The following is a 69469-nucleotide window of genomic DNA, read 5'->3' on the forward strand; positions in this document are numbered from 1 at the left end:
GAAGGTGCGACTTCATCCCCTTGAAGCCTAACACCTGCAAATGTCACAAATATCAGTAAAACTGGTGCCAGGAGGCTGGAAGTAGTCCCAAGGCCTTGCAGGCCTTATTCTGATACTGTAAAGCAGCTAAATACTCTTTCCTGAGTATGTGAAGTGTTTTATGTTCACACTTCCATCCAGGGGTGAACCCTGAAATCTCACCCTGCGCGGAGCTCCATAACCCTGGGTAGAAGGTGCGACTTCATCCCCATGATGCCTCACACCTGCAAATGTCACAAGTATCAGTAAATTGGTGCCTGGAGGCTGGAAACACACCCAAGACCTTGCAGGCCTTGTTTTGATGCTGTGAAGGAGTTAAATACACTTTACTGAGTCTGTGAAGTGTTTTGTTTTCACACCTGCAGCCGGGGGTGAAACCTGAAATCTTACCCTGCGCGGAGCTCCATAAACCTGGGTAGAAGGTGCGACTTCATCCCCTTGAAGCCTAACACCTGCAAATGTCACAAGTATCAGTAAAACTGGTGCCAGGAGTCTGGAAGTAGGCCCAAGGCCTTGCAGGCCTCATTCTGATACTGTAAAGGAGCTAAATACACTTTCCTGAGTATGTGAAGTGTTTTATTTTCCCACCTGCAGCCAGGGGTAAACCCTGAAATCTCACCCTGCGCGGAGCTCCATAACCCTGGGTAGAAGGTGCGACTTCATCCCCTTGAAGCCTAACCCCTGCAAATGTCACAAGTATCAGTAAACTGGTGCCAGGAGGCTGGAAGTAGGCCCAAGGCCTTGCAGGCCTTATTCTGATACTGTAAAGCACCTAATACACTTTCCTGAGTATGTGAAGTGTTTTATTTTCACACTTCCATCCAGGGGTAAACCCTGAAATCTCACCCTGCGCGGAGCTCCATAACCCTGGGTAGAAGGTGCGACTTCATCCCCTTGAAGCCTAACCCCTGCAAATGTCACAAGTATCAGTAAAACTGGTGCCAGGAGTCTGGAAGTAGGCCCAAGGCCTTGCAGGCCTCATTCTGATACTGTAAAGGAGCTAAATACACTTTCCTGAGTATGTGAAGTGTTTTATTTTCCCACCTGCAGCCAGGGGTGAACCCTGAAATCTCACCCTGCGCGGAGCTCCATGACCCTGGGTAGAAGGTGCGACTTCATCCCCTTGATGCCTAACACCTGCAAATGTCACAAGTATCAGTAAAACTGGTGCCAGGAGGCTGGAAGTAGGCCCAAGGCCTTGCATGCCTTATTCTGATACTGTAAAGCAGCTACATACACTTTCCTGAGTATGTGAAGTGTTTTATGTTCACACTTCCATCCAGGGGTAAACCCTGAAATCTCACTCTGCGCGGAGCTCCATAACCCTGGGTAGAAGGTGCGGCTTCATTCCCTTGAAGCCTAACCACTGCAAATGTCACAAGTATCAGTAAATTGGTGCCAGGAGGCTGGAAGTAGGCCCAAGGCCTTGCAGGCCTTGTTCTGATACTGTAAAGGAGTGAAATGCACTTTACTGAGTATGCGAAGTGTTTTGTTTTCACCCCTGCAGCCAGGGGTGAAACCTGAAATCTTACCCTGCGCGGAGCTCCATAACCCTGGGTAGAAGGTGCGACTTCATCCCCTTGATGCCTAACACCTGCAAATGTCACAAGTATCAGTAAATTGGTGCCTGGAGGCTGGAAACACACCCAAGGCCTTGCAGGCCTTGTTCTGATGCTGTGAAGGAGTTAAATACACTTTACTGAGTCTGTGAAGTGTTTTGTTTTCACCCCTGCAGCCAGGGGTGAAACCTGAAATCTTACCCTGCGCGGAGCTCCATGACCCTGGGTAGAAGGCGCGACTTCATCCCCTTGAAGCCTAACAACTACAAATGTCACAAGTATCAGTAAAACTGGTGCCAGGAGGCTGGATGTAGGCCCAAGACCTTGCAGGCCTTATTCTGATACTGTAAAGGAGTTAAATACACTTTCCTGAGTATGTGATGTGTTTTATTTTCACTCCTCCAGCCTGGGGCGAAGCCTGAAATCTTACCCTGCGTGGAGCTCCATGACCCTGGGTAGAAGGTGCGACTTCATCCCCTTGAAGCCTAACACCTGCAAATGTCACAAGTATCAGTAAAACTGGTGCCAGGAGGCTGGAAGTAGTCCCAAGGCCTTGCGGGCCTTATTCTGATACTGTAAAGCAGCTAAATACTCTTTCCTGAGTATGTGAAGTGTTTTATGTTCACACTTCCATCCAGGGGTGAACCCTGAAATCTCACCCTGCGCGGAGCTCCATAACCCTGGGTAGAAGGTGCGACTTCATCCCCTTGAAGCCTAACCCCTGCAAATGTCACAAGTATCAGTAAACTGGTGCCAGGAGGCTGGAAGTAGGCCCAAGGCCTTGCAGGCCTTATTCTGATACTGTAAAGCACCTAATACACTTTCCTGAGTATGTGAAGTGTTTTATTTTCACACTTCCATCCAGGGGTAAACCCTGAAATCTTACCCTGCGCGGAGCTCCATAACCCTGGGTAGAAGGTGCGACTTCATCCCCTTGATGCCTAACACCTGCAAATGTCACAAGTATCAGTAAATTGGTGCCAGGAGGCTGGAAGTAGGCCCAAGGCCTTGCAGGCCTTGTTCAGATACTGTAAAGGAGTGAAATGCACTTTACTGAGTATGCGAAGTGTTTTGTTTTCACCCCTGCAGCCAGGGGTGAAACCGGAAATCTTACCCTGCGCGGAGCTCCATAACCCTGGGTAGAAGGTGCGACTTCATCCCCTTGATGCCTAACACCTGCAAATGTCACAAGTATCAGTAAATTGGTGCCTGGAGTCTGGAAACACACCCAAGACCTTGCAGGCCTTGTTCTGATGCTGTGAAGGAGTTAAATACACTTTACTGAGTCTGTGAAGTGTTTTGTTTTCACCCCTGCAGCCAGGGGTGAAACCTGTAATCTTACCCTGCGCGGAGCTCCATAACCCTGGGTAGAAGGTGCGACTTCATCCCCTTGAAGCTTAACACCTTAAAATGTCACAAGTATCAGTAAATTGGTGCCTGGAGGCTGGAAACACACCCAAGACCTTGCAGGCCTTGTTCTGATGCTGTGAAGGAGTTAAATACACTTTCCTGAGTCTGTGAAGTGTTTTGTTTTCACCCCTGCAGCCAGGGGTGAAACCTGTAATCTTACCCTGCGCGGAGCTCCATAACCCTGGGTAGAAGGTGCGACTTCATCCCCTTGATGCCTAACACCTGCAAATGTCACAAGTATCAGTAAATTGGTGCCTGGAGGCTGGAAACACACCCAAGACCTTGCAGGCCTTGTTCTGATGCTGTGAAGGAGTTAAATACACTTTACTGAGTCTGTGAAGTGTTTTGTTTTCACCCCTGCAGCCAGGGGTGAAACATGAAATCTTACCCTGCGCGGAGCTCCATAACCCTGGGTAGAAGGTGCGACTTCATCCCCTCACAGCTTAACACCTTAAAATGTCACAAGTATCAGTAAATTGGTGCCTGGAGGCTGGAAACACACCCAAGACCTTGCAGGCCTTGTTCTGATGCTGTGAAGGAGTTAAATACACTTTCCTGAGTCTGTGAAGTGTTTTGTTTTCACCCCTGCAGCCAAGGGTGAAACATGTAATCTTACCCTGCGCGGAGCTCCATAACCCTGGGTAGAAGGTGCGACTTCATCCCCTTGATGCCTAACACCTGCAAAATGTCACAAGTATCAGTACAACTGGTGCCAGGAGGCTGAAAGTAGGCCCACGGCCTTGCAGGCCTTATTCTGATACTGTAAAGCAGCTAAATACACTTTCCTGAGTATGTGAAGTGTTTTATGTTCACACTTCCATCCAGGGGTAAACCCTGAAATCTCACCCTGCGCGGAGCTCCATAACCCTGGGTAGAAGGTGCGACTTCATCCCCATGATGCCTCACACCTGCAAATGTCACAAGTATCAGTAAATTGGTGCCTGGAGGCTGGAAACACACCCAAGACCTTGCAGGCCTTGTTTTGATGCTGTGAAGGAGTTAAATACACTTTACTGAGTCTGTGAAGTGTTTTGTTTTCACACCTGCAGCCGGGGGTGAAACCTGAAATCTTACCCTGCGCGGAGCTCCATAAACCTGGGTAGAAGGTGCGACTTCATCCCCTTGAAGCCTAACACCTGCAAATGTCACAAGTATCAGTAAAACGGGTGCCAGGAGTCTGGAAGTAGGCCCAAGGCCTTGCAGGCCTCATTCTGATACTGTAAAGGAGCTAAATACACTTTCCTGAGTATGTGAAGTGTTTTATGTTCACACTTCCATCCAGGGGTAAACCCTGAAATCTCACCCTGCGCGGAGCTCCATAACCCTGGGTAGAAGGTGCGACTTCATCCCCTTGAAGCCTAACCCCTGCAAATGTCACAAGTATCAGTAAAACTGGTGCCAGGAGGCTGGAAGTAGTCCCAAGGCCTTGCAGGCCTTATTCTGATACTGTAAAGCAGCTAAATACTTTTTCCTGAGTATGTGAAGTGTTTTATGTTCACACTTCCATCCAGGGGTGAACCCTGAAATCTCACCCTGCGCGGAGTTCCATAACCCTGGATAGAAGGTGCGACTTCATCCCCTTGAAGCCTAACCCTGCAAATGTCACAAGTATCAGTAAATTGGTGCCAGGAGGCTGGAAGTAGGCCCAAGGCCTTGCAGGCCTTGTTCTGATACTGTAAAGGAGTGAAATGCACTTTACTGAGTATGTGAAGTGTTTTGTTTTCACCCCTGCAGCCAGGGGTGAAACCTGAAATCTTACCCTGCGCGGAGCTCCATAACCCTGGGTAGAAGGTGCGACTTCATCCCCTTGATGCCTAACACCTGCAAATGTCACAAGTATCAGTAAATTGGTGCCTGGAGGCTGGAAACACACCCAAGACCTTGCAGGCCTTGTTCTGATGCTGTGAAGGAGTTAAATACACTTTACTGAGTCTGTGAAGTGTTTTGTTTTCACGCCTGCAGCCAGGGGTGAAACCTGAAATCTTACCCTGCGCGGAGCTCCATGACCCTGGGTAGAAGGCGCGACTTCATCCCCTTGAAGCCTAACAACTACAAATGTCACAAGTATCAGTAAAACTGGTGCCAGGAGGCTGGATGTAGGCCCAAGGCCTTGCAGGCCTTATTCTGATACTGTAAAGGAGTTAAATACACTTTCCTGAGTATGTGATGTGTTTTATTTTCACTCCTCCAGCCTGGGGCGAAGCCTGAAATCTTACCCTGCGTGGAGCTCCATGACCCTGGGTAGAAGGTGCGACTTCATCCCCTTGAAGCCTAACACCTGCAAATGTCACAAGTATCAGTAAAACTGGTGCCAGGAGGCTGGAAGTAGGCCCAAGGCCTTGCAGGCCTTGTTCTGATACTGTTAAGGGTTAAATAGACTTTACTGAGTATGTGAAGTGTTTTATTTTCGCACCACAGCCAGGGGTGAATCCTGAAATCTTACCCTGCGCGGAGCTCCATAACCCTGGGTAGAAGGTGCGACTTCATCCCCTTGAAGCCTAACCCCTGCAAATGTCACAAGTATCAGTAAAACTGGTGCCAGGAGGCTGGAAGTAGTCCCAAGGCCTTGCAGGCCTTATTCTGATACTCAGGAAAGAGTATTTAGCTGCTTTACAGTATGTGAAGTGTTTTATGTTCACACTTCCATCCAGGGGTGAACCCTGAAATCTCACCCTGCGCGGAGTTCCATAACCCTGGGTAGAAGGTGCGACTTCATCCCCTTGAAGCCTAACCCTGCAAATGTCACAAGTATCAGTAAATTGGTGCCAGGAGGCTGGAAGTAGGCCCAAGGCCTTGCAGGCCTTGTTCTGATACTGTAAAGGAGTGAAATGCACTTTACTGAGTATGTGAAGTGTTTTGTTTTCACCCCTGCAGCCAGGGGTGAAACCTGAAATCTTACCCTGCGCGGAGCTCCATAACCCTGGGTAGAAGGTGCGACTTCATCCCCTTGATGCCTAACACCTGCAAATGTCACAAGTATCAGTAAATTGGTGCCTGGAGGCTGGAAGTAGGCCCAAGGCCTTGCAGGCCTTATTCTGATACTGTAAAGCACCTAATACACTTTCCTGAGTATGTGAAGTGTTTTATTTTCACACTTCCATCCAGGGGTAAACCCTGAAATCTCACCCTGCGCGGAGCTCCATAACCCTGGGTAGAAGGTGCGACTTCATCCCCTTGAAGCCTAACCCCTGCAAATGTCACAAGTATCAGTAAAACTGGTGCCAGGAGTCTGGAAGTAGGCCCAAGGCCTTGCAGGCCTCATTCTGATACTGTAAAGGAGCTAAATACACTTTCCTGAGTATGCGAAGTGTTTTATTTTCCCACCTGCAGCCAGGGGTGAACCCTGAAATCTCACCCTGCGCGGAGCTCCATGACCCTGGGTAGAAGGTGCGACTTCATCCCCTTGAAGCCTAACACCTGCAAATGTCACAAGTATCAGAAAAACTGGTGCCAGGAGGCTGGAAGTAGGCCCAAGGCCTTGCAGGCCCTATTCTGATACTGGAAAGGAGATAAAAACACTTTCCTGAGAATGTGAAGTGTTTTATTTTCTCAGCTCAAGCCTGGGGTGAACCCTGAAATCTTACCCTGCGCGGAGCTCCATAAACCTGGGTAGAAGGTGCGACTTCATCCCCTTGAAGCCTAAAACCTGCAAATGTCACAAGTATCAGTAAAACTGGTGCCAGGATGCTGGAAGTAGGCCCAAGGCCTTACAGGCCTTATTCTGATACTGTAAAGGAGCTAAATACACTTTCCTGAGTATGTGAAGTGTTTTATTTTCACACCTGCAGCCAGGGGTGAACCCTGAAATCTCACCCTGCGCGGAGCTCCATGACCCTGGGTAGAAGGTGCGACTTCATCCCCTTGAAGCCTAACACCTGCAAATGTCACACGTATCAGTAAAACTGGTGCCAGGAGGCTGGAAGTAGGCCCAAGGCCTTGCAGGCCTTATTCTGATACTGTAAAGGAGTTAAATACACTTTCCTGAGTATGTGAAGTGTTTTATGTTCACACCTGCAGCCAGGGTTGAACCCTGAAATCTCACCCTGCGCGGAGCTCCATGACCCTGGGTAGAAGGTGCGACTTCATCCCCTTGAAGCCTAACACCTACAAATGTCACAAGTATCAGTAAAACTGGTGCCAGGAGGCTGGCAGTAGGCCCAAGGCCTTGCAGGCCTTATTCTGATACTGTAAAGGAGTTAAATACACTTTCCGGAGTATGTGAAGTGTTTTATTGTCACACCTCAAGCCTGGGGTGAACCCAGAAATCTCACCCTGCTCGGAACTCCATGACCCTGGGTAGAAGGTGCGACTTCATCCCCTTGAAGCCTAACACCTGCAAATGTCACAAGTATCAGTAAAACTGGTGCCAGGAGGCTGGAAGTAGGCCCAAGGCCTTGCAGGCCTTATTCTGACACTGTAAAGCAGCTAAATACACTTTCCTGAGTATGTGAAGTGTTTTATTCTCACACTTCCATCCAGGGGTGAACCCTGAAATCTCACCCTGCGCGGAGCTCCATAACCCTGGGTAGAAGGTGCGACTTCATCCCCTTGAAGCCTAACACCTGCAAATGTCACAAGTATCAGTAAAACTGGTGCCAGGAGGCTGGAAGTAGGCCCAAGGCCTTGCAGGCCTTATTCTGATACTGTAAAGCAGCTAAATACACTTTCCTGAGTATGTGAAGTGTTTTATTCTCACACTTCCATCCAGGGGTGAACCCTGAAATCTCACCCTGCGCGGAGCTCCATAACCCTGGGTAGAAGGTGCGACTTCATCCCCTTGAAGCCTAACACCTGCAAATGTCACAAGTATCAGAAAAACTGGTGCCAGGAGGCTGGAAGTAGGCCCAAGGCCTTGCAGGCCCTATTCTGATACTGGAAAGGAGATAAAAACACTTTCCTGAGAATGTGAAGTGTTTTATTTTCTCAGCTCAAGCCTGGGGTGAACCCTGAAATCTTACCCTGCGCGGAGCTCCATAAACCTGGGTAGAAGGTGCGGCTTCATCCCCTTGAAGCCTAACCCCTGCAAATGTCACAAGTATCAGTAAATTGGTGCCAGGAGGCTGGAAGTAGGCCCAAGGCCTTGCAGGCCTTGTTCTGATACTGTAAAGGAGTGAAATGCACTTTACTGAGTATGCGAAGTGTTTTGTTTTCACCCCTGCAGCCAGGGGTGAAACCTGAAATCTTACCCTGCGCGGAGCTCCATAACCCTGGGTAGAAGGTGCGACTTCATCCCCTTGATGCCTAACACCTGCAAATGTCACAAGTATCAGTAAATTGGTGCCTGGAGGCTGGAAACACACCCAAGGCCTTGCAGGCCTTGTTCTGATGCTGTGAAGGAGTTAAATACACTTTACTGAGTCTGTGAAGTGTTTTGTTTTCACCCCTGCAGCCAGGGGTGAAACCTGAAATCTTACCCTGCGCGGAGCTCCATGACCCTGGGTAGAAGGCGCGACTTCATCCCCTTGAAGCCTAACAACTACAAATGTCACAAGTATCAGTAAAACTGGTGCCAGGAGGCTGGATGTAGGCCCAAGGCCTTGCAGGCCTTATTCTGATACTGTAAAGGAGTTAAATACACTTTCCTGAGTATGTGATGTGTTTTATTTTCACTCCTCCAGCCTGGGGCGAAGCCTGAAATCTTACCCTGCGTGGAGCTCCATGACCCTGGGTAGAAGGTGCGACTTCATCCCCTTGAAGCCTAACACCTGCAAATGTCACAAATATCAGTAAAACTGGTGCCAGGAGGCTGGAAGTAGTCCCAAGGCCTTGCAGGCCTTATTCTGATACTGTAAAGCAGCTAAATACTCTTTCCTGAGTATGTGAAGTGTTTTATGTTCACACTTCCATCCAGGGGTGAACCCTGAAATCTCACCCTGCGCGGAGCTCCATAACCCTGGGTAGAAGGTGCGACTTCATCCCCATGATGCCTCACACCTGCAAATGTCACAAGTATCAGTAAATTGGTGCCTGGAGGCTGGAAACACACCCAAGACCTTGCAGGCCTTGTTTTGATGCTGTGAAGGAGTTAAATACACTTTACTGAGTCTGTGAAGTGTTTTGTTTTCACACCTGCAGCCGGGGGTGAAACCTGAAATCTTACCCTGCGCGGAGCTCCATAAACCTGGGTAGAAGGTGCGACTTCATCCCCTTGAAGCCTAACACCTGCAAATGTCACAAGTATCAGTAAAACTGGTGCCAGGAGTCTGGAAGTAGGCCCAAGGCCTTGCAGGCCTCATTCTGATACTGTAAAGGAGCTAAATACACTTTCCTGAGTATGTGAAGTGTTTTATTTTCCCACCTGCAGCCAGGGGTGAACCCTGAAATCTCACCCTGCGCGGAGCTCCATGACCCTGGGTAGAAGGTGCGACTTCATCCCCTTGATGCCTAACACCTGCAAATGTCACAAGTATCAGTAAAACTGGTGCCAGGAGGCTGGAAGTAGGCCCAAGGCCTTGCATGCCTTATTCTGATACTGTAAAGCAGCTACATACACTTTCCTGAGTATGTGAAGTGTTTTATGTTCACACTTCCATCCAGGGGTAAACCCTGAAATCTCACCCTGCGCGGAGCTCCATAACCCTGGGTAGAAGGTGCGACTTCATCCCCTTGAAGCCTAACCCCTGCAAATGTCACAAGTATCAGTAAACTGGTGCCAGGAGGCTGGAAGTAGGCCCAAGGCCTTGCAGGCCTTATTCTGATACTGTAAAGCACCTAATACACTTTCCTGAGTATGTGAAGTGTTTTATTTTCACACTTCCATCCAGGGGTAAACCCTGAAATCTCACCCTGCGCGGAGCTCCATAACCCTGGGTAGAAGGTGCGACTTCATCCCCTTGAAGCCTAACCCCTGCAAATGTCACAAGTATCAGTAAAACTGGTGCCAGGAGTCTGGAAGTAGGCCCAAGGCCTTGCAGGCCTCATTCTGATACTGTAAAGGAGCTAAATACACTTTCCTGAGTATGTGAAGTGTTTTATTTTCCCACCTGCAGCCAGGGGTGAACCCTGAAATCTCACCCTGCGCGGAGCTCCATGACCCTGGGTAGAAGGTGCGACTTCATCCCCTTGATGCCTAACACCTGCAAATGTCACAAGTATCAGTAAAACTGGTGCCAGGAGGCTGGAAGTAGGCCCAAGGCCTTGCATGCCTTATTCTGATACTGTAAAGCAGCTACATACACTTTCCTGAGTATGTGAAGTGTTTTATGTTCACACTTCCATCCAGGGGTAAACCCTGAAATCTCACTCTGCGCGGAGCTCCATAACCCTGGGTAGAAGGTGCGGCTTCATTCCCTTGAAGCCTAACCACTGCAAATGTCACAAGTATCAGTAAATTGGTGCCAGGAGGCTGGAAGTAGGCCCAAGGCCTTGCAGGCCTTGTTCTGATACTGTAAAGGAGTGAAATGCACTTTACTGAGTATGCGAAGTGTTTTGTTTTCACCCCTGCAGCCAGGGGTGAAACCTGAAATCTTACCCTGCGCGGAGCTCCATAACCCTGGGTAGAAGGTGCGACTTCATCCCCTTGATGCCTAACACCTGCAAATGTCACAAGTATCAGTAAATTGGTGCCTGGAGGCTGGAAACACACCCAAGGCCTTGCAGGCCTTGTTCTGATGCTGTGAAGGAGTTAAATACACTTTACTGAGTCTGTGAAGTGTTTTGTTTTCACCCCTGCAGCCAGGGGTGAAACCTGAAATCTTACCCTGCGCGGAGCTCCATGACCCTGGGTAGAAGGCGCGACTTCATCCCCTTGAAGCCTAACAACTACAAATGTCACAAGTATCAGTAAAACTGGTGCCAGGAGGCTGGATGTAGGCCCAAGACCTTGCAGGCCTTATTCTGATACTGTAAAGGAGTTAAATACACTTTCCTGAGTATGTGATGTGTTTTATTTTCACTCCTCCAGCCTGGGGCGAAGCCTGAAATCTTACCCTGCGTGGAGCTCCATGACCCTGGGTAGAAGGTGCGACTTCATCCCCTTGAAGCCTAACACCTGCAAATGTCACAAGTATCAGTAAAACTGGTGCCAGGAGGCTGGAAGTAGTCCCAAGGCCTTGCAGGCCTTATTCTGATACTGTAAAGCAGCTAAATACTCTTTCCTGAGTATGTGAAGTGTTTTATGTTCACACTTCCATCCAGGGGTGAACCCTGAAATCTCACCCTGCGCGGAGCTCCATAACCCTGGGTAGAAGGTGCGACTTCATCCCCTTGAAGCCTAACCCCTGCAAATGTCACAAGTATCAGTAAACTGGTGCCAGGAGGCTGGAAGTAGGCCCAAGGCCTTGCAGGCCTTATTCTGATACTGTAAAGCACCTAATACACTTTCCTGAGTATGTGAAGTGTTTTATTTTCACACTTCCATCCAGGGGTAAACCCTGAAATCTTACCCTGCGCGGAGCTCCATAACCCTGGGTAGAAGGTGCGACTTCATCCCCTTGATGCCTAACACCTGCAAATGTCACAAGTATCAGTAAATTGGTGCCAGGAGGCTGGAAGTAGGCCCAAGGCCTTGCAGGCCTTGTTCAGATACTGTAAAGGAGTGAAATGCACTTTACTGAGTATGCGAAGTGTTTTGTTTTCACCCCTGCAGCCAGGGGTGAAACCGGAAATCTTACCCTGCGCGGAGCTCCATAACCCTGGGTAGAAGGTGCGACTTCATCCCCTTGATGCCTAACACCTGCAAATGTCACAAGTATCAGTAAATTGGTGCCTGGAGTCTGGAAACACACCCAAGACCTTGCAGGCCTTGTTCTGATGCTGTGAAGGAGTTAAATACACTTTACTGAGTCTGTGAAGTGTTTTGTTTTCACCCCTGCAGCCAGGGGTGAAACCTGTAATCTTACCCTGCGCGGAGCTCCATAACCCTGGGTAGAAGGTGCGACTTCATCCCCTTGAAGCTTAACACCTTAAAATGTCACAAGTATCAGTAAATTGGTGCCTGGAGGCTGGAAACACACCCAAGACCTTGCAGGCCTTGTTCTGATGCTGTGAAGGAGTTAAATACACTTTCCTGAGTCTGTGAAGTGTTTTGTTTTCACCCCTGCAGCCAGGGGTGAAACCTGTAATCTTACCCTGCGCGGAGCTCCATAACCCTGGGTAGAAGGTGCGACTTCATCCCCTTGATGCCTAACACCTGCAAATGTCACAAGTATCAGTAAATTGGTGCCTGGAGGCTGGAAACACACCCAAGACCTTGCAGGCCTTGTTCTGATGCTGTGAAGGAGTTAAATACACTTTACTGAGTCTGTGAAGTGTTTTGTTTTCACCCCTGCAGCCAGGGGTGAAACATGAAATCTTACCCTGCGCGGAGCTCCATAACCCTGGGTAGAAGGTGCGACTTCATCCCCTCACAGCTTAACACCTTAAAATGTCACAAGTATCAGTAAATTGGTGCCTGGAGGCTGGAAACACACCCAAGACCTTGCAGGCCTTGTTCTGATGCTGTGAAGGAGTTAAATACACTTTCCTGAGTCTGTGAAGTGTTTTGTTTTCACCCCTGCAGCCAAGGGTGAAACATGTAATCTTACCCTGCGCGGAGCTCCATAACCCTGGGTAGAAGGTGCGACTTCATCCCCTTGATGCCTAACACCTGCAAAATGTCACAAGTATCAGTACAACTGGTGCCAGGAGGCTGAAAGTAGGCCCACGGCCTTGCAGGCCTTATTCTGATACTGTAAAGCAGCTAAATACACTTTCCTGAGTATGTGAAGTGTTTTATGTTCACACTTCCATCCAGGGGTAAACCCTGAAATCTCACCCTGCGCGGAGCTCCATAACCCTGGGTAGAAGGTGCGACTTCATCCCCATGATGCCTCACACCTGCAAATGTCACAAGTATCAGTAAATTGGTGCCTGGAGGCTGGAAACACACCCAAGACCTTGCAGGCCTTGTTTTGATGCTGTGAAGGAGTTAAATACACTTTACTGAGTCTGTGAAGTGTTTTGTTTTCACACCTGCAGCCGGGGGTGAAACCTGAAATCTTACCCTGCGCGGAGCTCCATAAACCTGGGTAGAAGGTGCGACTTCATCCCCTTGAAGCCTAACACCTGCAAATGTCACAAGTATCAGTAAAACGGGTGCCAGGAGTCTGGAAGTAGGCCCAAGGCCTTGCAGGCCTCATTCTGATACTGTAAAGGAGCTAAATACACTTTCCTGAGTATGTGAAGTGTTTTATGTTCACACTTCCATCCAGGGGTAAACCCTGAAATCTCACCCTGCGCGGAGCTCCATAACCCTGGGTAGAAGGTGCGACTTCATCCCCTTGAAGCCTAACCCCTGCAAATGTCACAAGTATCAGTAAAACTGGTGCCAGGAGGCTGGAAGTAGTCCCAAGGCCTTGCAGGCCTTATTCTGATACTGTAAAGCAGCTAAATACTTTTTCCTGAGTATGTGAAGTGTTTTATGTTCACACTTCCATCCAGGGGTGAACCCTGAAATCTCACCCTGCGCGGAGTTCCATAACCCTGGATAGAAGGTGCGACTTCATCCCCTTGAAGCCTAACCCTGCAAATGTCACAAGTATCAGTAAATTGGTGCCAGGAGGCTGGAAGTAGGCCCAAGGCCTTGCAGGCCTTGTTCTGATACTGTAAAGGAGTGAAATGCACTTTACTGAGTATGTGAAGTGTTTTGTTTTCACCCCTGCAGCCAGGGGTGAAACCTGAAATCTTACCCTGCGCGGAGCTCCATAACCCTGGGTAGAAGGTGCGACTTCATCCCCTTGATGCCTAACACCTGCAAATGTCACAAGTATCAGTAAATTGGTGCCTGGAGGCTGGAAACACACCCAAGACCTTGCAGGCCTTGTTCTGATGCTGTGAAGGAGTTAAATACACTTTACTGAGTCTGTGAAGTGTTTTGTTTTCACGCCTGCAGCCAGGGGTGAAACCTGAAATCTTACCCTGCGCGGAGCTCCATGACCCTGGGTAGAAGGCGCGACTTCATCCCCTTGAAGCCTAACAACTACAAATGTCACAAGTATCAGTAAAACTGGTGCCAGGAGGCTGGATGTAGGCCCAAGGCCTTGCAGGCCTTATTCTGATACTGTAAAGGAGTTAAATACACTTTCCTGAGTATGTGATGTGTTTTATTTTCACTCCTCCAGCCTGGGGCGAAGCCTGAAATCTTACCCTGCGTGGAGCTCCATGACCCTGGGTAGAAGGTGCGACTTCATCCCCTTGAAGCCTAACACCTGCAAATGTCACAAGTATCAGTAAAACTGGTGCCAGGAGGCTGGAAGTAGGCCCAAGGCCTTGCAGGCCTTGTTCTGATACTGTTAAGGGTTAAATAGACTTTACTGAGTATGTGAAGTGTTTTATTTTCGCACCACAGCCAGGGGTGAATCCTGAAATCTTACCCTGCGCGGAGCTCCATAACCCTGGGTAGAAGGTGCGACTTCATCCCCTTGAAGCCTAACCCCTGCAAATGTCACAAGTATCAGTAAAACTGGTGCCAGGAGGCTGGAAGTAGTCCCAAGGCCTTGCAGGCCTTATTCTGATACTCAGGAAAGAGTATTTAGCTGCTTTACAGTATGTGAAGTGTTTTATGTTCACACTTCCATCCAGGGGTGAACCCTGAAATCTCACCCTGCGCGGAGTTCCATAACCCTGGGTAGAAGGTGCGACTTCATCCCCTTGAAGCCTAACCCTGCAAATGTCACAAGTATCAGTAAATTGGTGCCAGGAGGCTGGAAGTAGGCCCAAGGCCTTGCAGGCCTTGTTCTGATACTGTAAAGGAGTGAAATGCACTTTACTGAGTATGTGAAGTGTTTTGTTTTCACCCCTGCAGCCAGGGGTGAAACCTGAAATCTTACCCTGCGCGGAGCTCCATAACCCTGGGTAGAAGGTGCGACTTCATCCCCTTGATGCCTAACACCTGCAAATGTCACAAGTATCAGTAAATTGGTGCCTGGAGGCTGGAAGTAGGCCCAAGGCCTTGCAGGCCTTATTCTGATACTGTAAAGCACCTAATACACTTTCCTGAGTATGTGAAGTGTTTTATTTTCACACTTCCATCCAGGGGTAAACCCTGAAATCTCACCCTGCGCGGAGCTCCATAACCCTGGGTAGAAGGTGCGACTTCATCCCCTTGAAGCCTAACCCCTGCAAATGTCACAAGTATCAGTAAAACTGGTGCCAGGAGTCTGGAAGTAGGCCCAAGGCCTTGCAGGCCTCTTTCTGATACTGTAAAGGAGCTAAATACACTTTCCTGAGTATGCGAAGTGTTTTATTTTCCCACCTGCAGCCAGGGGTGAACCCTGAAATCTCACCCTGCGCGGAGCTCCATGACCCTGGGTAGAAGGTGCGACTTCATCCCCTTGAAGCCTAACACCTGCAAATGTCACAAGTATCAGAAAAACTGGTGCCAGGAGGCTGGAAGTAGGCCCAAGGCCTTGCAGGCCCTATTCTGATACTGGAAAGGAGATAAAAACACTTTCCTGAGAATGTGAAGTGTTTTATTTTCTCAGCTCAAGCCTGGGGTGAACCCTGAAATCTTACCCTGCGCGGAGCTCCATAAACCTGGGTAGAAGGTGCGACTTCATCCCCTTGAAGCCTAAAACCTGCAAATGTCACAAGTATCAGTAAAACTGGTGCCAGGATGCTGGAAGTAGGCCCAAGGCCTTACAGGCCTTATTCTGATACTGTAAAGGAGCTAAATACACTTTCCTGAGTATGTGAAGTGTTTTATTTTCACACCTGCAGCCAGGGGTGAACCCTGAAATCTCACCCTGCGCGGAGCTCCATGACCCTGGGTAGAAGGTGCGACTTCATCCCCTTGAAGCCTAACACCTGCAAATGTCACACGTATCAGTAAAACTGGTGCCAGGAGGCTGGAAGTAGGCCCAAGGCCTTGCAGGCCTTATTCTGATACTGTAAAGGAGTTAAATACACTTTCCTGAGTATGTGAAGTGTTTTATGTTCACACCTGCAGCCAGGGTTGAACCCTGAAATCTCACCCTGCGCGGAGCTCCATGACCCTGGGTAGAAGGTGCGACTTCATCCCCTTGAAGCCTAACACCTACAAATGTCACAAGTATCAGTAAAACTGGTGCCAGGAGGCTGGCAGTAGGCCCAAGGCCTTGCAGGCCTTATTCTGATACTGTAAAGGAGTTAAATACACTTTCCGGAGTATGTGAAGTGTTTTATTGTCACACCTCAAGCCTGGGGTGAACCCAGAAATCTCACCCTGCTCGGAACTCCATGACCCTGGGTAGAAGGTGCGACTTCATCCCCTTGAAGCCTAACACCTGCAAATGTCACAAGTATCAGTAAAACTGGTGCCAGGAGGCTGGAAGTAGGCCCAAGGCCTTGCAGGCCTTATTCTGACACTGTAAAGCAGCTAAATACACTTTCCTGAGTATGTGAAGTGTTTTATTCTCACACTTCCATCCAGGGGTGAACCCTGAAATCTCACCCTGCGCGGAGCTCCATAACCCTGGGTAGAAGGTGCGACTTCATCCCCTTGAAGCCTAACACCTGCAAATGTCACAAGTATCAGTAAAACTGGTGCCAGGAGGCTGGAAGTAGGCCCAAGGCCTTGCAGGCCTTATTCTGATACTGTAAAGCAGCTAAATACACTTTCCTGAGTATGTGAAGTGTTTTATTCTCACACTTCCATCCAGGGGTGAACCCTGAAATCTCACCCTGCGCGGAGCTCCATAACCCTGGGTAGAAGGTGCGACTTCATCCCCTTGAAGCCTAACACCTGCAAATGTCACAAGTATCAGAAAAACTGGTGCCAGGAGGCTGGAAGTAGGCCCAAGGCCTTGCAGGCCCTATTCTGATACTGGAAAGGAGATAAAAACACTTTCCTGAGAATGTGAAGTGTTTTATTTTCTCAGCTCAAGCCTGGGGTGAACCCTGAAATCTTACCCTGCGCGGAGCTCCATAAACCTGGGTAGAAGGTGCGGCTTCATCCCCTTGAAGCCTAACCCCTGCAAATGTCACAAGTATCAGTAAATTGGTGCCAGGAGGCTGGAAGTAGGCCCAAGGCCTTGCAGGCCTTGTTCTGATACTGTAAAGGAGTGAAATGCACTTTACTGAGTATGCGAAGTGTTTTGTTTTCACCCCTGCAGCCAGGGGTGAAACCTGAAATCTTACCCTGCGCGGAGCTCCATAACCCTGGGTAGAAGGTGCGACTTCATCCCCTTGATGCCTAACACCTGCAAATGTCACAAGTATCAGTAAATTGGTGCCTGGAGGCTGGAAACACACCCAAGGCCTTGCAGGCCTTGTTCTGATGCTGTGAAGGAGTTAAATACACTTTACTGAGTCTGTGAAGTGTTTTGTTTTCACCCCTGCAGCCAGGGGTGAAACCTGAAATCTTACCCTGCGCGGAGCTCCATGACCCTGGGTAGAAGGCGCGACTTCATCCCCTTGAAGCCTAACAACTACAAATGTCACAAGTATCAGTAAAACTGGTGCCAGGAGGCTGGATGTAGGCCCAAGGCCTTGCAGGCCTTATTCTGATACTGTAAAGGAGTTAAATACACTTTCCTGAGTATGTGATGTGTTTTATTTTCACTCCTCCAGCCTGGGGCGAAGCCTGAAATCTTACCCTGCGTGGAGCTCCATGACCCTGGGTAGAAGGTGCGACTTCATCCCCTTGAAGCCTAACACCTGCAAATGTCACAAATATCAGTAAAACTGGTGCCAGGAGGCTGGAAGTAGTCCCAAGGCCTTGCAGGCCTTATTCTGATACTGTAAAGCAGCTAAATACTCTTTCCTGAGTATGTGAAGTGTTTTATGTTCACACTTCCATCCAGGGGTGAACCCTGAAATCTCACCCTGCGCGGAGCTCCATAACCCTGGGTAGAAGGTGCGACTTCATCCCCATGATGCCTCACACCTGCAAATGTCACAAGTATCAGTAAATTGGTGCCTGGAGGCTGGAAACACACCCAAGACCTTGCAGGCCTTGTTTTGATGCTGTGAAGGAGTTAAATACACTTTACTGAGTCTGTGAAGTGTTTTGTTTTCACACCTGCAGCCGGGGGTGAAACCTGAAATCTTACCCTGCGCGGAGCTCCATAAACCTGGGTAGAAGGTGCGACTTCATCCCCTTGAAGCCTAACACCTGCAAATGTCACAAGTATCAGTAAAACTGGTGCCAGGAGTCTGGAAGTAGGCCCAAGGCCTTGCAGGCCTCATTCTGATACTGTAAAGGAGCTAAATACACTTTCCTGAGTATGTGAAGTGTTTTATTTTCCCACCTGCAGCCAGGGGTGAACCCTGAAATCTCACCCTGCGCGGAGCTCCATGACCCTGGGTAGAAGGTGCGACTTCATCCCCTTGATGCCTAACACCTGCAAATGTCACAAGTATCAGTAAAACTGGTGCCAGGAGGCTGGAAGTAGGCCCAAGGCCTTGCATGCCTTATTCTGATACTGTAAAGCAGCTACATACACTTTCCTGAGTATGTGAAGTGTTTTATGTTCACACTTCCATCCAGGGGTAAACCCTGAAATCTCACCCTGCGCGGAGCTCCATAACCCTGGGTAGAAGGTGCGACTTCATCCCCTTGAAGCCTAACCCCTGCAAATGTCACAAGTATCAGTAAACTGGTGCCAGGAGGCTGGAAGTAGGCCCAAGGCCTTGCAGGCCTTATTCTGATACTGTAAAGCACCTAATACACTTTCCTGAGTATGTGAAGTGTTTTATTTTCACACTTCCATCCAGGGGTAAACCCTGAAATCTCACCCTGCGCGGAGCTCCATAACCCTGGGTAGAAGGTGCGACTTCATCCCCTTGAAGCCTAACCCCTGCAAATGTCACAAGTATCAGTAAAACTGGTGCCAGGAGTCTGGAAGTAGGCCCAAGGCCTTGCAGGCCTCATTCTGATACTGTAAAGGAGCTAAATACACTTTCCTGAGTATGTGAAGTGTTTTATTTTCCCACCTGCAGCCAGGGGTGAACCCTGAAATCTCACCCTGCGCGGAGCTCCATGACCCTGGGTAGAAGGTGCGACTTCATCCCCTTGATGCCTAACACCTGCAAATGTCACAAGTATCAGTAAATTGGTGCCAGGAGGCTGGAAGTAGGCCCAAGGCCTTGCAGGCCTTGTTCTGATACTGTAAAGGAGTGAAATGCACTTTACTGAGTATGCGAAGTGTTTTGTTTTCACCCCTGCAGCCAGGGGTGAAACCTGAAATCTTACCCTGCGCGGAGCTCCATAACCCTGGGTAGAAGGTGCGACTTCATCCCCTTGATGCCTAACACCTGCAAATGTCACAAGTATCAGTAAATTGGTGCCTGGAGGCTGGAAACACACCCAAGGCCTTGCAGGCCTTGTTCTGATGCTGTGAAGGAGTTAAATACACTTTACTGAGTCTGTGAAGTGTTTTGTTTTCACCCCTGCAGCCAGGGGTGAAACCTGAAATCTTACCCTGCGCGGAGCTCCATGACCCTGGGTAGAAGGCGCGACTTCATCCCCTTGAAGCCTAACAACTACAAATGTCACAAGTATCAGTAAAACTGGTGCCAGGAGGCTGGATGTAGGCCCAAGGCCTTGCAGGCCTTATTCTGATACTGTAAAGGAGTTAAATACACTTTCCTGAGTATGTGATGTGTTTTATTTTCACTCCTCCAGCCTGGGGCGAAGCCTGAAATCTTACCCTGCGTGGAGCTCCATGACCCTGGGTAGAAGGTGCGACTTCATCCCCTTGAAGCCTAACACCTGCAAATGTCACAAATATCAGTAAAACTGGTGCCAGGAGGCTGGAAGTAGTCCCAAGGCCTTGCAGGCCTTATTCTGATACTGTAAAGCAGCTAAATACTCTTTCCTGAGTATGTGAAGTGTTTTATGTTCACACTTCCATCCAGGGGTGAACCCTGAAATCTCACCCTGCGCGGAGCTCCATAACCCTGGGTAGAAGGTGCGACTTCATCCCCATGATGCCTCACACCTGCAAATGTCACAAGTATCAGTAAATTGGTGCCTGGAGGCTGGAAACACACCCAAGACCTTGCAGGCCTTGTTTTGATGCTGTGAAGGAGTTAAATACACTTTACTGAGTCTGTGAAGTGTTTTGTTTTCACACCTGCAGCCGGGGGTGAAACCTGAAATCTTACCCTGCGCGGAGCTCCATAAACCTGGGTAGAAGGTGCGACTTCATCCCCTTGAAGCCTAACACCTGCAAATGTCACAAGTATCAGTAAAACTGGTGCCAGGAGTCTGGAAGTAGGCCCAAGGCCTTGCAGGCCTCATTCTGATACTGTAAAGGAGCTAAATACACTTTCCTGAGTATGTGAAGTGTTTTATTTTCCCACCTGCAGCCAGGGGTAAACCCTGAAATCTCACCCTGCGCGGAGCTCCATAACCCTGGGTAGAAGGTGCGACTTCATCCCCTTGAAGCCTAACCCCTGCAAATGTCACAAGTATCAGTAAACTGGTGCCAGGAGGCTGGAAGTAGGCCCAAGGCCTTGCAGGCCTTATTCTGATACTGTAAAGCACCTAATACACTTTCCTGAGTATGTGAAGTGTTTTATTTTCACACTTCCATCCAGGGGTAAACCCTGAAATCTCACCCTGCGCGGAGCTCCATAACCCTGGGTAGAAGGTGCGACTTCATCCCCTTGAAGCCTAACCCCTGCAAATGTCACAAGTATCAGTAAAACTGGTGCCAGGAGTCTGGAAGTAGGCCCAAGGCCTTGCAGGCCTCATTCTGATACTGTAAAGGAGCTAAATACACTTTCCTGAGTATGTGAAGTGTTTTATTTTCCCACCTGCAGCCAGGGGTGAACCCTGAAATCTCACCCTGCGCGGAGCTCCATGACCCTGGGTAGAAGGTGCGACTTCATCCCCTTGATGCCTAACACCTGCAAATGTCACAAGTATCAGTAAAACTGGTGCCAGGAGGCTGGAAGTAGGCCCAAGGCCTTGCATGCCTTATTCTGATACTGTAAAGCAGCTACATACACTTTCCTGAGTATGTGAAGTGTTTTATGTTCACACTTCCATCCAGGGGTAAACCCTGAAATCTCACTCTGCGCGGAGCTCCATAACCCTGGGTAGAAGGTGCGGCTTCATTCCCTTGAAGCCTAACCACTGCAAATGTCACAAGTATCAGTAAATTGGTGCCAGGAGGCTGGAAGTAGGCCCAAGGCCTTGCAGGCCTTGTTCTGATACTGTAAAGGAGTGAAATGCACTTTACTGAGTATGCGAAGTGTTTTGTTTTCACCCCTGCAGCCAGGGGTGAAACCTGAAATCTTACCCTGCGCGGAGCTCCATAACCCTGGGTAGAAGGTGCGACTTCATCCCCTTGATGCCTAACACCTGCAAATGTCACAAGTATCAGTAAATTGGTGCCTGGAGGCTGGAAACACACCCAAGGCCTTGCAGGCCTTGTTCTGATGCTGTGAAGGAGTTAAATACACTTTACTGAGTCTGTGAAGTGTTTTGTTTTCACCCCTGCAGCCAGGGGTGAAACCTGAAATCTTACCCTGCGCGGAGCTCCATGACCCTGGGTAGAAGGCGCGACTTCATCCCCTTGAAGCCTAACAACTACAAATGTCACAAGTATCAGTAAAACTGGTGCCAGGAGGCTGGATGTAGGCCCAAGACCTTGCAGGCCTTATTCTGATACTGTAAAGGAGTTAAATACACTTTCCTGAGTATGTGATGTGTTTTATTTTCACTCCTCCAGCCTGGGGCGAAGCCTGAAATCTTACCCTGCGTGGAGCTCCATGACCCTGGGTAGAAGGTGCGACTTCATCCCCTTGAAGCCTAACACCTGCAAATGTCACAAGTATCAGTAAAACTGGTGCCAGGAGGCTGGAAGTAGTCCCAAGGCCTTGCGGGCCTTATTCTGATACTGTAAAGCAGCTAAATACTCTTTCCTGAGTATGTGAAGTGTTTTATGTTCACACTTCCATCCAGGGGTGAACCCTGAAATCTCACCCTGCGCGGAGCTCCATAACCCTGGGTAGAAGGTGCGACTTCATCCCCTTGAAGCCTAACCCCTGCAAATGTCACAAGTATCAGTAAACTGGTGCCAGGAGGCTGGAAGTAGGCCCAAGGCCTTGCAGGCCTTATTCTGATACTGTAAAGCACCTAATACACTTTCCTGAGTATGTGAAGTGTTTTATTTTCACACTTCCATCCAGGGGTAAACCCTGAAATCTTACCCTGCGCGGAGCTCCATAACCCTGGGTAGAAGGTGCGACTTCATCCCCTTGATGCCTAACACCTGCAAATGTCACAAGTATCAGTAAATTGGTGCCAGGAGGCTGGAAGTAGGCCCAAGGCCTTGCAGGCCTTGTTCAGATACTGTAAAGGAGTGAAATGCACTTTACTGAGTATGCGAAGTGTTTTGTTTTCACCCCTGCAGCCAGGGGTGAAACCGGAAATCTTACCCTGCGCGGAGCTCCATAACCCTGGGTAGAAGGTGCGACTTCATCCCCTTGATGCCTAACACCTGCAAATGTCACAAGTATCAGTAAATTGGTGCCTGGAGTCTGGAAACACACCCAAGACCTTGCAGGCCTTGTTCTGATGCTGTGAAGGAGTTAAATACACTTTACTGAGTCTGTGAAGTGTTTTGTTTTCACCCCTGCAGCCAGGGGTGAAACCTGTAATCTTACCCTGCGCGGAGCTCCATAACCCTGGGTAGAAGGTGCGACTTCATCCCCTTGAAGCTTAACACCTTAAAATGTCACAAGTATCAGTAAATTGGTGCCTGGAGGCTGGAAACACACCCAAGACCTTGCAGGCCTTGTTCTGATGCTGTGAAGGAGTTAAATACACTTTCCTGAGTCTGTGAAGTGTTTTGTTTTCACCCCTGCAGCCAGGGGTGAAACCTGTAATCTTACCCTGCGCGGAGCTCCATAACCCTGGGTAGAAGGTGCGACTTCATCCCCTTGATGCCTAACACCTGCAAATGTCACAAGTATCAGTAAATTGGTGCCTGGAGGCTGGAAACACACCCAAGACCTTGCAGGCCTTGTTCTGATGCTGTGAAGGAGTTAAATACACTTTACTGAGTCTGTGAAGTGTTTTGTTTTCACCCCTGCAGCCAGGGGTGAAACATGAAATCTTACCCTGCGCGGAGCTCCATAACCCTGGGTAGAAGGTGCGACTTCATCCCCTCACAGCTTAACACCTTAAAATGTCACAAGTATCAGTAAATTGGTGCCTGGAGGCTGGAAACACACCCAAGACCTTGCAGGCCTTGTTCTGATGCTGTGAAGGAGTTAAATACACTTTCCTGAGTCTGTGAAGTGTTTTGTTTTCACCCCTGCAGCCAAGGGTGAAACATGTAATCTTACCCTGCGCGGAGCTCCATAACCCTGGGTAGAAGGTGCGACTTCATCCCCTTGATGCCTAACACCTGCAAAATGTCACAAGTATCAGTACAACTGGTGCCAGGAGGCTGAAAGTAGGCCCACGGCCTTGCAGGCCTTATTCTGATACTGTAAAGCAGCTAAATACACTTTCCTGAGTATGTGAAGTGTTTTATGTTCACACTTCCATCCAGGGGTAAACCCTGAAATCTCACCCTGCGCGGAGCTCCATAACCCTGGGTAGAAGGTGCGACTTCATCCCCATGATGCCTCACACCTGCAAATGTCACAAGTATCAGTAAATTGGTGCCTGGAGGCTGGAAACACACCCAAGACCTTGCAGGCCTTGTTTTGATGCTGTGAAGGAGTTAAATACACTTTACTGAGTCTGTGAAGTGTTTTGTTTTCACACCTGCAGCCGGGGGTGAAACCTGAAATCTTACCCTGCGCGGAGCTCCATAAACCTGGGTAGAAGGTGCGACTTCATCCCCTTGAAGCCTAACACCTGCAAATGTCACAAGTATCAGTAAAACGGGTGCCAGGAGTCTGGAAGTAGGCCCAAGGCCTTGCAGGCCTCATTCTGATACTGTAAAGGAGCTAAATACACTTTCCTGAGTATGTGAAGTGTTTTATGTTCACACTTCCATCCAGGGGTAAACCCTGAAATCTCACCCTGCGCGGAGCTCCATAACCCTGGGTAGAAGGTGCGACTTCATCCCCTTGAAGCCTAACCCCTGCAAATGTCACAAGTATCAGTAAAACTGGTGCCAGGAGGCTGGAAGTAGTCCCAAGGCCTTGCAGGCCTTATTCTGATACTGTAAAGCAGCTAAATACTTTTTCCTGAGTATGTGAAGTGTTTTATGTTCACACTTCCATCCAGGGGTGAACCCTGAAATCTCACCCTGCGCGGAGTTCCATAACCCTGGATAGAAGGTGCGACTTCATCCCCTTGAAGCCTAACCCTGCAAATGTCACAAGTATCAGTAAATTGGTGCCAGGAGGCTGGAAGTAGGCCCAAGGCCTTGCAGGCCTTGTTCTGATACTGTAAAGGAGTGAAATGCACTTTACTGAGTATGTGAAGTGTTTTGTTTTCACCCCTGCAGCCAGGGGTGAAACCTGAAATCTTACCCTGCGCGGAGCTCCATAACCCTGGGTAGAAGGTGCGACTTCATCCCCTTGATGCCTAACACCTGCAAATGTCACAAGTATCAGTAAATTGGTGCCTGGAGGCTGGAAACACACCCAAGACCTTGCAGGCCTTGTTCTGATGCTGTGAAGGAGTTAAATACACTTTACTGAGTCTGTGAAGTGTTTTGTTTTCACGCCTGCAGCCAGGGGTGAAACCTGAAATCTTACCCTGCGCGGAGCTCCATGACCCTGGGTAGAAGGCGCGACTTCATCCCCTTGAAGCCTAACAACTACAAATGTCACAAGTATCAGTAAAACTGGTGCCAGGAGGCTGGATGTAGGCCCAAGGCCTTGCAGGCCTTATTCTGATACTGTAAAGGAGTTAAATACACTTTCCTGAGTATGTGATGTGTTTTATTTTCACTCCTCCAGCCTGGGGCGAAGCCTGAAATCTTACCCTGCGTGGAGCTCCATGACCCTGGGTAGAAGGTGCGACTTCATCCCCTTGAAGCCTAACACCTGCAAATGTCACAAGTATCAGTAAAACTGGTGCCAGGAGGCTGGAAGTAGGCCCAAGGCCTTGCAGGCCTTGTTCTGATACTGTTAAGGGTTAAATAGACTTTACTGAGTATGTGAAGTGTTTTATTTTCGCACCACAGCCAGGGGTGAATCCTGAAATCTTACCCTGCGCGGAGCTCCATAACCCTGGGTAGAAGGTGCGACTTCATCCCCTTGAAGCCTAACCCCTGCAAATGTCACAAGTATCAGTAAAACTGGTGCCAGGAGGCTGGAAGTAGTCCCAAGGCCTTGCAGGCCTTATTCTGATACTCAGGAAAGAGTATTTAGCTGCTTTACAGTATGTGAAGTGTTTTATGTTCACACTTCCATCCAGGGGTGAACCCTGAAATCTCACCCTGCGCGGAGTTCCATAACCCTGGGTAGAAGGTGCGACTTCATCCCCTTGAAGCCTAACCCTGCAAATGTCACAAGTATCAGTAAATTGGTGCCAGGAGGCTGGAAGTAGGCCCAAGGCCTTGCAGGCCTTGTTCTGATACTGTAAAGGAGTGAAATGCACTTTACTGAGTATGTGAAGTGTTTTGTTTTCACCCCTGCAGCCAGGGGTGAAACCTGAAATCTTACCCTGCGCGGAGCTCCATAACCCTGGGTAGAAGGTGCGACTTCATCCCCTTGATGCCTAACACCTGCAAATGTCACAAGTATCAGTAAATTGGTGCCTGGAGGCTGGAAGTAGGCCCAAGGCCTTGCAGGCCTTATTCTGATACTGTAAAGCACCTAATACACTTTCCTGAGTATGTGAAGTGTTTTATTTTCACACTTCCATCCAGGGGTAAACCCTGAAATCTCACCCTGCGCGGAGCTCCATAACCCTGGGTAGAAGGTGCGACTTCATCCCCTTGAAGCCTAACCCCTGCAAATGTCACAAGTATCAGTAAAACTGGTGCCAGGAGTCTGGAAGTAGGCCCAAGGCCTTGCAGGCCTCTTTCTGATACTGTAAAGGAGCTAAATACACTTTCCTGAGTATGCGAAGTGTTTTATTTTCCCACCTGCAGCCAGGGGTGAACCCTGAAATCTCACCCTGCGCGGAGCTCCATGACCCTGGGTAGAAGGTGCGACTTCATCCCCTTGAAGCCTAACACCTGCAAATGTCACAAGTATCAGAAAAACTGGTGCCAGGAGGCTGGAAGTAGGCCCAAGGCCTTGCAGGCCCTATTCTGATACTGGAAAGGAGATAAAAACACTTTCCTGAGAATGTGAAGTGTTTTATTTTCTCAGCTCAAGCCTGGGGTGAACCCTGAAATCTTACCCTGCGCGGAGCTCCATAAACCTGGGTAGAAGGTGCGACTTCATCCCCTTGAAGCCTAAAACCTGCAAATGTCACAAGTATCAGTAAAACTGGTGCCAGGATGCTGGAAGTAGGCCCAAGGCCTTACAGGCCTTATTCTGATACTGTAAAGGAGCTAAATACACTTTCCTGAGTATGTGAAGTGTTTTATTTTCACACCTGCAGCCAGGGGTGAACCCTGAAATCTCACCCTGCGCGGAGCTCCATGACCCTGGGTAGAAGGTGCGACTTCATCCCCTTGAAGCCTAACACCTGCAAATGTCACACGTATCAGTAAAACTGGTGCCAGGAGGCTGGAAGTAGGCCCAAGGCCTTGCAGGCCTTATTCTGATACTGTAAAGGAGTTAAATACACTTTCCTGAGTATGTGAAGTGTTTTATGTTCACACCTGCAGCCAGGGTTGAACCCTGAAATCTCACCCTGCGCGGAGCTCCATGACCCTGGGTAGAAGGTGCGACTTCATCCCCTTGAAGCCTAACACCTACAAATGTCACAAGTATCAGTAAAACTGGTGCCAGGAGGCTGGCAGTAGGCCCAAGGCCTTGCAGGCCTTATTCTGATACTGTAAAGGAGTTAAATACACTTTCCGGAGTATGTGAAGTGTTTTATTGTCACACCTCAAGCCTGGGGTGAACCCAGAAATCTCACCCTGCTCGGAACTCCATGACCCTGGGTAGAAGGTGCGACTTCATCCCCTTGAAGCCTAACACCTGCAAATGTCACAAGTATCAGTAAAACTGGTGCCAGGAGGCTGGAAGTAGGCCCAAGGCCTTGCAGGCCTTATTCTGACACTGTAAAGCAGCTAAATACACTTTCCTGAGTATGTGAAGTGTTTTATTCTCACACTTCCATCCAGGGGTGAACCCTGAAATCTCACCCTGCGCGGAGCTCCATAACCCTGGGTAGAAGGTGCGACTTCATCCCCTTGAAGCCTAACACCTGCAAATGTCACAAGTATCAGTAAAACTGGTGCCAGGAGGCTGGAAGTAGGCCCAAGGCCTTGCAGGCCTTATTCTGATACTGTAAAGCAGCTAAATACACTTTCCTGAGTATGTGAAGTGTTTTATTCTCACACTTCCATCCAGGGGTGAACCCTGAAATCTCACCCTGCGCGGAGCTCCATAACCCTGGGTAGAAGGTGCGACTTCATCCCCTTGAAGCCTAACACCTGCAAATGTCACAAGTATCAGAAAAACTGGTGCCAGGAGGCTGGAAGTAGGCCCAAGGCCTTGCAGGCCCTATTCTGATACTGGAAAGGAGATAAAAACACTTTCCTGAGAATGTGAAGTGTTTTATTTTCTCAGCTCAAGCCTGGGGTGAACCCTGAAATCTTACCCTGCGCGGAGCTCCATAAACCTGGGTAGAAGGTGCGGCTTCATCCCCTTGAAGCCTAACCCCTGCAAATGTCACAAGTATCAGTAAATTGGTGCCAGGAGGCTGGAAGTAGGCCCAAGGCCTTGCAGGCCTTGTTCTGATACTGTAAAGGAGTGAAATGCACTTTACTGAGTATGCGAAGTGTTTTGTTTTCACCCCTGCAGCCAGGGGTGAAACCTGAAATCTTACCCTGCGCGGAGCTCCATAACCCTGGGTAGAAGGTGCGACTTCATCCCCTTGATGCCTAACACCTGCAAATGTCACAAGTATCAGTAAATTGGTGCCTGGAGGCTGGAAACACACCCAAGGCCTTGCAGGCCTTGTTCTGATGCTGTGAAGGAGTTAAATACACTTTACTGAGTCTGTGAAGTGTTTTGTTTTCACCCCTGCAGCCAGGGGTGAAACCTGAAATCTTACCCTGCGCGGAGCTCCATGACCCTGGGTAGAAGGCGCGACTTCATCCCCTTGAAGCCTAACAACTACAAATGTCACAAGTATCAGTAAAACTGGTGCCAGGAGGCTGGATGTAGGCCCAAGGCCTTGCAGGCCTTATTCTGATACTGTAAAGGAGTTAAATACACTTTCCTGAGTATGTGATGTGTTTTATTTTCACTCCTCCAGCCTGGGGCGAAGCCTGAAATCTTACCCTGCGTGGAGCTCCATGACCCTGGGTAGAAGGTGCGACTTCATCCCCTTGAAGCCTAACACCTGCAAATGTCACAAATATCAGTAAAACTGGTGCCAGGAGGCTGGAAGTAGTCCCAAGGCCTTGCAGGCCTTATTCTGATACTGTAAAGCAGCTAAATACTCTTTCCTGAGTATGTGAAGTGTTTTATGTTCACACTTCCATCCAGGGGTGAACCCTGAAATCTCACCCTGCGCGGAGCTCCATAACCCTGGGTAGAAGGTGCGACTTCATCCCCATGATGCCTCACACCTGCAAATGTCACAAGTATCAGTAAATTGGTGCCTGGAGGCTGGAAACACACCCAAGACCTTGCAGGCCTTGTTTTGATGCTGTGAAGGAGTTAAATACACTTTACTGAGTCTGTGAAGTGTTTTGTTTTCACACCTGCAGCCGGGGGTGAAACCTGAAATCTTACCCTGCGCGGAGCTCCATAAACCTGGGTAGAAGGTGCGACTTCATCCCCTTGAAGCCTAACACCTGCAAATGTCACAAGTATCAGTAAAACTGGTGCCAGGAGTCTGGAAGTAGGCCCAAGGCCTTGCAGGCCTCATTCTGATACTGTAAAGGAGCTAAATACACTTTCCTGAGTATGTGAAGTGTTTTATTTTCCCACCTGCAGCCAGGGGTGAACCCTGAAATCTCACCCTGCGCGGAGCTCCATGACCCTGGGTAGAAGGTGCGACTTCATCCCCTTGATGCCTAACACCTGCAAATGTCACAAGTATCAGTAAAACTGGTGCCAGGAGGCTGGAAGTAGGCCCAAGGCCTTGCATGCCTTATTCTGATACTGTAAAGCAGCTACATACACTTTCCTGAGTATGTGAAGTGTTTTATGTTCACACTTCCATCCAGGGGTAAACCCTGAAATCTCACCCTGCGCGGAGCTCCATAACCCTGGGTAGAAGGTGCGACTTCATCCCCTTGAAGCCTAACCCCTGCAAATGTCACAAGTATCAGTAAACTGGTGCCAGGAGGCTGGAAGTAGGCCCAAGGCCTTGCAGGCCTTATTCTGATACTGTAAAGCACCTAATACACTTTCCTGAGTATGTGAAGTGTTTTATTTTCACACTTCCATCCAGGGGTAAACCCTGAAATCTCACCCTGCGCGGAGCTCCATAACCCTGGGTAGAAGGTGCGACTTCATCCCCTTGAAGCCTAACCCCTGCAAATGTCACAAGTATCAGTAAAACTGGTGCCAGGAGTCTGGAAGTAGGCCCAAGGCCTTGCAGGCCTCATTCTGATACTGTAAAGGAGCTAAATACACTTTCCTGAGTATGTGAAGTGTTTTATTTTCCCACCTGCAGCCAGGGGTGAACCCTGAAATCTCACCCTGCGCGGAGCTCCATGACCCTGGGTAGAAGGTGCGACTTCATCCCCTTGATGCCTAACACCTGCAAATGTCACAAGTATCAGTAAATTGGTGCCAGGAGGCTGGAAGTAGGCCCAAGGCCTTGCAGGCCTTGTTCTGATACTGTAAAGGAGTGAAATGCACTTTACTGAGTATGCGAAGTGTTTTGTTTTCACCCCTGCAGCCAGGGGTGAAACCTGAAATCTTACCCTGCGCGGAGCTCCATAACCCTGGGTAGAAGGTGCGACTTCATCCCCTTGATGCCTAACACCTGCAAATGTCACAAGTATCAGTAAATTGGTGCCTGGAGGCTGGAAACACACCCAAGGCCTTGCAGGCCTTGTTCTGATGCTGTGAAGGAGTTAAATACACTTTACTGAGTCTGTGAAGTGTTTTGTTTTCACCCCTGCAGCCAGGGGTGAAACCTGAAATCTTACCCTGCGCGGAGCTCCATGACCCTGGGTAGAAGGCGCGACTTCATCCCCTTGAAGCCTAACAACTACAAATGTCACAAGTATCAGTAAAACTGGTGCCAGGAGGCTGGATGTAGGCCCAAGGCCTTGCAGGCCTTATTCTGATACTGTAAAGGAGTTAAATACACTTTCCTGAGTATGTGATGTGTTTTATTTTCACTCCTCCAGCCTGGGGCGAAGCCTGAAATCTTACCCTGCGTGGAGCTCCATGACCCTGGGTAGAAGGTGCGACTTCATCCCCTTGAAGCCTAACACCTGCAAATGTCACAAATATCAGTAAAACTGGTGCCAGGAGGCTGGAAGTAGTCCCAAGGCCTTGCAGGCCTTATTCTGATACTGTAAAGCAGCTAAATACTCTTTCCTGAGTATGTGAAGTGTTTTATGTTCACACTTCCATCCAGGGGTGAACCCTGAAATCTCACCCTGCGCGGAGCTCCATAACCCTGGGTAGAAGGTGCGACTTCATCCCCATGATGCCTCACACCTGCAAATGTCACAAGTATCAGTAAATTGGTGCCTGGAGGCTGGAAACACACCCAAGACCTTGCAGGCCTTGTTTTGATGCTGTGAAGGAGTTAAATACACTTTACTGAGTCTGTGAAGTGTTTTGTTTTCACACCTGCAGCCGGGGGTGAAACCTGAAATCTTACCCTGCGCGGAGCTCCATAAACCTGGGTAGAAGGTGCGACTTCATCCCCTTGAAGCCTAACACCTGCAAATGTCACAAGTATCAGTAAAACTGGTGCCAGGAGTCTGGAAGTAGGCCCAAGGCCTTGCAGGCCTCATTCTGATACTGTAAAGGAGCTAAATACACTTTCCTGAGTATGTGAAGTGTTTTATTTTCCCACCTGCAGCCAGGGGTAAACCCTGAAATCTCACCCTGCGCGGAGCTCCATAACCCTGGGTAGAAGGTGCGACTTCATCCCCTTGAAGCCTAACCCCTGCAAATGTCACAAGTATCAGTAAACTGGTGCCAGGAGGCTGGAAGTAGGCCCAAGGCCTTGCAGGCCTTATTCTGATACTGTAAAGCACCTAATACACTTTCCTGAGTATGTGAAGTGTTTTATTTTCACACTTCCATCCAGGGGTAAACCCTGAAATCTCACCCTGCGCGGAGCTCCATAACCCTGGGTAGAAGGTGCGACTTCATCCCCTTGAAGCCTAACCCCTGCAAATGTCACAAGTATCAGTAAAACTGGTGCCAGGAGTCTGGAAGTAGGCCCAAGGCCTTGCAGGCCTCATTCTGATACTGTAAAGGAGCTAAATACACTTTCCTGAGTATGTGAAGTGTTTTATTTTCCCACCTGCAGCCAGGGGTGAACCCTGAAATCTCACCCTGCGCGGAGCTCCATGACCCTGGGTAGAAGGTGCGACTTCATCCCCTTGATGCCTAACACCTGCAAATGTCACAAGTATCAGTAAAACTGGTGCCAGGAGGCTGGAAGTAGGCCCAAGGCCTTGCATGCCTTATTCTGATACTGTAAAGCAGCTACATACACTTTCCTGAGTATGTGAAGTGTTTTATGTTCACACTTCCATCCAGGGGTAAACCCTGAAATCTCACTCTGCGCGGAGCTCCATAACCCTGGGTAGAAGGTGCGGCTTCATTCCCTTGAAGCCTAACCACTGCAAATGTCACAAGTATCAGTAAATTGGTGCCAGGAGGCTGGAAGTAGGCCCAAGGCCTTGCAGGCCTTGTTCTGATACTGTAAAGGAGTGAAATGCACTTTACTGAGTATGCGAAGTGTTTTGTTTTCACCCCTGCAGCCAGGGGTGAAACCTGAAATCTTACCCTGCGCGGAGCTCCATAACCCTGGGTAGAAGGTGCGACTTCATCCCCTTGATGCCTAACACCTGCAAATGTCACAAGTATCAGTAAATTGGTGCCTGGAGGCTGGAAACACACCCAAGGCCTTGCAGGCCTTGTTCTGATGCTGTGAAGGAGTTAAATACACTTTACTGAGTCTGTGAAGTGTTTTGTTTTCACCCCTGCAGCCAGGGGTGAAACCTGAAATCTTACCCTGCGCGGAGCTCCATGACCCTGGGTAGAAGGCGCGACTTCATCCCCTTGAAGCCTAACAACTACAAATGTCACAAGTATCAGTAAAACTGGTGCCAGGAGGCTGGATGTAGGCCCAAGACCTTGCAGGCCTTATTCTGATACTGTAAAGGAGTTAAATACACTTTCCTGAGTATGTGATGTGTTTTATTTTCACTCCTCCAGCCTGGGGCGAAGCCTGAAATCTTACCCTGCGTGGAGCTCCATGACCCTGGGTAGAAGGTGCGACTTCATCCCCTTGAAGCCTAACACCTGCAAATGTCACAAGTATCAGTAAAACTGGTGCCAGGAGGCTGGAAGTAGTCCCAAGGCCTTGCAGGCCTTATTCTGATACTGTAAAGCAGCTAAATACTCTTTCCTGAGTATGTGAAGTGTTTTATGTTCACACTTCCATCCAGGGGTGAACCCTGAAATCTCACCCTGCGCGGAGCTCCATAACCCTGGGTAGAAGGTGCGACTTCATCCCCTTGAAGCCTAACACCTTTAAATGTCACAAGTATCAGTAAAACTGGTGCCAGGAGGCTGGAAGTAGGCCCAAGGCCTTGCAGGCCTTGTTCTGATACTGTTAAGGGTTAAATAGACTTTACTGAGTATGTGAAGTGTTTTATTTTCGCACCACAGCCAGGGGTGAATCCTGAAATCTTACCCTGCGCGGAGCTCCATAACCCTGGGTAGAAGGTGCGACTTCATCCCCTTGAAGCCTAACACCTGCAAATGTCACAAGTATCAGTAAAATTGGTGCCTGGAGGCTGGAGGTAGGCCCAAGGCCTTGTTCTGATACTGTAAAGGGGTTAAATACACTTTGCTGAGTATGTGAAGTGTTGCGTTTTCACATCTCCAGCCCGGGGCGAAACTTGAAATCTTACCCTGCGCGGAGCTCCATAGCCCTGGGTAGAACGAGCTACTGTGTCCCCATAAACCTGTAAATTTCAAAATGTCATAAAAAGAATAAAACAAGCGCCTGGAGGCTAGAAATGGGCCCGAGACACTGAAGTCTTGGATCTGATAATGTAAAGGGCTTTATGTACCCTTTGAGTGAAGTATTTTTCCCACCTCCAGTCGAGGGGTAAATCCTGAAATATTACCCCAATTGGAGCACCCTGTGTAGAAAAAGTGACTTCGTCCCATTTGACCTAAAATTTTAGTATTTTTATTTTTATTTTTTATTAAACATTGTTAAAGGGGTGACTGGAGGCTACAAAATGGACCAGATACTGTGAAGGACGTTATTTCATTTTTGGGTGAAAAAAAATAAAAATATATGTATTTTATTAGGATTACGATTTTTTTTTTTTTTGGGGGCCCATCTCCAGCTGAGGGGGAAAACCTGAAATGTTACCCGAAGTGGAGCTCCATTGCCCCGGGTAGAAGTAGTGCCATGGTCCCCTTGAACCAAAATGTCAACAAAACAATAATAAAAAAAAAAAAGCACTAAAACAGGTGCTTAGAGTCCCGAAATCGGTCACAAAAAAAAATGAGGATCGCACACCCCATGGGCCTGCATGGGAACGCTCTATTTTACCGACTATTAAGCCCCCACGAAGTGGGGGCTTACAGCGCCCGAGCGAGAGACAAAAGTTAGAGGTAGCGCGGCCGTTCCGCCGCCCGGCCATCTGGTCGCGCAGCTCCGTGGGCCATCTGGTCGCGCAAATCGGCGACCAGATGGCCGGCCGCGCGGCCGCCGCCGCTAGCTCGAACCTTTGTCCCTCATTCGTGTTCTGTAAGCCCCCACTACGTGGGGGCTTAATAGTCGAGGGAAATGACCGGCCCTGGGCCGGGCCAAACTCGCCGTGGGTCCACAGTCCAGGGCTCCAGGATGGCGGGCCCCCGGGCCGGGCTATACCCGCCTTAGGTCCCAAGTACAGAGCTCCAGAATGGCGGGCCCCTGGGCCGGGCTATACCCGCCTTAGGTGGCCAGTACAGGGCTTCAGGACAGCGGGCCCCGTGGGCGGGACTAGGATGGACGCGGGGCTCCAGGAAGGTGCCCTGGCCCCAGGACAGTGCCTTGCATGGCGGTTTCGGAGAAATGCCCCCCTCACCCGACCGGCTGTGGGCCTACAAAGCAGGCCTGCCCTGCGGGATCCCTAGTGCATAGATACAGCTCTCCCATGACATCGTGGTCGGCTCTTAAAAGAGCCTTTGGGTTGGTGTTTTTTTTTCTCTTTCTTTCCGTGGGCAAGTCGAGAGTTTAACCGCCGAATCCGTAGAGGGTGCGGCCCTGGCGCTTCAGGGCGTAAACGACATCCATGGCGGTGACGGTCTTCCTCTTGGCGTGCTCGGTGTAGGTGACGGCGTCCCGGATCACATTCTCCAGGAAAACCTTCAGCACCCCGCGGGTCTCCTCGTAGATGAGGCCGGAGATGCGCTTGACCCCGCCACGGCGCGCCAGGCGGCGAATGGCCGGCTTGGTGATGCCCTGGATGTTGTCCCGGAGCACCTTGCGGTGCCTCTTGGCGCCGCCTTTGCCGAGCCCCTTCCCTCCTTTGCCGCGTCCAGACATGTTGTCCTGTCGGTACTGTGACTGAGCAGAAATGAGGAAACAGCCAGCGACGGCTGCTTATATGGAGGAGCTGCGGCGGACCGGCTAGGGCGCTCCAAGCGGCCCACGTGACTCAACGGAAGGCGAGGGGGAGCCCGCCCCTGGACCGCCCTCTGCAGGGAGCGGGGGGCTGGAGCGGCCGTTGCCGTTTGAAAAAGAGCGCGCTCCCAGCCGCCTCTTTGTCGTGGGCTCAGCAGCTGCCGCCGGGGCACGGATCACAGTCAAGCACACACACACGCCTCCCTTCCCGGCCCCCACTCATCACCGCGGCCCGCCTAACCCTGGCGCTCGGTGCCCGCTCCCACTATGAACAGCAGGCTCTGAAATGTTTTAATGGAGCCAACACATTAACGGCCTCACCGGCACCACCCCGCTGTGTGCGGCCGCCCGCAACCCCGTAACACTGTCCACAGGTCAGGCCCGGTCGTGGCAAGTCTGTAAACTGCCCCTATAAACACGTATTTATTTATTTTTACAAAAAGATTATTCTCGTCGGCCTCAAGCTCGGTTTTGGGACGGGGGCAGCATTTATGTGTCCGTCCGAGGGCTTGGGCATCCCTCCTATGTAGCGACGGTGCGGGCGCTGCCGCGACTATGAAGCCTGCCAGAGTAACACCTTGGCACGGATACGCTCTTTGATGGAGTCTGTGGTTGGCCCTGAAAAGAGCCTTTGTGTTTAGGGTGTGTTTCCACGGTGGTCTGCGGGCCTTTACTTGCTTGCTTTGCCCCCTGCCTTGTGGCTCTCGGTTTTCTTGGGCAGCAGCACGGCCTGGATGTTGGGCAGGACTCCTCCCTGGGCGATGGTGACTCGGCCCAGCAGCTTATTCAGCTCCTCGTCGTTGCGGATGGCCAGCTGGAGGTGTCTGGGGATGATGCGGGTCTTCTTGTTGTCACGGGCAGCGTTGCCGGCCAGCTCCAGGATCTCAGCGGTCAGGTACTCCAGGACTGCAGCCAAATAGACGGGGGCACCGGCGCCCACCCTCTCGGCGTAGCTTCCCTTCCGGAGTAACCTGTGCACACGGCCCACGGGGAACTGGAGCCCGGCTCTGGAAGAGCGTGTCTTGGCCTTAGCGCGGGCCTTTCCTCCTTGCTTTCCGCGTCCAGACATGGCGATCGATGCAGGGGCTCACTCACACAACAGAGAGATTAGTACTGCTGTTCGGCTCGACTCCGGCGATATAAAGACTTCGGGTGCGTCTGATTGGTTGACAGCTAGGCGCTGATAGTACTTCTCATTGGAGGGAGGAGGGCTTCTGTTTCACCAATCAGAGACCCAGAACCGCAGTACACTAGGAGGTGGGGGGCTTGCCTTTGCCTGCCAATGAGAAGGGAGAGCAGAGAAGCAGCTACTTTACACGCCCAGCCTATAAATACAAGTGCCGGGCTCGCCTGGCCTTATTTCTCTCGGCTCCACAGGAAGCGGTGCAGATTGTCGACCATGCCTGAACCAGCCAAGTCCGCGCCGGCTCCCAAGAAGGGCTCCAAGAAAGCGCTCTCCAAGCCGCCCAAGAAGGACGGGAAGAAGCGCAAGAGGAGCAGGAAGGAAAGCTATGCAATCTACATTTACAAAGTGATGAAGCAGGTGCACCCGGACACCGGCATCTCCTCTAAGGCCATGGGCATCATGAACTCCTTCGTGAACGACATCTTCGAGCGCATCGCCGGGGAGGCTTCCCGCCTGGCCCACTACAACTCGCGGCGCACCATCACCTCCCGGGAGATCCAGACCGCAGTGCGTCTGCTGCTGCCCGGAGAGCTGGCCAAGCACGCCGTGTCGGAGGGCACCAAGGCCGTCACCAAGTACACCAGCGCCAAGTAAGGCTTCGAGGCGCATCCCCAACTAACACAACGGCTCTTTTAAGGGCCAACCACGTCCTCCCCTAAGAGCTAATGTGCTTCTATTATGACCGGAGAAATAAGTGTTTTAAAAGGTAATGTTGAGCGCACAAGACCCGCTCTCACGGGTCTTGCTGCAGACCGAGGGACGATGGAGCAGGCAACCCGTTTTTAATAAACATGTTTATATGAATGAGCCCTCTCTTTGGGACCAAGTCTCACGTAAGCACTGTAATGTAACGATGACGTTAAATGAGCGAGGGACGATGGAGCAGGCAACCCGTTTTGCCTGTTTAAATAAACCTGTTTATATGAATGAGCCCTCTCTTTGGTACCAAGTGTCACATAAGCACTGTAATGTAACGATGACGTTAAATGAGCCCACGGGCTTATTGTTTTCGGCGACCAGTTTTAGTGTGTGCGGGTGTCACGTTGTGTTTGTACTTTAAGACCAAGGGCAACGGCAATAATCCGCCCCTGGGCAAGCGCTCCCGAAATCGGACACATGAACCCGATGTACCGGGAGCACAGATGCCCCACAGCGCTGGCTTGTGACCAGCGGATCCCAACACAACCCTCCACCCAAACAAAGCTCTTTATTAAACGATGGACACATTGAAGATGCGATTGTGCACTGTGAACACGGAGTGCTCTGGTCACCCAGTGCCGGTATAAGTTACCCAGTACTCGTGGTACTCTCAGCCAGCCCACCCACCCTAACCTGTAGAACATGCCATGGCAGATAAGAGAAGCTCGTAGGTGACAGGGTGGTGGCCCTTAAAAGAGCCGTTGTGGTGGTTGTTCGGGTCGGCGTGTCTCCTTAGGCCCTCTCGCCTCGGATACGACGGGCCAGCTGGATGTCCTTGGGCATGATGGTCACCCTCTTGGCGTGGATGGCGCACAGGTTGGTGTCCTCGAAGAGCCCCACCAGGTAGGCCTCGCTGGCCTCTTGCAGGGCCATGACGGCGGAGCTCTGGAAGCGCAGGTCGGTCTTGAAGTCCTGGGCGATCTCCCTCACCAAGCGCTGGAAGGGCAGCTTGCGGATGAGGAGCTCGGTGGACTTCTGGTAGCGGCGGATCTCGCGGAGAGCCACAGTGCCGGGTCGGTAGCGGTGAGGCTTCTTGACGCCGCCGGTGGCAGGCGCGCTCTTGCGGGCAGCCTTGGTGGCCAGCTGCTTGCGAGGCGCTTTGCCGCCGGTGGACTTGCGGGCTGTCTGCTTGGTGCGGGCCATGGCGGGAGCGGTCTCTCTCAGCGACAAGCGAGGAAGAATGGAGTTCAAGCAGGCAAGAGCCCTATTTATGCACTCGAAGACGGAGGGCTGCTCTGGTTGGCTGAAGCGACCGCCCCACGTTTGAAAATAGCCCGCGGTGTGCAATGATTGGCCAATGAACCGGAGGCTGCAGCCTGTCTCTCCAATGAGCTGTGGAGAAAAAGACACCCTCCGATTGGATGATGTACGTTGGAGCCGTAGCCCGCGCTTGGGTCAGCCTTTGTCTCCGTGTCCATCCATAGTCACACGAACCACTCGCCCCCGGTCAACTGGGCGAGGAGCCCAGGATTTTATAAGTGTACTGCCCTTGGTCACCCTGGAACACGCCGCCGTTAACTGCGCTCGATTTCACGTTCACAATCGTCTGCTTTATGCAGACACCACTTCGAATCTGCCCGGATACAGTGAAAGCACCAAGGCACACGTTATTTCACATTTATTATAAACGGAGGTCTAATAAACTCCCAGACCCCCTTCTTTATTTGGTACACAGATTTCAATCCACGCAGCACCAAAAGAGCCGTTTACATGACCAAGATCACACACGGCACTCGCGTGCGGAAAGGTGCGCTATGGATTTACTGTGCCGTTTATTATTATAGAGAAGTGTGCACGCGGGGTGCAAGGGTGGGGACGAACAAGCTCTCTTCTGGACCGGGTGGATGGCTCTTAAAAGAGCCGTTGTGTTTGCAGTGTCTTGGTGCAAGCCCTTACTTCTTCTTGGGCGCTGCCTTCTTGGGCTTGGCTGCTTTGGGCTTGGCTGCCTTGGGTTTGACTACCTTGGCAGGGCTTTTCTTGGCCACTTTGGGCTTCGCCGCCTTGGCTTTCGCTGGGCTCTTGGCAGCCTTCTTGGCGGGGGCAGCCTTGGGCTTCTTGGGGCTCTTTGCTGCCGCAGGCTTCTTGACCTTCTTCGGGCTCTTCTTGACCCCCGCCGGAGCCTTTTTGGGCTTCTTGGCGGCAGGGGCAGCTTTCTTGGCCGCTGGTTTCTTGGTCTTGGCGGCCGCCTTCTTGGCCGCCTTCTTGCCCTCCAGCTGCTTCTTGTTCACCTTGAAGGATCCGGAGGCCCCGGTGCCCTTCAGCTGGGCCAGGGCGCCTTTGCTGACCAGGCTCTTGAGGGAGGCCTTGACCCGGCTCTTGTTCTTGTCCACATCGTAGCCCTCGGCGACCAGCCCCTTCTTCATGGCCGACAGGGAGACTCCCTTCCTCTCGGCAGAGGCGGTCACCACCTTCAGGATCAGATCGGCCACGCTGGGGCCGGAAGGCTTCTTGGCCTTGGAGGCCCCCGCTGTCTTCGTCTTCTTCTTCTGCTGCTGCTGCTGCTGCTGCTTTTTCTTGGGGGCGACCTCAGCGGGAGGCGCCGCGGCGGCTGGAGCGGTTTCGGCCATTGTAATGCGAGTCTCGGCGCGGGCGCTGTCACTGAACAGAAATGTCCCTCCCAAACCCGAGCCCCGTGAATATATACAGGGAGGAGCCGGCCTCTGATTGGTCCCGAGCAGACAGGGCTGTGCGAGGCACACTCGGCTCTTTGCTCCCAGCTGACTTTTGTGTTTCCTACCTTCGGATTATCCACGTTTTAAAACACAATCAGTTAAACACGCGCTTCCACGCATACATGACCAGGAGCCCAGCTTCGGCCCTCTCCCGGGCCTGCCCCCGTTTCGAATCCACCCCTCATCCCTGGCTTGTGATCCGCGGGGAGACTCGGCGCTCCCCCGACGGCGGGCGCCTCCATGCCTGAAATCCCGGGCTCCGGACCCCTTTTCCCCGGTCCACTCTCGACTCCTGCGGCCGGGAGCGGCGGCCCGCGGGAGGGAGGGGGCTCCTGCAGGGAGCGGGCCCTGTGGCGTCACAGTGGGGCTGCGGGGGCCGCGGGGAGCGCGTTCTGGAACGGGCCGAAGTAACACAGGGCTCCGCCGGCCGAGCGCGGGGTGGAAACAATGCCAGGGAGCCCCTGGCACGGGGGCCAGGGGGCCCTCCCCGCGCGCCTGCACCCTCGGCTGTGGCACCCTCGGCTCGGGGCTTACAAGCAGCGGGGCACGGCCCTGGCTCCAGCCTCGCACGCATCACCAGGCGGCCGTGTGCTGGCAGCTTCACATGCAGGCAGAGAGCATTCACTGCCGAGCGCCGAGCCAGAGGAGGCGGGTGCAGACTCAATACAATAAATACACAGTGACACAATGAAGGAAGGCGGCCGAGTTAGGCCTACATGTTTTAAGACACCCCAAGTGAGAGCAGAGGGTGTGAATGCACCTGAAATGGTGACCCCAGTACCGGCATGGAGGCACTCTGCTGAGCTGATTTTTACAGCTGGAGCTAGGTGTACCTCTGAGGTGACATCTGTAGACAGAGTGAGTTACTGTATGTCAGACGCTGAGCCTATGACCGGGGAGGCCCACTGCGGAACTGAATAGTACAGTACAGAGTGAGGCCTGTGACTACCACTGTTCTACTGAGCCCTATCGCTGGAGTGGGGACCACTCCTGAATCCAATGGTATGTCACGAGGGAGACCTGAGACCAGAAATCATATTCTGCGCACTGTAGCCTGATCGAGGCCTGCTGCTAATTTGGATGGAGGTAGGGGAAGAAAACAAAACACTTCACAAAGTCCAGAACGCACATGAACACCATTCACAGTATCAGATCTTAGCCTTCAGGATCTCCGGCCCATCCCTAGCTTCCAGGTACATGTTTTAGTAATATTTGTGACATTTGGAGGTTTACAGCTTCAAGGGGATGAAGTCGCACCTTCTACCCAGGGTTATGGAGCTCCGCGCAGGGTGAGATTTCAGGGTTCACCCCTGGCTGGAGGTGTGAAAACAAAACAATCCACATAGTCACACCTCCAGCCAGGGGTGAACCCTGAAATCTCACCCTGCGCATAGCTCCATAACCCTGGGTAGAAGGTGCAACTACGTCCCCTTGAAGCTTATCTCCTCCAAAGGTCACAAAGTATCAGTAAAACTGGTGCCTGGAGGCTAGAAACACACCCAAGGCCATGCAGGTCTTGTTCTGATACTGTAACGGAGTTCACACCTCCAAACCTGAAATCGTACCCTGCGCGGAGCTCCATGACCCTGGGTACAAGGTGCGACTTCATCCCTTGAAGCCTAACACCTTAAAATGTCACAAAGTATCAGTAATACTGGTGCCTGGAGGCTGGAAGTAGGCCCAAGGCCTTGCAGGCCTTATTCTGATACTGTAAAGGAGTTAAATACACTTTCCTGAGTATGTGAAGTGTTTTATTTTCACTCCTCCAGCCTGGGGTGAAGCCTGAAATCTTACCCTGCGCGGAGCTCCATGACACTGGGTACAAGGTGTGACTTCATCCCCTTGAAGCTTAACACCTTAAAATGTCACAAAGTATCAGTAATACTGGTGCCTGGAGGCTGGAAGTAGGCCCAAGGCCTTGCAGGCCTTATTCTGATACGGTAAAGGAGTTAATTACACTTTCCGGAGTATGTGAAGTGTTTTATTGTCACACATCAAGCCTGGGGTGAACCCTGAAATCTCACCCTGCGCGGAGCTCCATGACCCTGGGTAGAAGGTGCAACTTCATCCCCTTGAAGCCTAACACCTGCAAATGTCACAAGTATCAGTAAAACTGGTGCCAGGAGGCTCGAAGTAGGCCCAAGGACTTGCAGGCCTTATTCTGATACTGTAAAGGAGATAAATACACTTTCCTGAGTATGTGAAGTGTTTTATTTTCACTCCTCCAGCCTGGGGTGAAGCCTGAAATCTTACCCTGCGCGGAGCTCCATGACCCTGGGTACAAGGTGTGACTTCATCCACTTGAAGCTTAACACCTTAAAATGTCACAAAGTATCAGTAATACTGGTGCCTGGAGGCTGGAAACACACCCAAGGCCTTGCAGGCCTTATTGTGATACTGTGAAGGAGTTAAATACACTTTCCTGAGTATGTGAACTGTTTTATTTTCACACCTGCAGCCAGGGGTAAACCCTGAAATCTCACCCTGCGCAGAGCTCCAAGACCCTGGGTAGAAGGTGCGACTTCATCCCCTTGAAGCCTAACACCTACAAATGTCACAAGTATCAGTAAAACTGGTGCCAGGAGGCTGGAAGTAGGCCCAAGGCCTTGCAGGCCTTATTCTAATACTTTAAAGGAGTTAAATACACTTTCCTGAGTGTGTGAAGTGTTTTATTTTCACTCCTCCAGCCTGGGGTGAAGCCTGAAATCTTACCCTGCGCGGAGCTCCATGACCCTGGGTACAAGGTGTGACTTCATCCCCTTGAAGCTTAACACCTTAAAATGTCACAAAGTATCAGTAATACTGGTGCCTGGAGGCTAGAAACACACACACGGCCTTGCAGGCCTTATTCTGATACTGTAAAGGAGTTAAATACACTTTCCTGAGTATGTGAAGTGTTTTATTTTCACTCCTCGAGCCTGGGGTGAAGCCTGAAATCTTACCCTGCGCGGAGCTCCATGACCCTGGGTACAAGGTGTGACTTCATCCCCTTGAAGCTTAACACCTTAAAATGTCACAAAGTATCAGTAATACTGGTGCCTGGAGGCTGGAAACACACCCAAGGCCTTGCAGGCCTTATTGTGATACTGTAAAGGAGTTAAATACACTTTCCTGAGTATGTGAAGTGTATTATTTTCACACATGCAGCCAGGGGTGAACCCTGAAATCTCACCCTGCGCGGAGCTCCATGACCCTGGATAGAAGGTGCGACTTCATCCCCTTGAAGCCTAACACCTACAAATGTCACAAGTATCAGTAAAGCTGGTGCCAGGAGGCTGGAAGTGGGCCCAAGGCCTTGCAGGCCTTGTTCTGATACTGTTAGGGGTTAAATAGACTTTACTGAGTATGTGAAGTGATTTGTTTTCACACCTCCAGCCAGGGGTGAATCCTGAAATCTTACCCTGCGCGGAGCTCCATAACCCTGGGTAGAAAGTGCGACTTCATCCCCTTGAAGCCTAAAACCTGCAAATGTCACAAGTATCAGTAAATTGGTGCCTGGAGTCTGGAAACACACCCAAGACCTTGCAGGCCTTGTTCTGATGCTGTGAGGAGTTAAATACACTTTACTGAGTCTGTGAAGTGTTTTGTTTTCACCCCTGCAGCCAGGGGTGAAACCTGAAATCTTACCCTGCGAGGAGCTCCATAACCCTGGGTAGAAGGTGCGACTTCATCCCCTTGAAGCTTAACACCTTAAAATGTCACAAGTATCAGTAAATTGGTGCCTGGAGGCTGGAAACACACCCAAGACCTTGCAGGCCTTGTTCTGATGCTGTGAAGGAGTTAAATACACTTTCCTGAGTCTGTGAAGTGTTTTGTTTTCACCCCTGCAGCCAGGGGTGAAACCTGTAATCTTACCCTGCGCGGAGCTCCATAACCCTGGGTAGAAGGTGCGACTTCATCCCCTTGATGCCTAACACCTGCAAATGTCACAAGTATCAGTAAATTGGTGCCTGGAGGCTGGAAACACACCCAAGACCTTGCAGGCCTTGTTCTGATGCTGTGAAGGAGTTAAATACACTTTACTGAGTCTGTGAAGTGTTTTGTTTTCACACCTGCAGCCAGGGGTGAAACATGAAATCTTACCCTGCGCGGAGCTCCATAACCCTGGGTAGAAGGTGCGACTTCATCCCCTCACAGCTTAACACCTTAAAATGTCACAAGTATCAGTAAATTGGTGCCTGGAGGCTGGAAACACACCCAAGACCTTGCAGGCCTTGTTCTGATGCTGTGAAGGAGTTAAATACACTTTCCTGAGTCTGTGAAGTGTTTTGTTTTCACCCCTGCAGCCAAGGGTGAAACATGTAATCTTACCCTGCGCGGAGCTCCATAACCCTGGGTAGAAGGTGCGACTTCATCCCCTTGATGCCTAACACCTGCAAAATGTCACAAGTATCAGTACAACTGGTGCCAGGAGGCTGAAAGTAGGCCCACGGCCTTGCAGGCCTTATTCTGATACTGTAAAGCAGCTAAATACACTTTCCTGAGTATGTGAAGTGTTTTATGTTCACACTTCCATCCAGGGGTAAACCCTGAAATCTCACCCTGCGCGGAGCTCCATAACCCTGGGTAGAAGGTGCGACTTCATCCCCATGATGCCTCACACCTGCAAATGTCACAAGTATCAGTAAATTGGTGCCTGGAGGCTGGAAACACACCCAAGACCTCGCAGGCCTTGTTTTGATGCTGTGAAGGAGTTAAATACACTTTACTGAGTCTGTGAAGTGTTTTGTTTTCACACCTGCAGCCGGGGGTGAAACCTGAAATCTTACCCTGCGCGGAGCTCCATAAACCTGGGTAGAAGGTGCGACTTCATCCCCTTGAAGCCTAACACCTGCAAATGTCACAAGTATCAGTAAAACGGGTGCCAGGAGTCTGGAAGTAGGCCCAAGGCCTTGCAGGCCTCATTCTGATACTGTAAAGGAGCTAAATACACTTTCCTGAGTATGTGAAGTGTTTTATGTTCACACTTCCATCCAGGGCTAAACCCTGAAATCTCCCCCTGCGCGGAGCTCCATAACCCTGGGTAGAAGGTGCGACTTCATCCCCTTGAAGCCTAACCCCTGCAAATGTCACAAGTATCAGTAAAACTGGTGCCAGGAGGCTGGAAGTAGTCCCAAGGCCTTGCAGGCCTTATTCTGATACTGTAAAGCAGCTAAATACTTTTTCCTGAGTATGTGAAGTGTTTTATGTTCATACTTCCATCCAGGGGTGAACCCTGAAATCTCACCCTGCGCGGAGTTCCATAACCCTGGATAGAAGGTGCGACTTCATCCCCTTGAAGCCTAACCCTGCAAATGTCACAAGTATCAGTAAATTGGTGCCAGGAGGCTGGAAGTAGGCCCAAGGCCTTGCAGGCCTTGTTCTGATACTGTAAAGGAGTGAAATGCACTTTACTGAGTATGTGAAGTGTTTTGTTTTCACCCCTGCAGCCAGGGGTGAAACCTGAAATCTTACCCTGCGCGGAGCTCCATAACCCTGGGTAGAAGGTGCGACTTCATCCCCTTGATGCCTAACACCTGCAAATGTCACAAGTATCAGTAAATTGGTGCCTGGAGGCTGGAAACACACCCAAGACCTTGCAGGCCTTGTTCTGATGCTGTGAAGGAGTTAAATACACTTTACTGAGTCTGTGAAGTGTTTTGTTTTCACGCCTGCAGCCAGGGGTGAAACCTGAAATCTTACCCTGCGCGGAGCTCCATGACCCTGGGTAGAAGGCGCGACTTCATCCCCTTGAAGCCTAACACCTGCAAATGTCACAAGTATCAGTAAAACTGGTGCCAGGAGGCTGGAAGTAGTCCCAAGGCCTTGCAGGCCTTATTCTGATACTGTAAAGCAGCTAAATACTCTTTCCTGAGTATGTGAAGTGTTTTATGTTCACACTTCCATCCAGGGGTGAACCCTGAAATCTCACCCTGCGCGGAGCTCCATAACCCTGGGTAGAAGGTGCGACTTCATCCCCATGATGCCTCACACCTGCAAATGTCACAAGTATCAGTAAATTGGTGCCTGGAGGCTGGAAACACACCCAAGACCTTGCAGGCCTTGTTTTGATGCTGTGAAGGAGTTAAATACACTTTACTGAGTCTGTGAAGTGTTTTGTTTTCACACCTGCAGCCGGGGGTGAAACCGGAAATCTTACCCTGCGCGGAGCTCCATAAACCTGGGTAGAAGGTGCGACTTCATCCCCTTGAAGCCTAACACCTGCAAATGTCACAAGTATCAGTAAAACTGGTGCCAGGAGTCTGGAAGTAGGCCCAAGGCCTTGCAGGCCTCATTCTGATACTGTAAAGGAGCTAAATACACTTTCCTGAGTATGTGAAGTGTTTTATTTTCCCACCTGCAGCCAGGGGTGAACCCTGAAATCTCACCCTGCGCGGAGCTCCATGACCCTGGGTAGAAGGTGCGACTTCATCCCCTTGATGCCTAACACCTGCAAATGTCACAAGTATCAGTAAAACTGGTGCCAGGAGGCTGGAAGTAGTCCCAAGGCCTTGCAGGCCTTATTCTGATACTGTAAAGCAGCTACATACACTTTCCTGAGTATGTGAAGTGTTTTATGTTCACACTTCCATCCAGGGGTAAACCCTGAAATCTCACTCTGCGCGGAGCTCCATAACCCTGGGTAGAAGGTGCGGCTTCATCCCCTTGAAGCCTAACCCCTGCAAATGTCACAAGTATCAGTAAATTGGTGCCAGGAGGCTGGAAGTAGGCCCAAGGCCTTGCAGGCCTTGTTCTGATACTGTAAAGGAGTGAAATGCACTTTACTGAGTATGCGAAGTGTTTTGTTTTCACCCCTGCAGCCAGGGGTGAAACCTGAAATCTTACCCTGCGCGGAGCTCCATAACCCTGGGTAGAAGGTGCGACTTCATCCCCTTGATGCCTAACACCTGCAAATGTCACAAGTATCAGTAAATTGGTGCCTGGAGGCTGGAAACACACCCAAGGCCTTGCAGGCCTTGTTCTGATGCTGTGAAGGAGTTAAATACACTTTACTGAGTCTGTGAAGTGTTTTGTTTTCACCCCTGCAGCCAGGGGTGAAACCTGAAATCTTACCCTGCGCGGAGCTCCATGACCCTGTGTAGAAGGCGCGACTTCATCCCCTTGAAGCCTAACAACTACAAATGTCACAAGTATCAGTAAAACTGGTGCCAGGAGGCTGGATGTAGGCCCAAGGCCTTGCAGGCCTTATTCTGATACTGTAAAGGAGTTAAATACACTTTCCTGAGTATGTGATGTGTTTTATTTTCACTGCTCCAGCCTGGGGCGAAGCCTGAAATCTTACCCTGCGTGGAGCTCCATGACCCTGGGTAGAAGGTGCGACTTCATCCCCTTGAAGCCTAACACCTGCAAATGTCACAAGTATCAGTAAAACTGGTGCCAGGAGGCTGGAAGTAGTCCCAAAGCCTTGCAGGCCTTATTCTGATACTGTAAAGCAGCTAAATACTCTTTCCTGAGTATGTGAAGTGTTTTATGTTCACACTTCCATCCAGGGGTGAACCCTGAAATCTCACCCTGCGCGGAGCTCCATAACCCTGGGTAGAAGGTGCGACTTCATCCCCATGATGCCTCACACCTGCAAATGTCACAAGTATCAGTAAATTGGTGCCTGGAGGCTGGAAACACACCCAAGACCTTGCAGGCCTTATTCTGATACTGTAAAGCAGCTAAATACACTTTCCTGAGTATGTGAAGTGTTTTATTTTCACACTTCCATCCGGGGGTAAACCCTGAAATCTCACCCTGCGCGGAGCTCCATAACCCTGGGTAGAAGGTGCGACTTCATCCCCTTGGAGCCTAACCCCTGCAAATGTCACAAGTATCAGTAAACTGGTGCCAGGAGGCTGGAAGTAGGCCCAAGGCCTTGCAGGCCTTATTCTGATACTGTAAAGCACCTAATACACTTTCCTGAGTATGTGAAGTGTTTTATTGTCACACTTCCATCCAGGGGTAAACCCTGAAATCTTACCCTGCGCGGAGCTCCATAACCCTGGGTAGAAGGTGCGACTTCATCCCCTTGATGCCTAACACCTGCAAATGTCACAAGTATCAGTAAATTGGTGCCTGGAGGCTGGAAACACACCCAAGGCCTTGCAGGCCTTGTTCTGATGCTGTGAAGGAGTTAAATACACTTTACTGAGTCTGTGAAGTGTTTTGTTTTCACCCCTGCAGCCAGGGGTGAAACCTGAAATCTTACCCTGCGCGGAGCTCCATGACCCTGGGTAGAAGGCGCGACTTCATCCCCTTGAAGCCTAACAACTACAAATGTCACAAGTATCAGTAAAACTGGTGCCAGGAGGCTGGATGTAGGCCCAAGGCCTTGCAGGCCTTATTCTGATACTGTAAAGGAGTTAAATACACTTACCTGAGTATGTGATGTGTTTTATTTTCACTCCTCCAGCCTGGGGCGAAGCCTGAAATCTTACCCTGCGTGGAGCTCCATGACCCTGGGTAGAAGGTGCGACTTCATCCCCTTGAAGCCTAACACCTGCAAATGTCACAAGTATCAGTAAAACTGGTGCCAGGAGGCTGGAAGTAGTCCCAAGGCCTTGCAGGCCTTATTCTGATACTGTAAAGCAGCTAAATACTCTTTCCTGAGTATGTGAAGTGTTTTATGTTCACACTTCCATCCAGGGGTGAACCCTGAAATCTCACCCTGCGCGGAGCTCCATAACCCTGGGTAGAACGTGCGACTTCATCCCCATGATGCCTCACACCTGCAAATGTCACAAGTATCAGTAAATTGGTGCCTGGAGGCTGGAAACACACCCAAGACCTTGCAGGCCTTGTTTTGATGCTGTGAACGAGTTAAATACACTTTACTGAGTCTGTGAAGTGTTTTGTTTTCACACCTGCAGCCGGGGGTGAAACCGGAAATCTTACCCTGCGCGGAGCTCATAAACCTGGGTAGAAGGTGCGACTTCATCCCCTTGAAGCCTAACACCTGCAAATGTCACAAGTATCAGTAAAACTGGTGCCAGGAGTCTGGAAGTAGGCCCAAGGCCTTGCAGGCCTCATTCTGATACTGTAAAGGAGCTAAATACACTTTCCTGAGTATGTGAAGTGTTTTATTTTCCCACCTGCAGCCAGGGGTGAACCCTGAAATCTCACCCTGCGCGGAGCTCCATGACCCTGGGTTGAAGGTGCGACTTCATCCCCTTGATGCCTAACACCTGCAAATGTCACAAGTATCAGTAAAACTGGTGCCAGGAGGCTGGAAGTAGGCCCAAGGCCTTGCATGCCTTATTCTGATACTGTAAAGCAGCTACATACACTTTCCTGAGTATGTGAAGTGTTTTATGTTCACACTTCCATCCAGGGGTAAACCCTGAAATCTCACTCTGCGCGGAGCTCCATAACCCTGGGTAGAAGGTGCGGCTTCATCCCCTTGAAGCCTAACCCCTGCAAATGTCACAAGTATCAGTAAATTGGTGCCAGGAGGCTGGAAGTAGGCCCAAGGCCTTGCAGGCCTTGTTCTGATACTGTAAAGGAGTGAAATGCACTTTACTGAGTATGCGAAGTGTTTTGTTTTCACCCCTGCAGCCAGGGGTGAAACCTGAAATCTTACCCTGCGCGGAGCTCCATAACCCTGGGTAGAAGGTGCGACTTCATCCCCTTGATGCCTAACACCTGCAAATGTCACAAGTATCAGTAAATTGGTGCCTGGAGGCTGGAAACACACCCAAGGCCTTGCAGGCCTTGTTCTGATGCTGTGAAGGAGTTAAATACACTTTACTGAGTCTGTGAAGTGTTTTGTTTTCACCCCTGCAGCCAGGGGTGAAACCTGAAATCTTACCCTGCGCGGAGCTCCATGACCCTGGGTAGAAGGCGCGACTTCATCCCCTTGAAGCCTAACAACTACAAATGTCACAAGTATCAGTAAAACTGGTGCCAGGAGGCTGGATGTAGGCCCAAGACCTTGCAGGCCTTATTCTGATACTGTAAAGGAGTTAAATACACTTTCCTGAGTATGTGATGTGTTTTATTTTCACTCCTCCAGCCTGGGGCGAAGCCTGAAATCTTACCCTGCGTGGAGCTCCATGACCCTGGGTAGAAGGTGCGACTTCATCCCCTTGAAGCCTAACACCTGCAAATGTCACAAGTATCAGTAAAACTGGTGCCAGGAGGCTGGAAGTAGGCCCAAGGCCTTGCAGGCCTTATTCTGATACTGTAAAGCAGCTAAATACACTTTCCTTAGTATGTGAAGTGTTTTATTTTCACACTTCCATCCGGGGGTAAACCCTGAAATCTCACCCTGCGCGGAGCTCCATAACCCTGGGTAGAAGGTGCGACTTCATCCCCATGATGCCTCACACCTGCAAATGTCACAAGTATCAGTACATTGGTGCCTGGAGGCTGGAAACACACCCAAGACCTTGCAGGCCTTATTCTGATACTGTAAAGCAGCTAAATACACTTTCCTGAGTATGTGAAGTGTTTTATTTTCACACTTCCATCCGGGGGTAAACCCTGAAATCTCACCCTGCGCGGAGCTCCATAACCCTGGGTAGAAGGTGCGACTTCATCCCCTTGAAGCCTAACCCCTGCAAATGTCACAAGTATCAGTAAACTGGTGCCAGGAGGCTGGAAGTAGGCCCAAGGCCTTGCAGGCCTTATTCTGATACTGTAAAGCACCTAATACACTTTCCTGAGTATGTGAAGTGTTTTATTTTCACACTTCCATCCAGGGGTAAACCCTGAAATCTTACCCTGCGCGGAGCTCCATAACCCTGGGTAGAAGGTGCGACTTCATCCCCTTGATGCCTAACACCTGCAAATGTCACAAGTATCAGTAAATTGGTGCCTGGAGGCTGGAAACACACCCAAGGCCTTGCAGGCCTTGTTCTGATGCTGTGAAGGAGTTAAATACACTTTACTGAGTCTGTGAAGTGTTTTGTTTTCACCCCTGCAGCCAGGGGTGAAACCTGAAATCTTACCCTGCGCGGAGCTCCATGACCCTGGGTAGAAGGCGCGACTTCATCCCCTTGAAGCCTAACAACTACAAATGTCACAAGTATCAGTAAAACTGGTGCCAGGAGGCTGGATGTAGGCCCAAGGCCTTGCAGGCCTTATTCTGATACTGTAAAGGAGTTAAATACACTTTCCTGAGTATGTGAAGTGTTTTATGTTCACACCTGCAGCCAGGGTTGAACCCTGAAATCTCACCCTGCGCGGAGCTCCATGACCCTGGGTAGAAGGTGCGACTTCATCCCCTTGAAGCCTAACACCTACAAATGTCACAAGTATCAGTAAAACTGGTGCCAGGAGGCTGGCAGTAGGCCCAAGGCCTTGCAGGCCTTATTCTGATACTGTAAAGGAGTTAAATACACTTTCCGGAGTATGTGAAGTGTTTTATTGTCACACCTCAAGCCTGGGGTGAACCCAGAAATCTCACCCTGCTCGGAACTCCATGACCCTGGGTAGAAGGTGCGACTTCATCCCCTTGAAGCCTAACACCTGCAAATGTCACAAGTATCAGTAAAACTGGTGCCAGGAGGCTGGAAGTAGGCCCAAGGCCTTGCAGGCCTTATTCTGACACTGTAAAGCAGCTAAATACACTTTCCTGAGTATGTGAAGTGTTTTATTCTCACACTTCCATCCAGGGGTGAACCCTGAAATCTCACCCTGCGCGGAGCTCCATAACCCTGGGTAGAAGGTGCGACTTCATCCCCTTGAAGCCTAACACCTGCAAATGTCACAAGTATCAGTAAAACTGGTGCCAGGAGGCTGGAAGTAGGCCCAAGGCCTTGCAGGCCTTATTCTGATACTGTAAAGCAGCTAAATACACTTTCCTGAGTATGTGAAGTGTTTTATTCTCACACTTCCATCCAGGGGTGAACCCTGAAATCTCACCCTGCGCGGAGCTCCATAACCCTGGGTAGAAGGTGCGACTTCATCCCCTTGAAGCCTAACACCTGCAAATGTCACAAGTATCAGAAAAACTGGTGCCAGGAGGCTGGAAGTAGGCCCAAGGCCTTGCAGGCCCTATTCTGATACTGGAAAGGAGATAAAAACACTTTCCTGAGAATGTGAAGTGTTTTATTTTCTCAGCTCAAGCCTGGGGTGAACCCTGAAATCTTACCCTGCGCGGAGCTCCATAAACCTGGGTAGAAGGTGCGACTTCATCCCCTTGAAGCCTAAAACCTGCAAATGTCACAAGTATCAGTAAAACTGGTGCCAGGATGCTGGAAGTAGGCCCAAGGCCTTGCAGGCCTTATTCTGATACTGTAAAGGAGCTAAATACACTTTCCTGAGTATGTGAAGTGTTTTATTTTCACACCTGCAGCCAGGGGTGAACCCTGAAATCTCACCCTGCGCGGAGCTCCATGACCCTGGGTAGAAGGTGCGACTTCATCCCCTTGAAGCCTGACAACTGCAAATGTCACAAGTATCAGTAAAACTGGTGCCAGGAGGCTGGAAGTAGGCCCAAGGCCTTGCAGGCCTTATTCTGATACTGTAAAGGAGTTAAATACACTTTCCTGAGTATGTGAAGTGTTTTATGTTCACACCTCAAGCCTGGGGTGAACCCTGAAATCTCACCCTGCGCGGAGTTCCATAACCCTGGGTAGAAGGTGCAACTTCATCCCCTTGAAGCCTAACACCTGCAAATGTCACAAGTATCAGTAAAACTGGTGCCAGGAGGCTCGAAGTAGGCCCAAGGACTTGCAGGCCTTATTCTGATACTGTAAAGGAGTTAAATACACTTTCCTGAGTATGTGAAGTGTTTTATTCTCACACTTCCATCCAGGGGTGAACCCTGAAATCTCACCCTGCGCGGAGCTCCATAACCCTGGGTAGAAGGTGTGACTTCATCCCCTTGAAGCTTAACACCTTAAAATGTCACAAAGTATCAGTAATACTGGTGCCTGGAGGCTGGAAACACACCCAAGGCCTTGCATGCCTTATTGTGATACTGTAAAGGAGTTAAATACACTTTCCTGAGTATCAGAAGTGTATTATTTTCACACCTGCAGCCAGGGGTGAACCCTGAAATCTCACCCTGAGCGGAGCTCCATGACCCTGGGTAGAAGGTGAGACTTCATCCCCTTGAAGCCTAACACCTACAAATGTCACAAGTATCAGTAAAACTGGTGCCAGGAGTCTGGAAGTAGGCCCAAGGCCTTGCAGGCCATATTCTGATACTGTAAAATAGCTAAATACACTTTCCTGGGTATGTGAAGTGTTTTATTTTCAGACCTGCAGCCAGGGGTAAACCCTGAAATCTCACCCTGCGCGGAGTTCCATAACCCTGGGTAGAAGGTGCGACTTCATCCCCTTGAAGCCTAACACCTGCAAATGTCACAAGTATCAGTAAAACTGGTGCCAGGAGGCTGGAAGTAGGCCCAAGGCCTTGCAGGCCTTATTCTGATACTGTAAAGGAGTTAAATACACTTTCCTGAGTGTGTGAAGGGTTTTATTTTCACTCCTCTAGCCTGGGGTGAAGCCTGAAATCTTACCCTGCGCGGAGCTCCATGAGCCTGGGTAGAAGGTGCGACTTCATCCCCTTGAAGCCTAACACCTGCAAATGTCACAAGTATCAGTAAAACTGGTGCCAGGAGGCTGGAAGTAGTCCCAAGGCCTTGCAGGCCTTATTCTGATACTGTAAAGCAGCTAAATACTCTTTCCTGAGTATGTGAAGTGTTTTATGTTCACACTTCCATCCAGGGGTGAACCCTGAAATCTCACCCTGCGCGAGCTCCATAACCCTGGGTAGAAGGTGCGACTTCATCCCCATGATGCCTCACACCTGCAAATGTCACAAGTGTCAGTAAATTGGTGCCTGGAGGCTGGAAACACACCCAAGACCTTGCAGGCCTTGTTTTGATGCTGTGAAGGAGTTAAATACACTTTACTGAGTCTGTGAAGTGTTTTGTTTTCACACCTGCAGCCGGGGGTGAAACCTGAAATCTTACCCTGCGCGGAGCTCCATAAACCTGGGTAGAAGGTGCGACTTCATCCCCTTGAAGCCTAACACCTGCAAATGTCACAAGTATCAGTAAATTGGTGCCAGGAGGCGGGAAGTAGGCCCAAGGCCTTGCAGGCCTTGTTCTGATACTGTAAAGGAGTGAAATGCACTTTACTGAGTATGCGAAGTGTTTTGTTTTCACCCCTGCAGTCAGGGGTGAAACCTGAAATCTTACCCTGCTCGGAGCTCCTTAACCCTGGGTAGAAGGTGCGACTTCATCCCCTTGATGCCTAACACCTGCAAATGTCACAAGTATCAGTAAATTGGTGCCTGGAGGCTGGAAACACACCCAAGACCTTGCAGGCCTTGTTCTGATGCTGTGAAGGAGTTAAATACACTTTACTGAGTCTGTGAAGTGTTTTGTTTTCACCCCTGCAGCCAGGGGTGAAACCTGAAATCTTACCCTGCGCGGAGCTCCATAACCCTGGGTAGAAGGTGCGACTTCATCCCCTTGATGCCTAACACCTGCAAATGTCACAAGTATCAGTAAATTGGTGCCTGGAGGCTGGAAACACACCCAAGACCTTGCAGGCCTTTTTCTGATGCTGTGAAGGAGTTAAATACACTTTACTGAGTCTGTGAAGTGTTTTGTTTTCACCCCTGCAGCCAGGGGTGAAACCTGAAATCTTACCCTGCACCTGAAATCTTACCCTGCGCGGAGCTCCATAACCCTGGGTAGAAGGTGCGACTTCATCCCCATGATGCCTCACACCTGCAAATGTCACAAGTATCAGTAAATTGGTGCCTGGAGGCTGGAAACACACCCAAGACCTTGCAGGCCTTGTTCTGATGCTGTGAAGGAGTTAAATACACTTTACTGAGTCTGTGAAGTGTTTTGTTTTCACACCTGCAGCCGGGGGTGAAACCTGAAATCTTACCCTGCGCGGAGCTCCATAAACCTGGGTAGAAGGTGCGACTTCATCCCCTTGAAGCCTAACACCTGCAAATGTCACAAGTATCAGTAAAACTGGTGCCAGGAGTCTGGAAGTAGGCCCAAGGCCTTGCAGGCCTCATTCTGATACTGTAAAGGAGCTAAATACACTTTCCTGAGTATGTGAAGTGTTTTATTTTCCCACCTGCAGCCAGGGGTGAACCCTGAAATCTCACCCTGCGCGGAGCTCCATGACCCTGGGTAGAAGGTGCGCCTTCATCCCCTTGATGCCTAACACCTGCAAATGTCACAAGTATCAGTAAAACTGGTGCCAGGAGGCTGGAAGTAGGCCCAAGGCCTTGCATGCCTTATTCTGATACTGTAAAGCAGCTACATACACTTTCCTGAGTATGTGAAGTGTTTTATGTTCACACTTCCATCCAGGGGTAAACCCTGAAATCTCACCCTGCGCGGAGCTCCATAACCCTGGGTAGAAGGTGCGACTTCATCCCCTTGAAGCCTAACCCCTGCAAATGTCACAAGTATCAGTAAATTGGTGCCAGGAGGCTGGAAGTAGGCCCAAGGCCTTGCAGGCCTTGTTCTGATACTGTAAAGGAGTGAAATGCACTTTACTGAGTATGCAAAGTGTTTTGTTTTCACCCCTGCAGCCAGGGGTGAAACCGGAAATCTTACCCTGCGCGGAGCTCCATAACCCTGGGTAGAAGGTGCGACTTCATCCCCTTGATGCCTAACACCTGCAAATGTCACAAGTATCAGTAAATTGGTGCCTGGAGTCTGGAAACACACCCAAGACCTTGCAGGCCTTGTTCTGATGCTGTGAAGGAGTTAAATACACTTTACTGAGTCTGTGAAGTGTTTTGTTTTCACCCCTGCAGCCAGGGGTGAAACCTGAAATCTTACCCTGCGAGGAGCTCCATAACCCTGGGTAGAAGGTGCGACTTCATCCCCTTGAAGCTTAACACCTTAAAATGTCACAAGTATCAGTAAATTGGTGCCTGGAGGCTGGAAACACACCCAAGACCTTGCAGGCCTTGTTCTGATGCTGTGAAGGAGTTAAATACACTTTCCTGAGTCTGTGAAGTGTTTTGTTTTCACCCCTGCAGCCAGGGGTGAAACCTGTAATCTTACCCTGCGCGGAGCTCCATAACCCTGGGTAGAAGGTGCGACTTCATCCCCTTGATGCCTAACACCTGCAAATGTCACAAGTATCAGTAAATTGGTGCCTGGAGGCTGGAAACACACCCAAGACCTTGCAGGCCTTGTTCTGATGCTGTGAAGGAGTTAAATACACTTTACTGAGTCTGTGAAGTGTTTTGTTTTCACACCTGCAGCCAGGGGTGAAACATGAAACCTTACCCGGCGCGGAGCTCCATAACCCTGGGTAGAAGGTGCGACTTCATCCCCTCACAGCTTAACACCTTAAAATGTCACAAGTATCAGTAAATTGGTGCCTGGAGGCTGGAAACACACCCAAGACCTTGCAGGCCTTGTTCTGATGCTGTGAAGGAGTTAAATACACTTTCCTGAGTCTGTGAAGTGTTTTGTTTTCACCCCTGCAGCCAAGGGTGAAACCTGTAATCTTACCCTGCGCGGAGCTCCATAACCCTGGGTAGAAGGTGCGACTTCATCGCCTTGATGCCTAACACCTGCAAAATGTCACAAGTTTCAGTACAACTGGTGCCAGGAGGCTGAAAAGAGGCCCACGGCCTTGCAGGCCTTATTCTGATACTGTAAAGCAGCTAAATACACTTTCCTGAGTATGTGAAGTGTTTTATGTTCACACTTCCATCCAGGGGTAAACCCTGAAATCTCACCCTGCGCGGAGCTCCATAACCCTGGGTAGCAGGTGCGACTTCATCCCCATGATGCCTCACACCTGCAAATGTCACAAGTATCAGTAAATTGGTGCCTGGAGGCTGGAAACACACCCAAGACCTTGCAGGCCTTGTTTTGATGCTGTGAAGGAGTTAAATACACTTTACTGAGTCTGTGAAGTGTTTTGTTTTCACACCTGCAGCCGGGGGTGAAACCTGAAATCTTACCCTGCGCGGAGCTCCATAAACCTGGGTAGAAGGTGCGACTTCATCCCCTTGAAGCCTAACACCTGCAAATGTCACAAGTATCAGTAAAACGGGTGCCAGGAGTCTGGAAGTAGGCCCAAGGCCTTGCAGGCCTCATTCTGATACTGTAAAGGAGCTAAATACACTTTCCTGAGTATGTGAAGTGTTTTATGTTCACACTTCCATCCAGGGGTAAACCCTGAAATCTCACCCTGCGCGGAGCTCCATAACCCTGGGTAGAAGGTGCGACTTCATCCCCTTGAAGCCTAACCCCTGCAAATGTCACAAGTATCAGTAAAACTGGTGCCAGGAGGCTGGAAGTAGTCCCAAGGCCTTGCAGGCCTTATTCTGATACTGTAAAGCAGCTAAATACTCTTTCCTGAGTATGTGAAGTGTTTTATGTTCACACTTCCATCCAGGGGTGAACCCTGAAATCTCACCCTGCGCGGAGTTCCATAACCCTGGATAGAAGGTGCGACTTCATCCCCTTGAAGCCTAACCCTGCAAATGTCACAAGTATCAGTAAATTGGTGCCAGGAGGCTGGAAGTAGGCCCAAGGCCTTGCAGGCCTTGTTCTGATACTGTAAAGGAGTGAAATGCACTTTACTGAGTATGTGAAGTGTTTTGTTTTCACCCCTGCAGCCAGGGGTGAAACCTGAAATCTTACCCTGCGCGGAGCTCCATAACCCTGGGTAGAAGGTGCGACTTCATCCCCTTGATGCCTAACACCTGCAAATGTCACAAGTATCAGTAAATTGGTGCCTGGAGGCTGGAAACACACCCAAGACCTTGCAGGCCTTGTTCTGATGCTGTGAAGGAGTTAAATACACTTTACTGAGTCTGTGAAGTGTTTTGTTTTCACCCCTGCAGCCAGGGGTGAAACCTGAAATCTTACCCTGCGCGGAGCTCCATGACCCTGGGTAGAAGGCGCGACTTCATCCCCTTGAAGCCTAACAACTACAAATGTCACAAGTATCAGTAAAACTGGTGCCAGGAGGCTGGATGTAGGCCCAAGGCCTTGCAGGCCTTATTCTGATACTGTAAAGGAGTTAAATACACTTTCCTGAGTATGTGATGTGTTTTCTTTTCACTCCTCCAGCCTGGGGCGAAGCCTGAAATCTTACCCTGCGTGGAGCTCCATGACCCTGGGTAGAAGGTGCGACTTCATCCCCTTGAAGCCTAACACCTGCAAATGTCACAAGTATCAGTAAAACTGGTGCCAGGAGGCTGGAAGTAGTCCCAAGGCCTTGCAGGCCTTATTCTGATACTGTAAAGCAGCTAAATACTCTTTCCTGAGTATGTGAAGTGTTTTATGTTCACACTTCCATCCAGGGGTGAACCCTGAAATCTCACCCTGCGCGGAGCTCCATAACCCTGGGTAGAAGGTGCGACTTCATCCCCATGATGCCTCACACCTGCAAATGTCACAAGTATCAGTAAATTGGTGCCTGGAGGCTGGAAACACACCCAAGACCTTGCAGGCCTTGTTCTGATGCTGTGAAGGAGTTAAATACACTTTACTGAGTCTGTGAAGTGTTTTGTTTTCACCCCTGCAGCCAGGGGTGAAACCTGAAATCTTACCCTGCGCGGAGCTCCATGACCCTGGGTAGAAGGCGCGACTTCATCCCCTTGAAGCCTAACAACTACAAATGTCACAAGTATCAGTAAAACTGGTGCCAGGAGGCTGGATGTAGGCCCAAGGCCTTGCAGGCCTTATTCTGATACTGTAAAGGAGTTAAATACACTTTCCTGAGTATGTGATGTGTTTTATTTTCACTCCTCCAGCCTGGGGCGAAGCCTGAAATCTTACCCTGCGTGGAGCTCCATGACCCTGGGTAGAAGGTGCGACTTCATCCCCTTGAAGCCTAACACCTGCAAATGTCACAAGTATCAGTAAAACTGGTGCCAGGAGGCTGGAAGTAGTCCCAAGGCCTTGCAGGCCTTATTCTGATACTGTAAAGCAGCTAAATACTCTTTCCTGAGTATGTGAAGTGTTTTATGTTCACACTTCCATCCAGGGGTGAACCCTGAAATCTCACCCTGCGCGGAGCTCCATAACCCTGGGTAGAAGGTGCGACTTCATCCCCATGATGCCTCACACCTGCAAATGTCACAAGTATCAGTAAATTGGTGCCTGGAGGCTGGAAACACACCCAAGACCTTGCAGGCCTTGTTCTGATGCTGTGAAGGAGTTAAATACACTTTACTGAGTCTGTGAAGTGTTTTGTTTTCACCCCTGCAGCCAGGGGTGAAACCTGAAATCTTACCCTGCGCGGAGCTCCATGACCCTGGGTAGAAGGCGCGACTTCATCCCCTTGAAGCCTAACAACTACAAATGTCACAAGTATCAGTAAAACTGGTGCCAGGAGGCTGGATGTAGGCCCAAGGCCTTGCAGGCCTTATTCTGATACTGTAAAGGAGTTAAATACACTTTCCTGAGTATGTGATGTGTTTTATTTTCACTCCTCCAGCCTGGGGCGAAGCCTGAAATCTTACCCTGCGTGGAGCTCCATGACCCTGGGTAGAAGGTGCGACTTCATCCCCTTGAAGCCTAACACCTGCAAATGTCACAAGTATCAGTAAAACTGGTGCCAGGAGGCTGGAAGTAGTCCCAAGGCCTTGCAGGCCTTATTCTGATACTGTAAAGCAGCTAAATACTCTTTCCTGAGTATGTGAAGTGTTTTATGTTCACACTTCCATCCAGGGGTGAACCCTGAAATCTCACCCTGCGCGGAGCTCCATAACCCTGGGTAGAAGGTGCGACTTCATCCCCATGATGCCTCACACCTGCAAATGTCACAAGTATCAGTAAATTGGTGCCTGGAGGCTGGAAACACACCCAAGACCTTGCAGGCCTTATTCTGATACTGTAAAGCAGCTAAATACACTTTCCTGAGTATGTGAAGTGTTTTATTTTCACACTTCCATCCGGGGGTAAACCCTGAAATCTCACCCTGCGCGGAGCTCCATAACCCTGGGTAGAAGGTGCGACTTCATCCCCTTGAAGCCTAACCCCTGCAAATGTCACAAGTATCAGTAAACTGGTGCCAGGAGGCTGGAAGTAGGCCCAAGGCCTTGCAGGCCTTATTCTGATACTGTAAAGCACCTAATACACTTTCCTGAGTATGTGAAGTGTTTTATTTTCACACTTCCATCCAGGGGTAAACCCTGAAATCTTACCCTGCGCGGAGCTCCATAACCCTGGGTAGAAGGTGCGACTTCATCCCCTTGATGCCTAACACCTGCAAATGTCACAAGTATCAGTAAATTGGTGCCAGGAGGCTGGAAGTAGGCCCAAGGCCTTGCAGGCCTTGTTCAGATACTGTAAAGGAGTGAAATGCACTTTACTGAGTATGCGAAGTGTTTTGTTTTCACCCCTGCAGCCAGGGGTGAAACCGGAAATCTTACCCTGCGCGGAGCTCCATAACCCTGGGTAGAAGGTGCGACTTCATCCCCTTGATGCCTAACACCTGCAAATGTCACAAGTATCAGTAAATTGGTGCCTGGAGTCTGGAAACACACCCAAGACCTTGCAGGCCTTGTTCTGATGCTGTGAAGGAGTTAAATACACTTTACTGAGTCTGTGAAGTGTTTTGTTTTCACCCCTGCAGCCAGGGGTGAAACCTGTAATCTTACCCTGCGCGGAGCTCCATAACCCTGGGTAGAAGGTGCGACTTCATCCCCTTGAAGCTTAACACCTTAAAATGTCACAAGTATCAGTAAATTGGTGCCTGGAGGCTGGAAACACACCCAAGACCTTGCAGGCCTTGTTCTGATGCTGTGAAGGAGTTAAATACACTTTCCTGAGTCTGTGAAGTGTTTTGTTTTCACCCCTGCAGCCAGGGGTGAAACCTGTAATCTTACCCTGCGCGGAGCTCCATAACCCTGGGTAGAAGGTGCGACTTCATCCCCTTGATGCCTAACACCTGCAAATGTCACAAGTATCAGTAAATTGGTGCCTGGAGGCTGGAAACACACCCAAGACCTTGCAGGCCTTGTTCTGATGCTGTGAAGGAGTTAAATACACTTTACTGAGTCTGTGAAGTGTTTTGTTTTCACCCCTGCAGCCAGGGGTGAAACATGAAATCTTACCCTGCGCGGAGCTCCATAACCCTGGGTAGAAGGTGCGACTTCATCCCCTCACAGCTTAACACCTTAAAATGTCACAAGTATCAGTAAATTGGTGCCTGGAGGCTGGAAACACACCCAAGACCTTGCAGGCCTTGTTCTGATGCTGTGAAGGAGTTAAATACACTTTCCTGAGTCTGTGAAGTGTTTTGTTTTCACCCCTGCAGCCAAGGGTGAAACATGTAATCTTACCCTGCGCGGAGCTCCATAACCCTGGGTAGAAGGTGCGACTTCATCCCCTTGATGCCTAACACCTGCAAAATGTCACAAGTATCAGTACAACTGGTGCCAGGAGGCTGAAAGTAGGCCCACGGCCTTGCAGGCCTTATTCTGATACTGTAAAGCAGCTAAATACACTTTCCTGAGTATGTGAAGTGTTTTATGTTCACACTTCCATCCAGGGGTAAACCCTGAAATCTCACCCTGCGCGGAGCTCCATAACCCTGGGTAGAAGGTGCGACTTCATCCCCATGATGCCTCACACCTGCAAATGTCACAAGTATCAGTAAATTGGTGCCTGGAGGCTGGAAACACACCCAAGACCTTGCAGGCCTTGTTTTGATGCTGTGAAGGAGTTAAATACACTTTACTGAGTCTGTGAAGTGTTTTGTTTTCACACCTGCAGCCGGGGGTGAAACCTGAAATCTTACCCTGCGCGGAGCTCCATAAACCTGGGTAGAAGGTGCGACTTCATCCCCTTGAAGCCTAACACCTGCAAATGTCACAAGTATCAGTAAAACGGGTGCCAGGAGTCTGGAAGTAGGCCCAAGGCCTTGCAGGCCTCATTCTGATACTGTAAAGGAGCTAAATACACTTTCCTGAGTATGTGAAGTGTTTTATGTTCACACTTCCATCCAGGGGTAAACCCTGAAATCTCACCCTGCGCGGAGCTCCATAACCCTGGGTAGAAGGTGCGACTTCATCCCCTTGAAGCCTAACCCCTGCAAATGTCACAAGTATCAGTAAAACTGGTGCCAGGAGGCTGGAAGTAGTCCCAAGGCCTTGCAGGCCTTATTCTGATACTGTAAAGCAGCTAAATACTTTTTCCTGAGAATGTGAAGTGTTTTATGTTCACACTTCCATCCAGGGGTGAACCCTGAAATCTCACCCTGCGCGGAGTTCCATAACCCTGGATAGAAGGTGCGACTTCATCCCCTTGAAGCCTAACCCTGCAAATGTCACAAGTATCAGTAAATTGGTGCCAGGAGGCTGGAAGTAGGCCCAAGGCCTTGCAGGCCTTGTTCTGATACTGTAAAGGAGTGAAATGCACTTTACTGAGTATGTGAAGTGTTTTGTTTTCACCCCTGCAGCCAGGGGTGAAACCTGAAATCTTACCCTGCGCGGAGCTCCATAACCCTGGGTAGAAGGTGCGACTTCATCCCCTTGATGCCTAACACCTGCAAATGTCACAAGTATCAGTAAATTGGTGCCTGGAGGCTGGAAACACACCCAAGACCTTGCAGGCCTTGTTCTGATGCTGTGAAGGAGTTAAATACACTTTACTGAGTCTGTGAAGTGTTTTGTTTTCACGCCTGCAGCCAGGGGTGAAACCTGAAATCTTACCCTGCGCGGAGCTCCATGACCCTGGGTAGAAGGCGCGACTTCATCCCCTTGAAGCCTAACAACTACAAATGTCACAAGTATCAGTAAAACTGGTGCCAGGAGGCTGGATGTAGGCCCAAGGCCTTGCAGGCCTTATTCTGATACTGTAAAGGAGTTAAATACACTTTCCTGAGTATGTGATGTGTTTTATTTTCACTCCTCCAGCCTGGGGCGAAGCCTGAAATCTTACCCTGCGTGGAGCTCCATGACCCTGGGTAGAAGGTGCGACTTCATCCCCTTGAAGCCTAACACCTGCAAATGTCACAAGTATCAGTAAAACTGGTGCCAGGAGGCTGGAAGTAGGCCCAAGGCCTTGCAGGCCTTGTTCTGATACTGTTAAGGGTTAAATAGACTTTACTGAGTATGTGAAGTGTTTTATTTTCGCACCACAGCCAGGGGTGAATCCTGAAATCTTACCCTGCGCGGAGCTCCATAACCCTGGGTAGAAGGTGCGACTTCATCCCCTTGAAGCCTAACCCCTGCAAATGTCACAAGTATCAGTAAAACTGGTGCCAGGAGGCTGGAAGTAGTCCCAAGGCCTTGCAGGCCTTATTCTGATACTCAGGAAAGAGTATTTAGCTGCTTTACAGTATGTGAAGTGTTTTATGTTCACACTTCCATCCAGGGGTGAACCCTGAAATCTCACCCTGCGCGGAGTTCCATAACCCTGGGTAGAAGGTGCGACTTCATCCCCTTGAAGCCTAACCCTGCAAATGTCACAAGTATCAGTAAATTGGTGCCAGGAGGCTGGAAGTAGGCCCAAGGCCTTGCAGGCCTTGTTCTGATACTGTAAAGGAGTGAAATGCACTTTACTGAGTATGTGAAGTGTTTTGTTTTCACCCCTGCAGCCAGGGGTGAAACCTGAAATCTTACCCTGCGCGGAGCTCCATAACCCTGGGTAGAAGGTGCGACTTCATCCCCTTGATGCCTAACACCTGCAAATGTCACAAGTATCAGTAAATTGGTGCCTGGAGGCTGGAAGTAGGCCCAAGGCCTTGCAGGCCTTATTCTGATACTGTAAAGCACCTAATACACTTTCCTGAGTATGTGAAGTGTTTTATTTTCACACTTCCATCCAGGGGTAAACCCTGAAATCTCACCCTGCGCGGAGCTCCATAACCCTGGGTAGAAGGTGCGACTTCATCCCCTTGAAGCCTAACCCCTGCAAATGTCACAAGTATCAGTAAAACTGGTGCCAGGAGTCTGGAAGTAGGCCCAAGGCCTTGCAGGCCTCTTTCTGATACTGTAAAGGAGCTAAATACACTTTCCTGAGTATGCGAAGTGTTTTATTTTCCCACCTGCAGCCAGGGGTGAACCCTGAAATCTCACCCTGCGCGGAGCTCCATGACCCTGGGTAGAAGGTGCGACTTCATCCCCTTGAAGCCTAACACCTGCAAATGTCACAAGTATCAGAAAAACTGGTGCCAGGAGGCTGGAAGTAGGCCCAAGGCCTTGCAGGCCCTATTCTGATACTGGAAAGGAGATAAAAACACTTTCCTGAGAATGTGAAGTGTTTTATTTTCTCAGCTCAAGCCTGGGGTGAACCCTGAAATCTTACCCTGCGCGGAGCTCCATAAACCTGGGTAGAAGGTGCGACTTCATCCCCTTGAAGCCTAAAACCTGCAAATGTCACAAGTATCAGTAAAACTGGTGCCAGGATGCTGGAAGTAGGCCCAAGGCCTTACAGGCCTTATTCTGATACTGTAAAGGAGCTAAATACACTTTCCTGAGTATGTGAAGTGTTTTATTTTCACACCTGCAGCCAGGGGTGAACCCTGAAATCTCACCCTGCGCGGAGCTCCATGACCCTGGGTAGAAGGTGCGACTTCATCCCCTTGAAGCCTAACACCTGCAAATGTCACACGTATCAGTAAAACTGGTGCCAGGAGGCTGGAAGTAGGCCCAAGGCCTTGCAGGCCTTATTCTGATACTGTAAAGGAGTTAAATACACTTTCCTGAGTATGTGAAGTGTTTTATGTTCACACCTGCAGCCAGGGTTGAACCCTGAAATCTCACCCTGCGCGGAGCTCCATGACCCTGGGTAGAAGGTGCGACTTCATCCCCTTGAAGCCTAACACCTACAAATGTCACAAGTATCAGTAAAACTGGTGCCAGGAGGCTGGCAGTAGGCCCAAGGCCTTGCAGGCCTTATTCTGATACTGTAAAGGAGTTAAATACACTTTCCGGAGTATGTGAAGTGTTTTATTGTCACACCTCAAGCCTGGGGTGAACCCAGAAATCTCAACCTGCTCGGAACTCCATGACCCTGGGTAGAAGGTGCGACTTCATCCCCTTGAAGCCTAACACCTGCAAATGTCACAAGTATCAGTAAAACTGGTGCCAGGAGGCTGGAAGTAGGCCCAAGGCCTTGCAGGCCTTATTCTGACACTGTAAAGCAGCTAAATACACTTTCCTGAGTATGTGAAGTGTTTTATTCTCACACTTCCATCCAGGGGTGAACCCTGAAATCTCACCCTGCGCGGAGCTCCATAACCCTGGGTAGAAGGTGCGACTTCATCCCCTTGAAGCCTAACACCTGCAAATGTCACAAGTATCAGTAAAACTGGTGCCAGGAGGCTGGAAGTAGGCCCAAGGCCTTGCAGGCCTTATTCTGATACTGTAAAGCAGCTAAATACACTTTCCTGAGTATGTGAAGTGTTTTATTCTCACACTTCCATCCAGGGGTGAACCCTGAAATCTCACCCTGCGCGGAGCTCCATAACCCTGGGTAGAAGGTGCGACTTCATCCCCTTGAAGCCTAACACCTGCAAATGTCACAAGTATCAGAAAAACTGGTGCCAGGAGGCTGGAAGTAGGCCCAAGGCCTTGCAGGCCCTATTCTGATACTGGAAAGGAGATAAAAACACTTTCCTGAGAATGTGAAGTGTTTTATTTTCTCAGCTCAAGCCTGGGGTGAACCCTGAAATCTTACCCTGCGCGGAGCTCCATAAACCTGGGTAGAAGGTGCGGCTTCATCCCCTTGAAGCCTAACCCCTGCAAATGTCACAAGTATCAGTAAATTGGTGCCAGGAGGCTGGAAGTAGGCCCAAGGCCTTGCAGGCCTTGTTCTGATACTGTAAAGGAGTGAAATGCACTTTACTGAGTATGCGAAGTGTTTTGTTTTCACCCCTGCAGCCAGGGGTGAAACCTGAAATCTTACCCTGCGCGGAGCTCCATAACCCTGGGTAGAAGGTGCGACTTCATCCCCTTGATGCCTAACACCTGCAAATGTCACAAGTATCAGTAAATTGGTGCCTGGAGGCTGGAAACACACCCAAGGCCTTGCAGGCCTTGTTCTGATGCTGTGAAGGAGTTAAATACACTTTACTGAGTCTGTGAAGTGTTTTGTTTTCACCCCTGCAGCCAGGGGTGAAACCTGAAATCTTACCCTGCGCGGAGCTCCATGACCCTGGGTAGAAGGCGCGACTTCATCCCCTTGAAGCCTAACAACTACAAATGTCACAAGTATCAGTAAAACTGGTGCCAGGAGGCTGGATGTAGGCCCAAGGCCTTGCAGGCCTTATTCTGATACTGTAAAGGAGTTAAATACACTTTCCTGAGTATGTGATGTGTTTTATTTTCACTCCTCCAGCCTGGGGCGAAGCCTGAAATCTTACCCTGCGTGGAGCTCCATGACCCTGGGTAGAAGGTGCGACTTCATCCCCTTGAAGCCTAACACCTGCAAATGTCACAAATATCAGTAAAACTGGTGCCAGGAGGCTGGAAGTAGTCCCAAGGCCTTGCAGGCCTTATTCTGATACTGTAAAGCAGCTAAATACTCTTTCCTGAGTATGTGAAGTGTTTTATGTTCACACTTCCATCCAGGGGTGAACCCTGAAATCTCACCCTGCGCGGAGCTCCATAACCCTGGGTAGAAGGTGCGACTTCATCCCCATGATGCCTCACACCTGCAAATGTCACAAGTATCAGTAAATTGGTGCCTGGAGGCTGGAAACACACCCAAGACCTTGCAGGCCTTGTTTTGATGCTGTGAAGGAGTTAAATACACTTTACTGAGTCTGTGAAGTGTTTTGTTTTCACACCTGCAGCCGGGGGTGAAACCTGAAATCTTACCCTGCGCGGAGCTCCATAAACCTGGGTAGAAGGTGCGACTTCATCCCCTTGAAGCCTAACACCTGCAAATGTCACAAGTATCAGTAAAACTGGTGCCAGGAGTCTGGAAGTAGGCCCAAGGCCTTGCAGGCCTCATTCTGATACTGTAAAGGAGCTAAATACACTTTCCTGAGTATGTGAAGTGTTTTATTTTCCCACCTGCAGCCAGGGGTGAACCCTGAAATCTCACCCTGCGCGGAGCTCCATGACCCTGGGTAGAAGGTGCGACTTCATCCCCTTGATGCCTAACACCTGCAAATGTCACAAGTATCAGTAAAACTGGTGCCAGGAGGCTGGAAGTAGGCCCAAGGCCTTGCATGCCTTATTCTGATACTGTAAAGCAGCTACATACACTTTCCTGAGTATGTGAAGTGTTTTATGTTCACACTTCCATCCAGGGGTAAACCCTGAAATCTCACCCTGCGCGGAGCTCCATAACCCTGGGTAGAAGGTGCGACTTCATCCCCTTGAAGCCTAACCCCTGCAAATGTCACAAGTATCAGTAAACTGGTGCCAGGAGGCTGGAAGTAGGCCCAAGGCCTTGCAGGCCTTATTCTGATACTGTAAAGCACCTAATACACTTTCCTGAGTATGTGAAGTGTTTTATTTTCACACTTCCATCCAGGGGTAAACCCTGAAATCTCACCCTGCGCGGAGCTCCATAACCCTGGGTAGAAGGTGCGACTTCATCCCCTTGAAGCCTAACCCCTGCAAATGTCACAAGTATCAGTAAAACTGGTGCCAGGAGTCTGGAAGTAGGCCCAAGGCCTTGCAGGCCTCATTCTGATACTGTAAAGGAGCTAAATACACTTTCCTGAGTATGTGAAGTGTTTTATTTTCCCACCTGCAGCCAGGGGTGAACCCTGAAATCTCACCCTGCGCGGAGCTCCATGACCCTGGGTAGAAGGTGCGACTTCATCCCCTTGATGCCTAACACCTGCAAATGTCACAAGTATCAGTAAATTGGTGCCAGGAGGCTGGAAGTAGGCCCAAGGCCTTGCAGGCCTTGTTCTGATACTGTAAAGGAGTGAAATGCACTTTACTGAGTATGCGAAGTGTTTTGTTTTCACCCCTGCAGCCAGGGGTGAAACCTGAAATCTTACCCTGCGCGGAGCTCCATAACCCTGGGTAGAAGGTGCGACTTCATCCCCTTGATGCCTAACACCTGCAAATGTCACAAGTATCAGTAAATTGGTGCCTGGAGGCTGGAAACACACCCAAGGCCTTGCAGGCCTTGTTCTGATGCTGTGAAGGAGTTAAATACACTTTACTGAGTCTGTGAAGTGTTTTGTTTTCACCCCTGCAGCCAGGGGTGAAACCTGAAATCTTACCCTGCGCGGAGCTCCATGACCCTGGGTAGAAGGCGCGACTTCATCCCCTTGAAGCCTAACAACTACAAATGTCACAAGTATCAGTAAAACTGGTGCCAGGAGGCTGGATGTAGGCCCAAGGCCTTGCAGGCCTTATTCTGATACTGTAAAGGAGTTAAATACACTTTCCTGAGTATGTGATGTGTTTTATTTTCACTCCTCCAGCCTGGGGCGAAGCCTGAAATCTTACCCTGCGTGGAGCTCCATGACCCTGGGTAGAAGGTGCGACTTCATCCCCTTGAAGCCTAACACCTGCAAATGTCACAAATATCAGTAAAACTGGTGCCAGGAGGCTGGAAGTAGTCCCAAGGCCTTGCAGGCCTTATTCTGATACTGTAAAGCAGCTAAATACTCTTTCCTGAGTATGTGAAGTGTTTTATGTTCACACTTCCATCCAGGGGTGAACCCTGAAATCTCACCCTGCGCGGAGCTCCATAACCCTGGGTAGAAGGTGCGACTTCATCCCCATGATGCCTCACACCTGCAAATGTCACAAGTATCAGTAAATTGGTGCCTGGAGGCTGGAAACACACCCAAGACCTTGCAGGCCTTGTTTTGATGCTGTGAAGGAGTTAAATACACTTTACTGAGTCTGTGAAGTGTTTTGTTTTCACACCTGCAGCCGGGGGTGAAACCTGAAATCTTACCCTGCGCGGAGCTCCATAAACCTGGGTAGAAGGTGCGACTTCATCCCCTTGAAGCCTAACACCTGCAAATGTCACAAGTATCAGTAAAACTGGTGCCAGGAGTCTGGAAGTAGGCCCAAGGCCTTGCAGGCCTCATTCTGATACTGTAAAGGAGCTAAATACACTTTCCTGAGTATGTGAAGTGTTTTATTTTCCCACCTGCAGCCAGGGGTAAACCCTGAAATCTCACCCTGCGCGGAGCTCCATAACCCTGGGTAGAAGGTGCGACTTCATCCCCTTGAAGCCTAACCCCTGCAAATGTCACAAGTATCAGTAAACTGGTGCCAGGAGGCTGGAAGTAGGCCCAAGGCCTTGCAGGCCTTATTCTGATACTGTAAAGCACCTAATACACTTTCCTGAGTATGTGAAGTGTTTTATTTTCACACTTCCATCCAGGGGTAAACCCTGAAATCTCACCCTGCGCGGAGCTCCATAACCCTGGGTAGAAGGTGCGACTTCATCCCCTTGAAGCCTAACCCCTGCAAATGTCACAAGTATCAGTAAAACTGGTGCCAGGAGTCTGGAAGTAGGCCCAAGGCCTTGCAGGCCTCATTCTGATACTGTAAAGGAGCTAAATACACTTTCCTGAGTATGTGAAGTGTTTTATTTTCCCACCTGCAGCCAGGGGTGAACCCTGAAATCTCACCCTGCGCGGAGCTCCATGACCCTGGGTAGAAGGTGCGACTTCATCCCCTTGATGCCTAACACCTGCAAATGTCACAAGTATCAGTAAAACTGGTGCCAGGAGGCTGGAAGTAGGCCCAAGGCCTTGCATGCCTTATTCTGATACTGTAAAGCAGCTACATACACTTTCCTGAGTATGTGAAGTGTTTTATGTTCACACTTCCATCCAGGGGTAAACCCTGAAATCTCACTCTGCGCGGAGCTCCATAACCCTGGGTAGAAGGTGCGGCTTCATTCCCTTGAAGCCTAACCACTGCAAATGTCACAAGTATCAGTAAATTGGTGCCAGGAGGCTGGAAGTAGGCCCAAGGCCTTGCAGGCCTTGTTCTGATACTGTAAAGGAGTGAAATGCACTTTACTGAGTATGCGAAGTGTTTTGTTTTCACCCCTGCAGCCAGGGGTGAAACCTGAAATCTTACCCTGCGCGGAGCTCCATAACCCTGGGTAGAAGGTGCGACTTCATCCCCTTGATGCCTAACACCTGCAAATGTCACAAGTATCAGTAAATTGGTGCCTGGAGGCTGGAAACACACCCAAGGCCTTGCAGGCCTTGTTCTGATGCTGTGAAGGAGTTAAATACACTTTACTGAGTCTGTGAAGTGTTTTGTTTTCACCCCTGC

At 49.9% G+C, this 69469-nt stretch overlaps 5 protein-coding genes across 5 annotated transcripts; 1 reads left to right on the forward strand and 4 right to left on the reverse strand.

Annotated features, from left to right (window-relative positions):
* Positions 1-34207: 34207 nt before the first annotated feature.
* On the reverse strand, positions 34208-34757 carry LOC146768890 (histone H4). The gene has a single exon (XM_085640635.1). The coding sequence runs from the start codon at positions 34714-34716 to the stop codon at positions 34405-34407; it is 312 nt and encodes a 103-aa protein (XP_085496761.1). The 5' UTR covers positions 34717-34757; the 3' UTR covers positions 34208-34404.
* Positions 34758-35464: 707 nt separating this feature from the next.
* Positions 35465-35863, reverse strand: LOC146768891 (histone H2A type 2-C-like). Its single transcript, XM_085640620.1, has one exon. It carries the CDS (start codon positions 35861-35863, stop codon positions 35465-35467), a length of 399 nt encoding a protein of 132 aa, XP_085496746.1.
* On the forward strand, positions 35855-37277 carry LOC146768892 (histone H2B 1.2-like). Its single transcript, XM_085640634.1, has one exon. The coding sequence runs from the start codon at positions 36077-36079 to the stop codon at positions 36572-36574; it is 498 nt and encodes a 165-aa protein (XP_085496760.1). The 5' UTR covers positions 35855-36076; the 3' UTR covers positions 36575-37277.
* A 105-nt stretch (positions 37278-37382) lies between these two features.
* LOC146768893 (histone H3) lies at positions 37383-38123 on the reverse strand. Its single transcript, XM_085640637.1, has one exon. It carries the CDS (start codon positions 37820-37822, stop codon positions 37412-37414), a length of 411 nt encoding a protein of 136 aa, XP_085496763.1. The 5' UTR covers positions 37823-38123; the 3' UTR covers positions 37383-37411.
* A 155-nt stretch (positions 38124-38278) lies between these two features.
* LOC146768894 (histone H1.11R-like) lies at positions 38279-39246 on the reverse strand. The gene has a single exon (XM_085640636.1). It carries the CDS (start codon positions 39244-39246, stop codon positions 38572-38574), a length of 675 nt encoding a protein of 224 aa, XP_085496762.1. The 3' UTR covers positions 38279-38571.
* Positions 39247-69469: the final 30223 nt, after the last annotated feature.

This window comes from Triturus cristatus, unplaced genomic scaffold, assembly GCF_964204655.1.
Source record: "Triturus cristatus unplaced genomic scaffold, aTriCri1.1 SCAFFOLD_292, whole genome shotgun sequence".
In the NCBI taxonomy this organism is placed as follows: Eukaryota; Metazoa; Chordata; class Amphibia; order Caudata; family Salamandridae; genus Triturus; species Triturus cristatus.

Excerpts from the sequence above, each read along its gene's own strand:
- LOC146768894 (XM_085640636.1), bottom strand. The coding sequence starts at position 39,246 with ATGGCCGAAACCGCTCCAGCCGCCGCGGCGCCTCCCGCTGAGGTCGCC.
- LOC146768890 (XM_085640635.1), bottom strand. The coding sequence starts at position 34,716 with ATGTCTGGACGCGGCAAAGGAGGGAAGGGGCTCGGCAAAGGCGGCGCC.
- LOC146768891 (XM_085640620.1), bottom strand. The coding sequence starts at position 35,863 with ATGTCTGGACGCGGAAAGCAAGGAGGAAAGGCCCGCGCTAAGGCCAAG.
- LOC146768892 (XM_085640634.1), top strand. The coding sequence starts at position 36,077 with ATGAGAAGGGAGAGCAGAGAAGCAGCTACTTTACACGCCCAGCCTATA.
- LOC146768893 (XM_085640637.1), bottom strand. The coding sequence starts at position 37,822 with ATGGCCCGCACCAAGCAGACAGCCCGCAAGTCCACCGGCGGCAAAGCG.